Source organism: Anomaloglossus baeobatrachus, chromosome 3 (assembly GCF_048569485.1).
Source record: "Anomaloglossus baeobatrachus isolate aAnoBae1 chromosome 3, aAnoBae1.hap1, whole genome shotgun sequence".
NCBI lineage: Eukaryota > Metazoa > Chordata > Amphibia > Anura > Aromobatidae > Anomaloglossus > Anomaloglossus baeobatrachus.
Window position 1 is genome coordinate 94,841,159 of NC_134355.1, and position 72,089 is coordinate 94,913,247.

Below are 72,089 nucleotides of genomic sequence, written 5' to 3' on the forward strand. Positions count from 1 at the left end.
AAAAAGATGAGAGGCCTGTAATTGACATCATAGGTAGACCACAACTATGAGAGACAAAATGAGAAAACAAGTCCAGAAAATCACCGCATCTGATTTGGCAAGATTGTTTTTTGCAAATTGTGGTGGAAAATAAGTATTCACTCATCTAAAAACATGAAGATTTATGGCTCTAAGGCCCTGTTTGCACTGGAAAACAGAATTTTCTTAAGAAAATTCTGCAGGGTCTGAAAGATTACTGCACCCGCAGTAAAAAAACGCAGCAAACCGCACCCAAAAACCGCATGTGCTGTGGTTTGCTGTAGTTTTACCGCGGTATTGTTCGCAGTATTGCCGCATGCGGGTTGGTACATGTGCTTTAATGCATTCAATGCAATAAAGCACATTGAAAAAAAAAAAAAAGTAATTTCCTTCTGAGATAGATAGCAGACAGATAAATAGATAAATATACAGATAGAAGAATAGAAGACAGAAGAATAGATAGAAGAATAGATAGAGGGATAGATAGAGTCCCTGTGAGCACACGCTGCATTTCTCCCGAGCGGTAATGTGAGTTCACATTACCGGCAGTGGGAAATACCCTTTGGTTACCTCTGCTGTCTCGCTGCGAGGCGGCATTCAGTATGTGTCAGTCGCGGCTGGATGCAAGCATCGCAGGACGTGGATTACGTCGGAGCTTTGTTTTGGGAGGGGTTAATAAAATAGTGAACCAGGGGCTTTTTATGTTTTATTTAAAATAAAGGATTTTTCGGTGTGTGTGTTTTTTCACTTTACTTACGGGTTGATCATTTCAGCTTTCTTATAGACGCTGCCATGATCAAGCCTGGACATAGTGGCAGCGATCCGCCGCCATTAACTCCTTATATTACCCTGATTTGCCACCGCATCACGGCAACAGGAAGAGCCGGGGACACTCTGGTACTGCCGCATAATGGATACGACAGTCCAAGGGCAGCTGCGGGCTGATATTCTCGGCTGCGGGGGGGGGCATTAACCCTGCCCTCGCCCTCCCCAGCCTGAGAATACCGGGCCGCCGGTGTGTACTTACCTCGGCTGGAAAGTAAAAATACAGCGGAGCCCACATGTTTTTTTTTCTATATGTCCGTTTGCTTTCTATGTTTATTCTATGTGTCTGTGTGTGAGTGCGATCTGTGTGTGTTCTATGTCTGTGTATATGTCTGTGATGTGTGTGTGTTTACTCTGCTCCACTTACTCTTCCTGTCATAATGACATCACTTCACTGCAAACCGCAGGCAGTTCTGAACATTATGACCCGAAACCGTGAAATACCGAAGGGAATAACGCCGGAAAACGCAATGAACCACACAGAATTTGCTGCCTGCGTTATTCCCTGCAGGATTTCACGATTACATTGCAGTCAATGGAGTGAAATCCCGCAGCGACGCGCGGAAAAGAAGTGACATGCAATTGTTTTTGCTGCGGGAATCCCACAGCAAAACATGCAGCTGTCAAAATCCACATAGTGCGCACAGCATTTTTTTTCCCATAGGTTTTGCTGGGGAATCACTGCAGAGATGTTATGAACATAACATGCAGCAAAACATGCAGCAAATCCGCAGGAAATCCGCGGCAAAAACCGGCAAGTGCGCACAGGGCCTTACAGACCTGTAACTTCTTCTTTAAGAGGCTCCTCTATCCTCCACTCATTACCTGTAGTAATGAAATCTGTTTGAACTTGTTATCAGTATAAAAGACACCTGTCCACAACCTCAAACAGTCATACTCCAAACTCCACTATGGTGAAGACCAAAGAGCTGTGGAAGGACACCAGAAAAAAAATTGTAGCCCTCCACCAGGCTGGGAAGACTGAATCTGCAATAGGCAAGCAGCTTGGTGTGATGAAATCAACTGTGGGAGAAATAATAAGAAAATAGAAGACATACAAGACTGCTACTAATCTCCCTTGATCTGGTGGCTGATTAGATACTTTTTTTCTCCAGTGTATAATGTTTGCATAATACCAGGTTATGATGCCTGATGATGCATTAAAGCTGATTTAGTACCAGATTTTACAATACAAACTGTATACATCACTAAATAGATCTCTAAAGGCTGCTTTACACGGTACGACCGATTGTGCAATTTCACAATCGATCGTACCCACCCCCGTCCTTTTTGCGTCACGGGCAAATCGCTGCCCGTGTCGCACAAAGTCAGTAACCCGCGTCACACATACTTACCTCTCATGCGACCTCGCTGTGGGCGGCGAACGTCCACTTCCTGGAGTGGGAGGGACGTTCGGCGTCACAGCGACGTCACACGGCCGCCGGCCAATGGAAGCGGAGGGGCGGAGATGAGCGGGACGTAAACATCCCGCCCACCTCCTTCCTTCACATAGCCGGCGGCGGCCGCGTGACGCAGGTGAGCTGCTGTTCATCGTTCCCGGGGTGTCACACGAAGCGGCGTGTGCTACCCCGGAAACGATGAACAACTAAATTAAACAATATTATGGAACCTAGCGAGCAGTACACGACTCACGATTTGTGAGCGATACTGCGTCGCTAGGAGGTGTCACGCTGGCGATGCCGGATGTGCGTCACAAAAACCGTGACCCCGACGATCTATCGCACGATAGATTGTCTGGTGTAAAGCAGCCTTTAGATCTAATGAAGATGGTGTACATTGAAAATGAACATCAGAATATCATAGCTATAAAGTCTGGATGCTAAGATTAGCATTTTATGAGTCTACCTAGAACTTGATTTTCTTAAATAACAAATTGTCAAACTTTAAGAAAGGATTGCAAAACAGTATGCTGATTGATCTCTCAATTGCTTAATCTAGTGCAGGGGTGTTCTAAGCTGTTGATGTGTTTAGTGACAGCTCAGATGTCCAATTTAAGACTTGGAGGTTCTGGGTTTTCCAGGTGTGCCCTGTGCGGTTTGATTGCACACATATTTAGCTGAACAGTCAGTCCCAGAACACTGTTAGTCTTAGGGGTACTTTACACGTTTGTTTACACGAGTGACAAACAACATCGTATATCCTGATGTAGCGACATTATGGAAATGAACGACGTTACACAGATCAGTGATTTTTTTTTACGCTTCTGTGCTCTTTCATCATCGCACTCAGGATTTATATGTTGTGATGTCACTACCGTCGCCGGATGTGCGTCACTAACGACGTGACCCCAACGATATATTGGTAGCGATGTCACAACGTGTAAAGTACCCCTTAGTCTTCTGCTCAATTGTACTAGTTGGCCTCAACATCTTTTTGCATTGTACCTCTGCTCTTATCCGCTACCATCTAGGTGTTCTTTTCCAGATAGAGATCTGACTACGCCTTTGCCTATCCCCGTAATCTTGACATGATCTCCTGGTACCTGACCTCAGAACATTTGATTATCCTGCCTCAGGACTTGCTCATGTAGTGACTAGCATCTCAGAAACAAAGTGCTGGAGAGTTCTAAAATGGCCACCAATGAATCAGGATCTAAATCCCATTGAACACCTGTGGGGAGATCTTAAAATTGCTGTTGGGAGAAAGCACCTTTCAAAGATGAGAGACCTGAAGCAGTTTGCAAAATAAGAGAGGGCCAAAATTCCCTTTGAGAGGTGTAAGAAGCTTGCTGATGGTTATAGGAAGCAATTGATTGCAGTTATTTATTCCAAAGGGTGTGCAACCAAATATTAAGATGAGGGTGCCAACAATTTTGTCTGACCAATTTAGGGGGTTTTGTGTGAAATTGTGTCTAATTTGCCTTTTTCTGTTTTTTTTTGGGGGGGCGGGGGTTGTTATTCCAATACACACAAAAGAACTAAACATGCATATAATACAACATGTGTAATTGCAATAATTTTCTGAAAAAAAATACTTAATTTTCTAGAACAATTTCAAGGGTGTCAACCCTTTCACCCATGATTGTATCTAAAAGTACAGGAGTTCATTCACTGAGGTTCCAATTCTACTGTAGATACAATTTGCAATCTTGGCCCCAAATTACATTTCAAAGGCTGGAAGTAAAAAAAAGAATACCTGAAATGTAGTAATTATAGGGGCTGAGATAAGAAATGTACAGCATTAAATATGGCTAGATAATTTATCAGAGTGTTAGCTGATAAACCATATTTAGTGCACTAATCTCAAGTGTTTGTTTTGCATTCCTTCGGCTTTTAAGATGACAGGATGTGATCAATTGCTTCCTTAAAGGTTGGCAGCTGTCCGACTGCATTTAAATTCTTTTTGATGTCCTCTAGTTTGTGCTAACGTTTGTGAACTACTGTTCAGATATAGAACCATGATTAAAATAATTTGTGCATCTGGTTATAATTAAAGGCCAGGTTCAATATAATGACAACTTTATCCGAAGGCCGGCACAGCAATAGCATCTCCTTGAAAATCAATGTTATATTGCATTACCTGTGTCTTGTGTTTGATCTTCGCGCTTCCTAAACACTGGTCCATTGTGGTTATTGACACAGTAGCTGTGGATAATATCCTAGGTACTATTGTATTTCATTTTTGTACAGTTACAATCAAAATTATGCAACCCCCATTTGCAAATTAGGTTTATTAGCAATATGTAATTAATGTAACTAATATAACAAGTTGTTTTTCCAAAATCATCACAAATGTCACTGCAGTCTAAAAAGTATTAAACCCTTAACCCTGCTGTACTGTTCGGGTCAATATGACCCGAAATGATTTTTGAGACCCTGCAGATTTTTTTTAATGAGGATTTGAAACTAGTGGTTCCTTGACTTCTCCTCATTTGTGGCGCTCTACATTTTTTTTTTGTTTTTGTTTTTTTTTTTTGTTTACTTTTTGCTACACGCTGATTGTTACACTTGTACTGTTCGGGTCAATATGACCCGATAGCATTTTATACTGTTCTACAGGTCTCTGATTATTTCTGACTGCAAAAGTTATGTTTTTTATGTGTACTTCATCTCAAAATGGTGTATACAGGAAAAACCCCTGATGAAAGACCTGAAAAAAATCAGGGTATGCGTGTTGTTCTAGATTTGACTCATGGACTAAAAGGACAAAATGTCACATGTGACAACTTTTTTACATCCTATCAACTAGGCCAGATGTTGAAGAAAAAAACAACTTACCATGCTGGGTACTATGAGAAAAAACAAACCTGAACTACCGCAAGGTATCCTTAGCAAGAGAGAGGTGTACAGTTCTACTTTTTATTTTTCTGGAAATACAACTGTTGTTTCTTATGTTCCAAAAAAAAACCAAACAGGTAATTCTAATGAGCACAATGCACCATGACAATGCCGTAAGTGATAGAGAAGACAGAAAGCCTGACATTATTTTGGATTATAATGCCAAAAAGGGAGCAGTTGATACTTTAGACCAAGCAATATCAACATATACATGCAAACGCAAAACCAATCGGTGGCCAATGATTTTATTTTATAACATACTGGACGTTTCTGCATACAATGCATTTGTCTTATGGAGAGAAATCGACCCCGATTGTAACCGGAATAAGCTGCATAAAAGAAGATTATTTTTTGAGGAATTGGGAAAATCCCTGGTGAGGCCATATATTGAGAGCAGAAAAGTGACCCCCAGAAGTGATGGAGCAACAGCCATTGTAAAAAGTGTCCAGCATGCTCAAGAAAGAGACTCCACATCCACGGCCTCCACCAGCACCGCTACCCGCAAAAAAAGGAAGAGATGGAGCTTCTGTCCATCTTCCTGCGACAATAAGACTAATCTGACATGTGCTGGATGTTCAAAATATCTGTGTAAAGGATGTGTCTTATTATTGTGTTCAGTGTAAAAACGCATGAACATGTTCAGTTTATTCTTTTTTCTTTCTAAAAAGGTTGAAGTTTTTATGATTTTTCATTTGTTGATTTATAAAATTTGTTTTCAAAAAGTTAAATTTCATGTTTTAGTAATAGTAATGTAAAGCTTCTTTATTATTTGTGTGCAGAATGTCAACAATCGAAGATAATTGCAAAAAGCCTGTGTAACCTTTTTATGAAAAAAAATAAATAATTAAGTTTGAATTTAAATTTTTCATTTGTTTATGATCAACCATGTTCACATGCAGTATTTCAATGAAAAAAGTATTCAAATAAAACAATTAGAGTAGCTAAAAATCAAGAATTAATAGGTCGGGTCATATTGACCCGGGAACAGTACAAGTGTATAGCAAATGCGAACAGAACAGCAGGGTTAAAGAAGAGAAACCACCAGGATTTTGCTATATGAAGTAAAGGCAGTGCACTACTGGCAGTAAGATGCAGAATCCAGGCATACCTGTTGTAGAAAGATCCGATGCTTGGTTGATGAAATATCTTTAATCAAAGTTGCAGGAATGCACTGCACTTTGATTGACAGGTGCAACGGAGGAAGGCCTTTGTGGGTCAGGTGATCACTGTAAAGTCCTCCTCTAGCCTCATCTACGACATGCCCACTTTATTTGAATCTCGCACCGCTATTTCTGTTGTTGGTGGCTTGTGTGCATTGACACGGTGATTCTGTCTTCATTAAAATTGAGCTGGAGTCCGCACATGTGTGAACTGCAATCTCTGGCGCCACTTTATTGAAAATACTGAGGTGAAAACTATGAGCGGCGTCAGCGCATGCAAAGATTTTTTTTATTTTTTACATCTGCACATGCGCCCCTGCCACTCAAAGTCCTCACTGCAGTGTCTTCAATAAAATGGTGCCGGAGATCGCGGTTCACACATGCACGGAATCCAGTGCCATTTTAATGTAGCCAGAATCACTGTGTCAATGTGCATGTGCTGCCAACAACAGCAATGGCGACGCAGATCAAGATTCAAAGAAAAGCGGGCACATCATAGAGGACACTGGAGGAGGACTTTACAGCGAGGACCTGACCCACAAAGGCCCGCCCCCGCTGCACCTGTCAATCAAAGTGCACTGCATTTCTGCAACTTTGATTAAAGATATTTCTGCAAACAAGCATCGGATCTTTCTACAACATATATGCCTGGATTCAGGTACTTAATTCCAGTATTTCACTGCCTTTACTTCATATCACAAAATCCTGGTTGTTGGTCCTCTTTAATGACAGACATCTTTAGCCCCTTAGTGACCACTAATAGTTGTTTTGCTTACCGGAGATCTAAGAGAATAGTATTCCGCCAAGGCTGTAGTCACACAAGTGTGAAGCCCCACAGGTGTTGTGTCGATGCTGGTGCATTACCTTCAGGGACTCCACGTGGATGAACAGTCTGGTCACTGGTAGGGAATCTTCTCTTAGGATTGTCATGATGCCAGTCTCGGTATTGCGGTCAGGGTGACCGCCACTGCAGATTAAGGGGTGCCTGGGGTTGATGGTGGGTGCAGTCAGTTGTAGGGGCCTCCCGAGAGTGAGGCAAGCCCCAGGGCCCTGTGTAAGTGTGTGGCACCACAAGTCGCAGAATGACTCACGCACAAGCAGAATGTCTTTCAGGGGTTTTACTCACATTAGGTGGCAGGGTGAGTAACCCGGGCGTAGCTGGGACAAACCAGGCTGGAACCAGGAATCCTTCTGGCTGGCTGATGAGGGTGACTACTAACTCGCCTTCCTTAGCCCTTTTGTGTTTGTGGTGACCCCGACTTCCAGTCACTACGGGGGCCACCCAGGGAAGTTGCTGCTGCCTGTGCTCCCCTCGTTTCGGCCCATTTGCTTGTAGCCTGGACCAGGTCACTCCGGCTGCTTGCCTCATGTGAACTATGGGCCCTCTCTTTGCTACGTGGCTGCGGACTCTGTGGTGGTATGGTGTGGGCTTTAAGGGCCCCACACCGGCAGGTTTGGCAGAAGAAAGGTGAATCTATCTCTGCACTGGGACCTGTGACCCCTGCGTTCCTGGTACCTCCCTGGCAGTCCCCTTACTCTGCCACCCCTTTGCTCTCTCTAGCCTTGGGTGGATTTCGGGTGGCACTACCAGGTGACCGATCTCCCGTCGGTAGTCACTGCGCGTACGCTGTCAGCTTGTGACAGACTTCAGGGTCTGCTACATGCGACTGCTCTCCCTGAGCTGCACTTACTAACTGGCTCACTCGTGGGATCTGCACGTCTGCTCTCTCTGAGCTCCACTTCCCAACTCCTCTCTCCTCAACACTTTGCTTCAGACTCTGCTTGTTCCTCCTTTTTCTCTGCATCGTCGCTGCTCTCCAGATCTTCTCTCTGTAGCAGGCTTGTGGCTTCCTTTCCTTCCCACCGTCTCTTCACACCTCCGCTCTCATCACTTGCGAGGTCAGGACTCTGCAGGGGATCTCTGGGTAGCCACACCTCTTCGTGGGCGGTAACTTCTGTTTTCACGCGCTGCTGTTGTTTCTTGGCGCTCTTTTCATGGTGGCAATATGGCAGCGCTTCCAATTTTTCAAGCGGACCGCCCAGGCACATGGTCACCTGTCTTTATAGGTCTAGTCCTTATCCTGTTGGTGACGCCAGATGTGAAGCCTCACAGGTATTGTGTCGGTGCTGGTGCATTACCTTCAGGGACTCCACGTGGATGAACAGTCTGGTCACTAGTAGGGAATCTTCTCTTAGGATTGTCGTGACGCCACTCTCGGTATTGCGGTCAGGGTGACCGTCACTGCAGATAAGGGGTGCCTGGGGTTGATGGTGGGTACAATCAATTGTAGTGGCCTCCTGAGAGTGAGGCAAGCCCCAGGGCTCTGTGTAAGTGTGTGGCACCACAAGTCGCAGAATGACTCACACGCACAAGCAGAATGTCTTTCAGGGGTTTTACTCACATTAGGTGGCAGGGTGAGTAACCCGGGCGTAGCTGGGACGAACCAGGCTGGAACCAGGAATCCTTCTAACTGGCTGATGAGGGTGATTACCAACTCGCCTTCCTTAGCCCTTTTGTGTTTGTGGTGACCCCGACTTGCAGTCCCTACAAGGGTCACCCAGGGAAGTTGCTGCTGCCTGTTCTCCCCTCGTTTCGGCCCGTTTGCTTGTAGCCTGGACCAGGTCACTCCAGCTGCTTGCCTCCTGTGAACTATGGGCCCTCTCTTTGCAACGTGGCTGCGGACTCTGTGGTGATATGGCAGAAGAAAGGTGAATCTATCTCTGCACTGGGACCTGTTACCCCTGCGGGCCTGGTACCTCCCTGGCAGTCCCCTTACTCTGCCACCCCTTTGCTCTCTCTAGCCTTGGGTGGATTTCGGGTGGCACTACCAGGTGTCTGATCTCCCCCGTCAGTAGTCACTGTGCGTACACTGTCAGCTTGTGAGAGACTCCAGGGTCTGCTGCATGCAACTGTTCTCCCTGAGCTGCACTTACTAACTGGCTCACTCGTGGGTTCTGCACGTCTGCTCTCTCTGAGCTCCACTTCCCAACTCCTCTCTCCTCAACACTCTGCTTCAGACTCTGCTTGTTCCTCCTTCTTCCTCTTCCCCACTGTGCCTACCTATGCCACCTAGCAACCAGGCTCTCCACCACACCCCTTGAGTGGACATGGAGGCCACGCCCCCTCCTGGAAGTTCTCAGGAGTCCTCCCAAAGGTACATGTGTGAGACCTGATTACTATGTGCCTGTGTAGTCACACTTCGGTCAGCCTTCTGGATTACCTGTATTGTACTGCCCCCAGCATGCGTGCAGTACTCAGTGGTGCCTGACCAGGTCAGGGGCGCCACACAAGCGTATGAAAAATTGTTCCTATTCTCATCCAGGAGAGTAGGACGATTGTTTTCTCACTGGTTATCTGTTTTTTTTCTCAGCAACCATTATTCATTTTCAGTCATTTACAGGACCAATTAAAGTGTTCTCTGCTACAGAATAGTTTTGTATCCATAAAAACGGACGTCATTAGGATGGTCCGTGTGCTGTCCGTGTGGCGTCTTTTTTCTATCACAACCGTTCACTTGTATTGGCGAGTCTCGCGAGATTTCAGCATCCACTCGGTGCATGCTGCAACTTTTTTCTCACTAGAGCTGACATCCTGCTTGATCAGCCCGGTTCGGTGTCATCACTGACCGTGGCCATTTAACCTTTTAGATTCTGCTGTCAGTAATGACAATAGTACACCAAGCAAATAAATTAGAAGTACATAAGCAGAAAAACTAAAGCAAAAACTCCTAAAATCTTATAATTTTATTAATGTCAAGTTAAAAAAGGGGGAGGGAGGGAGTAAATCCCAACACCTATTGTTTCAATACATACAGAATTAGAAAAATGAGAAAAAGTGCAAGGGGGCTAGCCCTCATATTACCTTATTCTTGCCCCTTCCTTGCCGCGGAGGTTGGCACCCTAGAGCCTGTGTAGTTGGCACTCCCGCTCACCGTTGACTATCCCTTCAAGCCCTGATAAGATTATCAGGGCCTGAAGGGATAGTCCACAATAATGACAATAGCATCTACCATAAATGGTTAATAGAACATTGGGCCCCCCTATTTATCCCTTTTGGCACCCTGAGATTGTGATGGCTGCCATCACTTCAAAATTGAATAGGTCCCTAAAAATGAGTTTTGTAAATTTCCTTGAAAAAAAATGAAAAATTGCTGCTAAATTTTTAAACTTTCTAAAAGTAAAAGGACATTTTACAAAGGATATTGATGTAAGGCAGACACATGTGAAATGTTATTTGTTAAAACTTTTTTTTTGTGTGGTCTATCTGCATTATTGGTATAAATATTCAAAAATTGAATATTGCAAATGGTTTAAAATATTTTTCATATGTCGGATATGTTTATAAATGAACACAAAAGATATCAACCAAAATTTACAAGTATCATAAAGCATAATGTGTCAAGAAAAAAAAAATCTCAAAATCCCTTGAATATGTTGAAACATTCCTACAGTTATTAGGATGTTAGTTATAATGTGATATGTGTCAGATTTGAAAAATTTGGCCTGGTCACTAAGGGGTTAGCAGTGGAGCACCTTTAGCTGTTATAACCTGCTGCAAACATGATGCATAGCCAGGCACTGGAATCTAGCTAGGTAAAAGTGACAATCTATTTTCTGCTCTAGTAAAGCAAATGTGGTGAATTCAAGGATCAGTTGTCTTGGTATGCAGGTAAATGCTATTCAATCGCCTGACAATTATGGTAAAAAAAAGAAATGTTTCTTCTCAATAACAATAAATTCCATCTAGTAATGGGTGAACCTATGGATATTCAGGTCTGCCTGCAGCTGTTTTACCCACACTGGCTACCAAAATATGGCAAAGGCTTAAACTTTCATGCATAACAGCAGGGGAGCCTGGATGTGACCTCCATTGAACTGAGTGAGCTCACCTGCTCATATCTGGGTCCCCCTGCTGCTGTCAGTGTTTCTCGGAACCTGTGGAGAGCATACATGTTTTTGCTCTCTGCAAGTTGCGGATGTAGCACAGCTGGGGATCGTTGTGGAACTTCATATGGATTATGTCGGATCTGCAATGGTGTTTTGGGGGTTAATAAACGAGTGAAAGAGGGTGTGTGTATTTTATTTCAAATAAAGGATTTTTTAGTGTTTATTTCTTTTCACTTACAGGATTAGTAATGGCGGGGTCTCATAGACGCCTCACAATACTAATCTATGGCTTGATGGCAGCTGACAAATCACAGCTGTAATTAACCACTTATATTATGGTACCCCGATTGCCACCGCACCAGGGCAATCTGGATGAGTCAGGTAAAGCGCCAGGATTGGCACATCTAATGTTATTTGCCAATTTTGGGCAGCTGTGGGCTGGTATCTTTACGCTGTGGGGGCAATATCCATGGATTCTCCCATCCTGAGATACCAGCCCCTACCTGTCCTCTTTACCATGGCTAAATATAAAAAATGGGGGAGACCTATTTGTATCCGAGGTCATTTATTTTTACAGTGATTTCCTAGGTCAATTACTGCCATGTCAATTGGCATGGCTCTGATGGCTCACGAAGTGCCCACAGCCTAAAAGCTTACTATGTCTCTGAGACAACTTGCTTGCTGTCTCTAAGCCAACTGCATGTAAGGAGAGGGAGGTTTCAGTTGGCTACAGGGTGTTGGTTGGTGGAAAATGTGTTTTCCAGATTTCTAAAGATCACCTCCTAATGCGATCTCGATCCAGTATGTAATTTCTCTGTCTTAAGAAATAGTCATGGTACTGTGACACCCTGGCAAAACCAGGCAGTCACAAAGGTGTACAATCTCCTTGTTACCACCAGAAACCCACACTTAGGCATAACACACAGCCATCAAACCCTAGCCACCCGCTCATGGTAATAGGGACACACCAGTGGGCGGGATCAGGCGGATGAGAATGCCTACCAAGGGTCCTAAGTTGTCAGAGGTGGGAACAAGTGCAGTTCAGTTGAGTTCTGAGTTGGAGTTCAGTAGAGAGTGTTTAGTCTTAAGTTGAAGTTGAAGTAGGAGTCAAGTCCTGAGAGGAGCAAAGTGTGCAGTGTAGTCAGAGGTAGCAGCCCTTGGACTACCCGGTTAGGTGGCAGACGGTGAACAGGGCCACAGGCGACGGACATCCGGATGCGGGGGACCTAAAGTGGACCGGGGCAGGGTTGTAGCCCGCCAGTGCCGACAGCGGGAATCCGATTCGAAGGCCATGCACAGTCGGGGTGCCTGGACCCTAGGCCGAGGAAGGTTGCAAGCCCCTCTCCAATTAACCAGCCAGGGACAAAGTTCCAGACTTTGTCCCATTAACTGTCCAGATAGAGCGAAACAGAAGCCCAACGCGGGAATAGGGTGTCCGCCAAGAACCCACTGAGATCCCAAAGGTCAGCTTTCGCGGGCCACAGCTCCCAACACAAACAGAACCGGGAGTGGAAATCTCCATTCCATGCGAAGTCGTCCAAAAGGGAAGAAAACACAAAGTGCAGGAGGAAGGGATACCTTTTCACTAACCTGGGTGCGGGACCCGAATGCACCCTCCCACGGCAGCTGGCCACTGGCAACTTGGTTTACTACTGGACTTGTGTGAAATTACTGAACTGTGAGTAGACCATTGTCCCATCACTCACACGTTCGAACCAACCAACCACCTACCTGTGGAGGGGACCCCATCTTGCTGCCCCGCTCTATCAGCCCCGGGCATCGCATCAACAGACAGCAGTGGTGCCAACATCCTTCACCGCAACCCACGGGTGGCGTCACAGACACAAACAACCTCCCTTGTAAATATCCCCTTTCCGACGGTTGTGAGGACGGCTGGCCAGTCACCACTCGAGCCGTAGCAGTAACCCGGATACGAGCAGGCCCCCAAGAGAGAGAAGCGGCAGCGCCCCCCGCCCTCAGCAGTACAACTTAAAGTTAGTGGATCTGTAACGAGTCTTCTGTTACTGTTCCACTTTAGTAAACCATGAATTTAGTTACCTGGTGTTGGTCTACGTAGGTGCTACACTCAGTATTCAGATGACTCTCAGTTGTCACATTCCACCATAGTGCCAATACTCACTTTTAAACATACATCTTAGAATCATTTTTTCCAACAACCATTCGTGCTGACTCCATTATAGAAATGCACGCTCAAGGGAACATGCATGTGTTTTCAATGAGAAGAATTAAGAACGGGAAATTAGCCATTGGCATGCTTTTCAATTAGCAGCCTAATTTTCCGCAGGAACTAAGGATTAGCCATATGAAAATCCAGTAGCTCGATGCCTTTTTCCTGACATCTGAGAGTAAAACTGATGTAAGAGTCGTGATGTAGACAGAATGTGGTAATGTTCGTATAGGAAGACTGGCGTACAGATTTGATTTTTCCTAAAGTTAAACTACAAGTAAATATTTAGGAGTTTAACATTCCATGCTTCCTGTTTTCCAGTTTCTTGTAGATCCAGTATCTTGGTTACAAATGAGACAATACTTCTGCTTCATCATAACCTGCAGAAAATATTTTAGATGTGGGTAATTACTCAGAAATCATTTCAGCAAACTCCTTTTTACCCAACAACCTTCCATTTCCTGAAGTCGACATTTGATAAAAAGAACTCCTTGTGCGACTTGTCTACGCTAGCAAAACATTTTTCACACCTTTGGAAGTTTGAGTCATAGTAAGTGCTCACTGGAATTAGAAACGAATCTGTGAAAAAAAGAGATACAAGAAGGGTTTGCTGGACCTCGCTGTAGGTCCCAAAACCAGTCCTATAAAGCAGTGCATGTTCCAACCTCCTCCCAGGTGTTAATGAACACAAAACTCAGCAAAACATCATTTCATGCGCATGAAAGCCAGAAAAATATAGGAAGAGTCAACACCTTTCTATTAAAATAAAACAAGATCAAAGCAGTATGTTATGTCATTAGCGTGGTGCGCAGCTAATGATTCCGCGTGGTGGAAACCATGTATACCAGCTGCATGACTTCACTAGAAGGCATAGATCATCTATGGGATATTTTGGGATATGACTATAACGCCCCTCCTCAAGATTAAGTCAGAAAATTAGGTGTTGACAAAGTTATATCTCCCTATTATTCACCAAATTAGAAATATATATATTAACCTGTTATAAAAGATTAGTATTGATACCCAATTAACAAACATTGAAGAGTTTAAGTAAAAATGTGACCATGATGTTCCAAGTGATCAAATAGGGCTACAGAAACGCAAGAATATACATATACAGTTGAAACCAGAAGTTGACATACACTATCTAAAAAGATACATCTGCATGTTTTTCTCACTATCTGATGAAATCAGAATAAACCTTTCCCATTTTAGATCAATTAGGAACCAAAATTATTTATATTTGCCAAATGGCAGAATAATGAGAGAGAGAGAATGTTATAAGGCATTTTTATTACTTTCTACAAAGTCAAAAGTTTACATACACTATCAGTGCTATGCCTTTAAACAATATGGGACAGCCCATATGATGATGTCATGTATTTGGAAGCTTCTGATAGGTTTATTGGCAACATCTGAGTTAATTAGAGACAAATCTGTGGATGTATTTTAAGGCACACCTGAAACACACTGCTTCTTTGTGTAGCATCATGGGAAAGTGCAAAGAAAATCAGTCAAGATCTCAGGAAGAGAATTGTAGACTAGCACAAGTCTGGTTCATCCTTCGGTGCAAGATATCGGAAAGTTCCTCATTCATCTGTATAAACAATTATGCGCAAGTACAAACAAGATGGGAATGTCCAGCCATCATACCGCCCAGGAAGGAGACGGTTTCTGTGTACCAGAGTATGCATGTAAACTGCTGATTTCAACTATACATTTATTTCTAGGCTTCTAGTAAATTATGGCTAGGTAGGTAAGTAGTAGACATTAAAATAGGATGGTGTATGAGAAACTACGGTGATCAAAGGTCTCACAACTCTATTGAATATATTAGTACCAGAGTTATCATTTCCTTGGTATATTGGTTTTCTAATTTCTGCATTGGAGTTGAAGATACAGAATAAAAGAGAGTTTGTCTTAATCCAAACTACTAGTAAAGTTCTTTCAGTTTTTATTTCAGATGCACAGGAGCCATAAAAAATCATTATGAAGATTAATAAAATTAGTTCATCCCAATCCGGCTGCTGCCAATTTTTTTCTTGTTTGCAAGGGTTTTTCTTATCCCCTCTTGCAAATAGTTGTAACTTCTAATTTTGTAGGTCATATAGCAATCTGGGGACTTTTTTTGTGACACGAGATGTAGTTTTGAATGATGTTATTCATTTTACCATATAATATGCTAAAAACTGGAAAAAAATTCAAATGATTCAATTTTATTTATTTTTTTTCGTTTGTCTTTAAAGCATTCAGTATGCAATAAACATAACCTGCCAACATAATTCTTCAGGTCAGTATTATTACAGTGATAGCAAACTTGTATAGGTTTTTATATATATATATATATATATATATATATATATATATATATATATTAATGGTTAAAAAAATCATAACTTTGTGAAATTAAATTAGTTTGTTAGGTATATATATATATATATATAAAAAAAATTAAATAACTTTGTGAAATTAAATCAGTTTGTGTTGCTATTTTCTGAGGCGTGTAACTGTTATATTGTAAAATTGAGTGCTTGTTTTCATTTATATGATTTTGGGATGCATACAATGATTTAATTGCTTTCATTTGCATTTTTAGGGATGAGGTACAGTATAAAAACCCAGCATTTTTGCCATTTAGATTTATTGTTTTACACAATTTTAAACCTTTTTAACTTTTTAAACCTTCTTAAAAATATTTCATCTGACAAAAGAGCATTTTGCTTGCTTGTCGGGTGGATTAATGGACTGTTTAGACACTGAGAATCAATATTTCTGTGAACATTCACGATTATCAGCAAGTGTCAATGTACCCCCAGTGGACAATCCTCACATCTGACAAGTTTATAGCTATGCAAAGTGGTTGGCCACTAATTATTCCTAAATATAGGCATAGTCCTCTAGTGATATATAATACAAATTGACCTCTATTAGTAAGTGTAACTGCAGGTATGTTTTAAAATATTTCTTTGAGATAATGCCTCTATAATACAATGAATAATTGTCACAAGGTGATTTTGGCAGGCATCACCAACTGTCATGGTGGCATCAAGATGTATGGAAACTACAGATTCTGGCACGCTGCCTGCCAACTTCTCTGATGTCTGTGATCAGAGCAGGGAAATGCGGATGTCAACTCACAGACTTAAGGCTGCTTTACACGTTTCAATTTCCTATGCGATCTCGTATGCGATCGCACCCGCCCCCATCATTTGTGCGGCTCGTGCAATTTGTTGCCCGTGTCGCACAAACGAGTAACCCCCCGTCACACATACTTACCTTCCATACGACCTCGCTGTGGGTGGCGAACATCCACTTCCTGGGGTGGGAGGGACGTTCGGCGTCACAGCGACGTCACACGGCAGCCGGCCAATAGAAGCGGAGGGGCGGAGATGAGCGGGACGTAAACATCCCGCCCACCTCCTTCCTTCCGCATAGCCAGCGGGAGCCGCGGGACGCAGGTATGCTGAGTTCATCATTCCCGGGGTGTCACACACAGCGATGTGTGCTGCCTCGGGAACATTGACCAACCGGACGTTCAATTTTTAGAAATTGAACGACGTGTATGCGACCAATGGTTTATCGTACAATTTGGGTCGCACATAGGTTTCACATGCTACAACATCACTAACGATGATGGATGTGCGTCACCTACGACGTGACCCCGCCGACACATCGTTAGATATATTGTAGAATGTAAAGCCTGCTTTAGGCAGGCTAGCAAGAGTAAATCTCTGCTGGGTTGCTTTTAGTCTCTTTGATCACATGCTGTTAGGGAGCCAGTCAAGTTTGCTCTCCTATATATGCTGACTGGTCTATTCCATTAATGCCAGCTATAGCTTACTTATACTAGTCTGGTGAAGTGTTGTGATCCAGACTTACTGGTTGGTTGTTGTGCATTATTGCTGTGAGTGGCTGTGTTGTTAACCCTTGCTGTTGTCTTTTGCACCTGAAGAACATCTCTAGAATCCACTGCTTTCTCACCCTGGAAACTACAAAAACTCTCACTGTGCCACTGATCCACAGCCGCCTTGACTACTGTAATTCTCTATTAATTGGCCTCCCCTTAATTAGACTCTCTCCTCTGCAGTCCATCCTTAATGCAGCAGCCAGGGTCACCTATCTGGCTAACAGTTACTCGGATGCTTGTGCTTTGTGCCAGTCATTGCACTGGCTGCCCGTACATCATAGGATCCAATATAAATTGATTGTTTTCACCCACAAATCTCTTCACAGTGGGGCACCTCACTACATCTCCACCCTCATCTCTGTCTATCACCCTACCCATTTGCTATGCTCCGCAAACGACTTTTGACTTACATGCACACTAATCCGAAACTCCCAATCCCAGCTCCAAGGCGTCTCCTGAGCTGCACCAATCCTCTGGAATGCTCAACTCCAAGAAACTAGGATGAATCACAACTTACACAGCTTCAGACGCTCCCAAAAAAAACATCCTTTTAGGGTGGCCTATCACCTTCCCTAATCGAAGTCAATTCATATAAAGCCCCTTCACTAATTTTCAGAACATAACCCTCTGTCAGACTCCACCACACCTAAAGCATTACAAAGAATGGCTGGTGACTGGCTCATGCAGCCTTTATCTATTCCCAATTTCTTAGAGATTGCTGGCCCATTATTGTAAATAAGCAAATGTACCTTGTCACCCCCACCTCATTGTAGATTGTCAGCTCTCACGAGCAGGGTTGTCATTATTTTTGCTTTAATTATTGTATTTTCTCTAACTGTTACTTATGAATGTCTGTATATGACCTTCTGAATTGTAAAGCACTGCATAATATGATGGCACTAAAGAAGTAAAGATTAATATTATCTTTTTGTTGCTGTCTTCCTGATCTTGCTTTTCTCCTTAATTTCTTTGTGTTTATTCCTGTGAGTTTGGAGTGTGTCTGAGTTTTGGTTTTTCCTTGTCTCTCTTAATCTGTGTTTCACTCACATTCCTGCCCCTCCTGGGGAAGGGGGGGGGTAACAGACTAGATCTGGTCAGGAGAATAGTAATGCACAGGACTCCGGCGTCTCTGCCTTCACGGGTAATTTAGTTGTCAGGGATAGCCTAGGGTCCCATAGCGTGAGGAGCCCCCTGTCCCTCACGCTATCCTGCAGTCACATCATGACAAAGAAGCATGGCACAATTTTTTCTAGGGACATATGGCAGCACAATTTAAATTGACTGAATGCTGTGATGTTTTATAACTTCCTACAAGTTGGCGACTATATAGAGATATATTTTGCCCATGTGAATGACTCCTAAAAGAAGCAAATATTCATATATAGTCAGTCCATAATCTGAAAGTGAACTCATATTTTAAGCCAAATATTAACAATCTTACAACAGTTTCAATCAAGAATAATATGGAAGCATTTCTCCATGTTGGAAATCCCCTAGGGGCCTATGGGGCTGATACTTCTGGGAATCAGACGTGTGGCCCAGCAGGGGGTTACAGTCATAATACAGGCACAGAAAAAGGAGAGAAAAAAAAGATTCATATTGAGCTCATGTGAAATTGGCCTAATCAATATAAAGTTTCGTTTTAGTATATTCTTGTGACAAAACCAGAGTATCATTCACAACTAACTGAGGGTCTTTAGCTTCTGTCCTCTGAGAATACATTTATATTAGGATAGCTCCATTGAGACATAACAGGATTATACACACCCTGGGAACAATCAATATTCTCAATGACATCGTAGAAAACTGATTCCTACAAAAAGTCAACTCTAGGCAATTAGCAGAGAATTAAAGGGAGGGGGAAAATCTGCTTTCTTTGTATGTCTTTAAAAAACGTTAATCCTAGACTGCAAATTAAGCTGGATTGCATTTCAAAGTCCAACAATTGTAGAGGGAGTGACATAAAAGTGAGAAATGGTCACAGCACTTTCATGTGTCAAATCTTTTCTGGTTTTGACCTCACTCAAACAAAGAGGCCTCCTCCGATCATATGTGCGCGATGTGACCGGGTGACTTTGAAGCCAGGAAATTGGTATTATTGTACTTTAGCAGAAAGTGGAAAGACTACATATAAGAACTATATGCATTTCAGTGCTATGTTACGTGTTATGTGTGTGTCATAGGCCTCCTTCACGCGTCAGTGATTCTGGTACATATGTGACAGTTTTCATATGACCAAAGCCACGGACATACGCAGACCCATTAAAATCAACGGGGGTTTTTTTCACTCACGTGTTTCCGTATGGCGTACATGCGTGTCCGTGTGTTCTGCACGGAGACATGTCCATATTTTTCTGGCATCACTGATGTCCCAAGGACCACACTATGGTGTGATCTGTGAAACATGTGCCAGAAAAACATGTACATTTAATACATAAAGCTCAGTGTATGTATGTGTGTATGTTTGTATGTATGTGTGTATGTCCCCTAAAGGAATTTGCACCGTCGCATTTACAATGACGAAATTTTGCACAGACACCCCATGTGACCCAAGGAACGTCAGACTATGTTTTGACGGGAAAATGTAACCCCGCACTTTACAGTTACTCTCCAAAATCCTGCCTCCATTAAACTGAATGGAGGTGGGAGCTGCAGGCTATTAATAGCAACTGTCAGTGGTTGCTATAGGAGCAAAATAAACTGTTAGTATAAGAAGCTTATGTGTGAGGTAATATGATGTCGGTGGTGAGACGGATAGAGAGAGACAGAAAGAGACAGACAGACAGAGACAGATGGGGAAAGAGACAGACCTGGAAAGAGACAGACCTGGAAAGAGACAGAGGGCAAAGAGACATAGGGGCAAAGAGACAGATGAGCAAAGAGACAGATGGGCAAAGAGACAGACGGGCAAAAATGACAGACCTGGAAAGAGACAGACGGGGAAAGAGACAGACAAAGACAGACGGTGAAACAGACAAACAGGGAAAGAGACAGACAGACACACACATAGAGACTGACACAGACATAGAGAGAGACAGACAGACACACACATAGAGACTGACACAGACATAGAGTGAGACAGACAGACACAGAAATGGAGACAGACTGATACAAATACAGACAGACAGAGACATAGACACAGATAGACAAAGAAAGACATAAACAGAGAGACAGACAGCGACACACAGACAGAGACTGGGAGAGAGACATAGAGACAGTTACTATCCCAGGCAATGCCCGGGTACTACAGCTAGTTTAAATAAAAAGCTTCTTGAACTCGCCCATCTCCAGCGAAGCTGTCTCCTGCTTCCAGGCCGGTTAATTACGCTCATATATATGCACTGCAAAGCCGACCCGGAAGTAGCTGCAGAGGGGAGACAGCGGTGTCCAGACACAGCATCACGGGAGATATCAGCACCACGGACAGCAGCGGTCAGGACAGGTGAGTATAGAAGTACCTGATCTTCGTGTATTATCACGGATAGCACACGGAGATCACACGTGTGCCAAAATCACGGCGCATGGAGGGACATACACACCTCATGTCAGGGAAAAATGTGTGTGTTTTTTACTGACGTGTGAAAGAGGCCTTACATGGCAGACACTTAGTGGATAATTAATCTCGTTTGCATATAATAAGAGGTGGCTGTTATTCCCACACTGCTCCATTATAACATAGAAAAAGCAAAGAGATCCTCTATATAGGACTATTACAAAAAATGTAAGAGGTACTAAAAAAAAAGCTTTAATAAAGTAAGAAAGTAATGCTTACAGCAGCCCACGGGCATTAACACTATGACCTCTAGGACGTAATATTACTGCCCGTGGTCGTTAAGAGCTTAAGAGTTTTGGCTCCTACAGACCAGTTAAACGCTCCTAATTAGTGCGTTACCGGCAGTAAAGACAGTTGTCTTAAATTGTCACCTGTATAAAAGACTCCAGTCCACAGACTCAATTAATCTGTCAGACTTTTACCTCTACAACATGGGCAAGACCAAAGAGCTTTCTAAGGATGTCAGGGACAAGATCATAGAGCTGCACAAGGCTGGAATGGGCAACGAAGCCATAAGTAAGACGCTGGGTGAGAAGGAGACAACTGTTGGTGCAATAGTAAGAAAATGGAAGAAATACAAAATGAGTGTCAATCGACATTGATCTGGGGCTCCATGCAAAATCTCATCTCGTGGAATATCCAGAATAATAAGGAAGGTGAGAGATCAGCCTAAAACTACATGGGGGAACTCAGTAATGATCTCAATCAGAACTGATCGGTCTTGGAACTCAGTGACGAGCGCTGACGTCACAAGTTGAGCGGTGTTCATCGCCACAGGTAATGAAAGTGAGCTAACCTCATGACGTCAGCGCTCATCATGACCACAGTTGCTCACACACTGCCGTTCGAGCCCCTGTGGTGACCTGGGATAACCTCATGTGGTTATCTCAGGTCACTGCTCTGTTTCTCATAACAGGGTGTGAGTGAACAATTTGACTTGTATTGCCGAGGTAAAAGTAGCAGATGTGCTCTGCTCTATTAGTTAACTAAGGTGCAAGTGAAATGCGATTTATTTACGGTATTTTTTCGCATTGTACTCACCCTTAGTGAAATCCTAGACTCTTGTTCTTTTCAAGAGAAATATGGGCAAGTTTGTAGGCATGCTCTGCTCTGGGCAAAGGCCATTGTGCAGGTAGGGGGAGGCAGTGAGCTGTGACCTCACCTATTATAAATGGTGGATTCTATGCTATCTATTGTGCATAGACATGTTATTTTGTTATTTTATTCCTGCCGGTAATAATAATGATAACTAAAAAGAAAAAAGTCATCAGTGCAGAACAGGAAAGACAAGTCTACAGGTGGGTAAAGTGGTCAAAGTGAACATTGTAAGATTTCTGATTTTATTTATTTATTTTAATATTTATTTAATCCTCATTGAATCTATACAGTTTTATTGGGGTGTATTACAGTAAGGCCACATTCACACGTTCAGTATTTGTAGCCAAAATCAGGAGGGGAACAATCAGAGGAAAGTATAATAGAAACACGGGCACCACTGCTGTATTAATCACCACTCCTGGTTTCAGCTTACAAATACTGATGTAAAAACCTAACTAAATACTACACGTGTGAACATGTACATGATATTTACAATAGCATTGACATGTACCAATCTCTCTTTATATATTGACATGATTAAATGTAATACTACATTGAAACCTAAAACATTTTACCCCTAAAAACTTTTGCTGTATGAAAGATATGTCAGAAAAGTAATACTGAAGGTGATCTGGTAGCTGGAAACCCCCACACATTATAAAAAGTGTTAAAACATCTGGAACGTTTCTATTAAAAAAGAATAAAATGATAGGCAATCATCCCAATATTTCATGTAATCATGTTTTCATTTAATAAATATTAATTTATGAGTTTGATGTTGAAACAATAATTGTCACACTGCTATTCTTCTGAATGGTAAAGGCGCCATCTTGTGGCCTTTAGTCATATTGTAATCTGAAATTGTGCATGAAATCTGGTAACTTCGATAACATCAGACAAAAGACAATGGCAGAATTTTTCAATTGTCTTAAGGGGGCTTTACACACAGCGACATCACTAGTGATGTCGCTAGTGAAAGGACCTGCCCCCGTCATTTGTGCGTCACGGGCAAATCGCTGCCCGTGGCGCACAATATTGTTAGTCCCCGTCAAACGGGACTTACCTGCCTAGCGATGTCACTGTGGTCGGCGAACCGACTTCTTTCTAAGGGGGGCGGTTCGTGCGGCGTCACAGCGACGTCACATGGCAGGCGTCCAATAGAAGCGGAGGGGCGGAGATGAGCGGCCAAAAGAAAGTGACGCCCACCTCGTTGCCGGTAGACGCAGGTACGGTGTTGTTCGTCGTTCTTGGGGTGTCACACGTAGCGATGTGTGCTGCCTCAGGAATGACGAACAACATGCGTCCAGCAACGATATTTGGGATTAACGATCAACAATAAGGTGAGTATTTTTGATTGTTAGCGGTCGTCAGTACGTTTCACACGCAACGACGTCACTAACGAGGCCGGATGTGCGTCACGAAATTTGTGACAACAACGACATCTCGTTAGCAATGTCATTGCGTGTAACGGGGCCTTTAAGGTACCGTCACACTAAGCAACTTACCTGCGATCCCAACAACGATAGGGATCGCTGGTAAGTTGCTAGGAGGTTGCTGGTGAGCTGTCACACTGCGACGCTCCAGCGATCCCACCAGCAACCTGACCTGGCAGGGATCGCTGGAGCGTGGCTACACGAGTTGCTGGTGAGCTCACCAGCAACCAGTGACCAGCTACACGTGCAGAGAGCAGGGAGCAGCGCACACTGAGCGCTGGCTCCTTGCTCTCCTAGCTACAGCACACATGGGGTTAATTACCTGATGTGTGCTGCAGCTAAATGTGCACAGAGCAGGGAGCAGCGCACACTGCTTAGCGCTGGCTCCCTGCTCTCCTACTTACAGCACACATCAGGTTAATTAACCCGATGTGTCCTGCAGCTAGCTACATGTGCACAGAGCAGGAGCCGGCAGCACAGGCAGTGAGAGCGGCTGAGGCTGGTATCGAAGGTAAATATCGGGTAACCAAGGACAGGGCTTCTTGGTTACCCGATGTTTACATTGGTTACCAGCCTCCGCAGAAGCCGGCTCCTGCTCACTGCATATTCAGTTGTTGCTCTGTCGTTGTCACACACAGCGATCTGTGCTTCACAGCGGGACAGCAACAACTAAAAAATGGCCCAGGACATTCAGCAACAACCAACGACCTCACAGCAGGGGCCAGGTTGTTGCTGGATGTCACACACAGCAACATCGCTAGCAACGTCACAAAAGTTGTTCGTTAGCAGCGATGTTGCTAGCGATGTTGCTTAGTGTGACGGGGCCTTTACTCTCTCACTTTTTGGCATTTATTGCACCCTTATGACAAAACAGAACAGTACAAGTACGAATGGACTGTACAGAACCATAATAATATATTGTAATTATTTCCTAATGATGAATAAAAAGCTAAATCATGTTAATACATAAAAAATCATTTTTGTAGCATTTATAAACTCAAAATAGCAAATGTATGGCAAAACACAATTATATCGGCAGTTAGTGTTTTGTTATTTTTTTTTATTATTATTCCATATATAACATACTGACGGCTTCCTGTCGGAAGCCTCCAGAAGAATAGACCTGTCACTTCTTTAAGGCTCTTGATGGCTTTTTAAACCTGAAAAGGTTAAAAAAAGATAGAAAAGATGAAACATATGCACAGTAATTGTTTTGACATTGCTGTGAACTATGTATATTCTTTTTTTGGGGGATAGTGCTTCTTCAGGAATCCACCTGAAAAAGACATTGTGTGCACATACCCTTAGGCTAGGGCCCCACTTTGCGTTCATCTACTTGCAGTTCTAAACACACGTTTTGGGCTTAATTGATTTGACCAAAGTTGCCTTTTTCAGAATTTTAGCGCTGAAAACGCATGCGTATTTACCGCGTTTTAGATGCATTTTCAGCGCTTTTTACATGCTTTTCCACCTGCGTTTTACTAGATGCGTTTTGAACATCAAAACACTGCTAAATAAAGTTTAAATAGTCAAACTCAATGGAAAAATTGGAAAAAAAGAAACAAATCTATATTTTTGTGAAAAATAATGAAAATAGATTAATTTAATGAAATTATAGCGGTAATATGATTTTTAATGGAAAAATAGCAATAATTTATTAAAATTCTTATTTTTAATTGTCGGACTATGTGTGTGTGTGTGTGTAAAGGGACATATGAAATCATTATTTTGAAGTCCAAAACGCATGTTTTCTGTACTGGAAAAGCAGGTAAAACGCAGGAATTTGCTGGAATCTAGGTTTTTGCCATTTCTCATTGACTTCAATGTTAGCAAAACGCACCCAAAATGGCAAAAACAATTGACATGCTGCTTCTTTGAACGCATGTTTTTTGCCACAAAATATGCAAATTAAAAGCAGCGTTTTAAAACGCAAAGTGGGGTCTAGAAATCCCCATTTTCCATAGACTTTGCTGGGAAATCAAAACGCATGCCTTTTGGCATGGAAAAGGTGCTTCTCAAAACGGACCTAAAAATCACCAAAAACGCAGGTGGAAACGCAAAGTGGGGTCCTAGCCTTAAAGCAGTTCCTGAGGAATAAAAAACCTCTCCAAATTAGGTACTGTCCAAACGGTTGCAAACGACAAATTTTCAGGAAAAAAACTTTACCAATATTCTCCAAAACGTAGTTAAAACTGCATTAGGAAAATTTTCAGGAAAAGACGAACTCCTCTGAAAAAAAAAGAAATAACATTAAGGCTTCTGCCACACTCACGTGAAATTCACGCACGTGCCAAGAGACACGTATTTTCCCTGCGTGTTGCGTGCAGGTAAGTACGTGTCTCTGGTACGTGCGTGACACGTGTGTTCTACGTGTGCTATCCGCGATAGCACACGTAGAACCGGTAATTATCATACTCACCTGGTCCTTCCTGATGTCCGCGCTGCTGTCCATGGTGCTGATCCTCGGTCTCCAGCCCTCCCGTCTCCCTGCTGCTGCTGCTGCCAGGCAGTGAAGTGAATATTCAATGAGAATAATGAGCGGCGGTCGGCAGCAAGAGGCAGCAGCGGCAGAGACAGGAGGGCTGGAGAAGGTGAGTTAATGTTTTGGTTTTTTTTCACTGACATGTGTGTTTTCTCCGGCGCGTGTCACACGGGACCGCATCCACACTACACCCGTGTGGTACGGGTGCGGGCCGTGTGACACCCGTGCTGCCGGTGAAAAAACGGACATGTCAGCGCTTTGAAAAACGCACACACGTACAAACGCACACGGACACACGTTCCGTGTGGTTTTACGTGTGTGTGCCTGCTACCATAGGGTAGCATTGCTGTACGTGTCTCCGTGCCGCCGGTACGTGTAAAAAATGACAAACACGTACCGGCGGCACGGATGTGTGGCAGAGGCCTAAAGAAAAGTTTCCTGAAGTTGTATCCACTTAAAAAAACTCATACTATTTGTAAACTTCAAAAAAAACTCTGCACGCACAGTACAGTATAGCCTTACAACTCTGGTATTGTGAGAATTAGAAAGATATATTGGTCAACCACTAGATGGCGCACACTGACTGGATATTTTTGAAACACTTGTTAAAATCTAAATCCTTTATCTGAGTGATATACAAAAAGAAAAAAAGTTTTAAAAAAAGTGGCTAAAAAATACTTTTACATTTTTTTTATCACATGTATTAACTAGAGCATCAAGTGAAATGCCGAAAGATACAGCATGATTTCAAGCTATATTCAAATTGTATGCAATACTTGAATAGGAATGTTATCTGCCCCACCCCAAACACTCCAAATTAGAAATCTATTCTAGAGGCGGCATGAGGCATCTTGCTGTATACTGATTGTGCGCATACTGCCATTCAGGGGTGTCCTTCACATGAGCACTGGTATATCAACACCCTGCATCTTGGCTAAAATGAAGTGAAAACTACACCCCTCAACATTAAAAGTTCAACACCAAGAAGGAGAAGTTGTGGAATTAGTGAAATCACAGCATGGTTCAAAAAATGTAAAGGATAAAAAAAAATGACAACAAAATTTTCAAAACATATCGATATATTCAATATTGAGTATGAGTGTCACATTAAAAAATAAACTCTTACACATCTTTGCTGCTATCAGAGAGGTTCCTAATGGTTGTATGAGGAATATTCTATCATGATGAAGGCACAAATAATCAAGATCACCTGCTGGCAGCTCCTTTTGCAATTGCCGGCCAATGGTATCTCAGATGTGCTCCATAGGAGACGGTGCAGGTCATACTGGTATATTTAGATTAGCTCAGCCACTTACAGTAGAATGAGCCCCATGGAGCCTGGCGGTAGGCCCGGACTGGCCATCGGGCAATTCTGGCAAATGCCAAAAGGGCTGGTCCCTGTAGTGTGCTGCTCAAGCTACAGTCACAGCTACTCTCCTCAGCAGTATGTATGCCGGACAGCCAAATTATCACCAGTGAATACAACAGCTTCCTTGATCACCTATTTGTAGAATAGGTCATCAATATTAGTTCAGGGGTATCTAATTTTGCATCCCTGCCCATCAGCTATGTGACCGCAGCATTATATGGAGAGCAGCATCCTCTTCATTATCTGCGAGACCCAGCTCTGTAGGGAAAATAGCGGCTTTGCCAGGTCCTACAATTAAGAGCAATAAATAAGACTGAGCTTTGAAGGGAACATGTCAGGTGCAATATGCACCCAGAACCACGAGCAGTTCTGGGTGCAAATTGCTAATCCCTGCCTACCAGGCTATAGTAGCAGAGATAAAGGGATTTTTAGAAAAAGTATTTCTAAAGATACCATTTGATATGCTAATGAGGCCAGGGACCAGTAGCAAGGGTGTTAGTTCCCTTGTCTAGACAGCCCCCTTTGCATGTAAGCACGCCCCTGTGGGCATGTTAATGTGTCGCCCAGGGAAGGGGGTACTCGATCCCGGGCAGTTGCAAATGGGAATGTCACTCTGGTGGCCGTTGCCCGGTCCCATTCCCTGGGGCTTCTCTTGTAAAAGAGGGTATTTACAGTAGGGGTGAAAGATAGTGTACGTGACTCCACCTGCGGGTTGCGGTTAAAGGTGTAGAACCACCGCTGCTGAATGTGGGTACTCCTAGGGTTGGTGGTGGTTGCAGCAATGATGTTGGGCCCTCAGCAGGTAGGGCCGTGCCTGGGAAACGTGCAGGGCAATAACGGAGACCACACGTGGTTGTAATAAACAGTCTCTAGTCACTCAGACCTGGGGATTGCTGGTTCAGGTCCCATGGAGTATCAGTGCCAATGTAGTGACCCAGGTTGCTCTGTTCCCGGCACTCTTTGTTGGTTGGGTCCCCGTTGCGTGGAGCGTTTGGGGCCCGACTGTCCCTTTTGGGGTAACAGTCTTCTTCTCCGTACGGCGGGCAGTGCAGACCCTGTGGGGAGGTAAGTGTCCGAACCCCAATCCTAGATAACTGCTGATGCCCCCAGATTATTTGGTTCGGTGAAGTCCATGAAAGTGTCCTCACCGTGCAGGTTATTATCAAGCCATGTAGAACTGGCGCCTGATCTAGGGCCCTGTGCCCCGTGCGTGCTACAGTCCCAGCGGTACCTGTCCGTATACGCCCTGGCAACCTCTCTCTCGTGCCCCCGGGGTCACCGTTGCACGGACCCAGCTCAGACACGTCTGCACACCTCTCCGTGTGCCACTCGACCCTCGACTGACTGTCCCCTCCCACCAGACTGGCTAATCCAGGGACTCATTCCTACCTCTAGGCGACCATCCCCTTACATGGTTAGCCCTGTATGCCCAGTGTGGAGTAGAAGATAAAAAAGCTGTGGAAAGAAAAGCGCAATAGGGTCTTACCCTAATATATACAGGGTAAACACAATGAGCAATCCTACTCACCAAATGGCGTTGTGAAAGGCACAACTCCTGTAAAAGCACGTAAAATCCAGATCACTGCAGCAGTACCCCAGGCGGCTGATAACAGAGAGAGGTAGAAAAGGGCTTTTGTACACCGCGCCAAAGATCACTGATGAAATTGTAGGATTAATGTAACTTTATTTTGCACAGGTCTACGCATTTCTGGAGGCTCATCTCCCTTCCTCAGGACCGACAGGCACAAGAAACATCAAATCAGGGATTTGATGTTTCTTGTGCCTGTCGGTCCTGAGGAAGGGAGCTGAGCCTCCAGAAACGCGGGGGTGGTACACTTATATGCTAAGGGGGCCAACTAGCCAAGGGAACTAACGCCCTTGTGACTAGTCGCTGGCCTTATTTGCATATCGGGGTGCCACTGCGTACCGCAATCCTTACCAAGGGTGCATGATCTACACCCCTGGTTCCAGCTTCTTAAGAAACCGGTGTCACTAACATCAGCACAAATCCTAATCACACCTCACATCATGACCTGTCAGACACACCAGTGGGTTGGATAAGTGGAATAGGGCCACCCACCTAGGGGTCAGGCAGACTGGTGGGAGGGAAGTTCCAGTCAGTTTGTCGCGGGCGGAGGAGGGGACGCTGCGCTCTCCCACTGCTCGGGTCCGGCTGCCGCTGCTGCTGCGGCCGCTGCTGCTCGGTGGCTCGAGCGATCGGCCGGATCCCGGGGACTCGAGCGGCGCTCCTCGCCCGTGAGTGAAAAGGGGGTTTTGGTTTTGGGGATTTATTGTCCGTGACACCACCCACAGTTGTGGTGATTGTGTGGACACCACCGCTGCTCTGTATGGGGATCCCGGGAGCGGTGACAGGGAGCAGCTTTGTTGTTATTTCTCCCCTCCGTGGGTAGGGGGTTGGTTGTCCCGGGGCCCGGTGATGGGGTAGGGGTGGATGGCAGGCCGGTGCGGGGCCTGGTGAGGTGCAGGGTCGCGGGGGCAGCGCTGTGCCGTACGGCACGGTGGTACTCACTCAGCCTGAGACGTTGACACAGTTCTCGGTAAAACACACGGCAGGAAAGACGGTTCCCACGGACGGCTGCTGTTGCTTTTCCCCGGCAGGTAGCGGTGTCTGTCTCTTTTCCCTGCACCTATGTTCACTGGATGGATTCCCACCGGTTACCCGCTCCCCGACTTGGATATGGGCCGGAGGAGCCCCTCTTTGCCCGCAGGCGCTGGCCCTGAGAAACTGGTGCCTTGGCGGTGGCGGTGTCTCTCCTTCACGGTTGGACTGTTGCCTTCAATCGGGACTTAGTTGTTTGGAGACCCGGAGGTCCCCTTCACTGACGGATTTGGCAAATTCACGGTGACTCCTAGCCTTGCCGGGATCCGAAAGGCCCCTGCCAATGGTGCTGGCTTCTCCTTGTGTACCGGTCCGGTACCGCTGGGCCACCACCCATCCACGGTCCTTACGGCACCTCCGATCAGCCTCCACTGCAGACGGTCACCGCCGTCTGCTAACCTTGCTGTCTCAGTCCGGGGCACACACCCGGACCAACTTCAGGCTTTCAAACTGTCACTTTTCTCCTTCACTGCTTTCCCTCCTTCTACTTCACTCCTCACACTTTCAACTCTCCAGCTAATCTGCCTGTGTTTTCCTGCCTCCAGGACTGTGAACTCCTTGGTGGGCGGAGACCAACCGCCTGGCTCCACCCCCTGGTGTGGACATCAGCCCCTGGAGGAAGTCAACAAGGATCTCAGGTCTAGCTTAGGTGTGCCTAACCGGGGTGTAGGGTGTGTGATGTCATTACCTGTGACCCCTGGCTTGCCCAGGACGTCACAAGTTAAGTTCAGGGGAGTGAGGAGAGTAGTGAGAGCCCTCAAAGAGTGAGGAGCTGGGAAGTAGTAGCTCCCGGGGAGTTAGATCGAGGTTGGGTCGCAGACGGTGGTCCAGGACCAGAAGAGTTTGGGACCGATAGCAGTGACATCAGAAACCCAAAAGAACTGACCGATACCGAGCACGACGGTGTACAGGACCCTAGGTCAGGAGCAGGTTCATCCGTCCTGATAATTAACCTGGGAGGGAGAGTATCTTTATGAACTTCCCTAAAGCGGGCTTTACACGCAATGTCGCTGGTGAAAGCCCCCGTCCCCGTCGGTTGTGCATCACGGGCAAATCGCTGTCCGTGGCGCATAACATCGCTTACACACGTCACATGGACTTACCTGTCTAGCGACGTCGCTGTGGCCGGCAAACCGCCTCCTTTCTATGGGGGCGGTTTGTGCGTAATCACAGCAGCGTCAGTAAGCGGCCACCCAATAGAAGCGGAGGGGCGGAGATGAGCAGCCATAACATCCCGCCCACTTCCTTCCTTCCTCATTGCCGGCAGCCGCAGGTACGATGTAGTTCCTCGTTCCTGTGGTGTCACACATAGCGATGTGTGCTGCCGCAGGAATGACGAACAACCTGCGTCCTGCAACAGCATCGATATTCAGGTAAGGAATGAAGTGTCAACTATTAGGTAAGTAATTTTGATCGTTAACGGTTGTTCCTGCGTTTCACACGCAACGACGTCGCTAACGAGGCTGGATGTGCGTCACGAATTCCGTGACCCCAACGATATCTCGTTAGAGATGACTCTGCGTGTGAAGCCCGCTTAAGAGCTCAGAGATTGAAGGCGACAGCACACCGCGGGGGATAGGGCTATCCAGTAACACGCCCCACTAAAATCCCAAGTGCCAGCCATCAAGAGCACAGCTACACTACAAATATAGTGAGCGGGGTCCCAACAACTTCACGCCAAGGGGCCACACAGAGATCTAACTTGTGCACGGAGGCGGCTCTGGATTATCCAGTGACACCGGTGGGAGCGGACACCTGGACGGGCTCCCCTGTAGAGACTGTGATGCACAGAGTCTTTGGTTTATCTTCAGTGTGAGTGTCTGCTTTATAATCCTGATCCTGCACCACGACTACCCACAGTGAGTACCCTGGTTCCCCTGCACCCTGCACTCCCAAACACCCCACCAAAAACCCCAGAGGCCGAAGTCTTCCCTACCTGCGGAGGGACTGACACCTTGCTGCTCCACACCATCCACCCTGGTACTCCTTCCAGCAGCGGCGGTACTCCCATTACCTCAACCCGCAGATGGCGTCACAAGCCCGGGTCCGGACCCCTCGAGCCACGACCATCCCGGATTTGAGTACCCTGGTCTGCGTCGGGGCGGCACAATATCATATAGGATCTTCAGAAATACTTTTTCTAAAAATCCCTTTATCTATGCTACTATAGCCTGGGACTTCTAGGCAGGGATTAGCAATATGCACCCAGAACTGCTCATGGTTCTGGCTGCCTTTTGCACCTGAAAGGTTCCCTTTAATACTGGACACAGCTGTGACTGCATGTTATATGGTCGTGTTAAACTCACCGCACTTTTTACAACTTACAAGTGCACAAAGAAATTACACATTCACCATGTGACAAGTGGACCTGTGAGCCTTCAAATGCCAGGGCTGAATTTGAGTCCCAGTATGCCGCCCCCACGCCAGAAGCCACCGCTGCTCGGATCCGGACTTCACGGTATGGCTCGAGGGGGTTTTCCTTACCCGGGGGTCGCGCGGTCACTCCGAATAAAATGGGGGGACGTTTTTTTACGGGGTTGGTTGTAGGTTGTCTGTGACGTCACCCACGGTGTGTGGTGAAGTATGGCACCACCGCTGCAATTATGGGAGACCCAGGGAGATGTGATGGCAGCTGGATGTTAACCCCTCCGTGGGTAGGGATGGATGCCCCGGGGCCCAGTGTCTCTGCGCTGAAGGTTAGGAGAATGGGCCGGGAATGTTACTCATGGTATAAGAAAGCACACAAGTCCTGTGGTAACCCAAGGTGATGGTGGCCGGCTGCCGCAGACAGGTGTATCTGGTCCCACACCCGGTTGTGGTAGTCTTTCTCCTCTGCACTGATTTGTGTGATGGGACTGCCTGGTGTGTAATGCAGGAGTCCGCTCCCGGTCCTTTTGTTGAGAGCCGTAACCGTCTGACGCCGACCCATGGGATCTATGGGCCCTCGTGGCTGCCCTATCCCTCTCGGTGGGTAGTTGTCTACTTTTGGGACTTAGGTTGGGACAGGACCTATAATCCTGCCCTCAATTGGTTAATTAGCTAGGCCGTAGGTGCCGGTCTTGGCTTCAGGGTCCAAGTACCCCCTCTGTGCGTACGGTTTCCGGACGGTTCTCCGGTGGCTGCATCGGCGGGCTCCAACCCTGTCTCGGTCCACTCTGGATCCCCTGGCCGTCTTCCCACCTCCTGCAGACTCTCGCTACCATCTGCCGCCTAGCCAAGGTGTCAGGGCTCCGACCCTGGCACCGTTCAACTTGAACTTCCTCTGCTGGAGCTACACCTAGCTCCAGCCCACACTCCTCTCAACTTGAGCTCCAAACTAATCTCAAACTGATCTGTCTGTTTTCCCACCCCCGGGCTGTCTAGACCCCTAGGTGGGCATTTCCTAACCACCTGGTCCCGCCCACTGGTGTGCCTGTCTTGCCCTGAGGGGGGTGACTAGGGTTTCAGGTTGGCTGATGTAACCCTTTGGGGACCATTGATTTGGTCATGAAACTAGTTGTAAGGATATTTCTCCAAAGTGTTCCAGGTGCTGTTTTCCAACAACGCCACTGTAAGCAGCTTGCATGGCCTAAATGTCCTACCATGTCCTTCAGAGTCTCTTGACTTGTCTCCCATCGAGCACATCTGAGAAATCACTATTTGGTATTTTCAAAGGGAGCTGACAGTAATGGATCTTAATAATTTGCCCAAGTGCATTTTCAATGTAGCAGAACATTCCTCAGACAACCATTAATAACCTCATTGATAACACAGTGTGTAAGTGCCTGTGTCGTCATTCTCCTGGTGCTCATGATACTCAATACTGAATAAATTGAGATGTTTTCAAAATTGTATCATTTTTCTGATGCTGGCTATCATTACTTTTCAAGGACAACCTGTCAGGCAGGGGAGTTAGTCCTGGGTCAAATACAGGAACGTACATGAAAGGCAGAGCTGCAAAAGAGAAAACAGGTCACAGTCAAAGGTCATAAGTCAAAAATGGTTACGGATTGAGACAAAAGGGGCTAGGGAAACAAATAGAACTTGACATGTGTAAAAATGCTATTGACCTGCAGATATGGGGTTAACCTGCAGATTAATAGAATTCTGAGCCGGCACCTGCACATTAAACCCCGCTGCCGGGAGGTAAAGAAATATAATCCTCTCAGTAAGGCTGAGGCCACACGGGGATTAGTGCGAGTCCTCGCTTGACACTTGGCTCCGTCTCGCAGCACAGCGGGTGCCCAGTGTCATGCGACTGTCATGCAACTGTGGTCCGATCATGCGCGATCAGACCACAGCTTCAGAGGCGAGGGCCGGAGCTGTGGAGGTGAGGGCCAGCGCTACAGAGGAGAGGGAGGGATTTATCTCCCTTTCTCCTGCATTGCTGGATGATGCGAGAATCGCACTGCTCTCAAGTTACACCGGTGTAACACGAGTGCAATGCGACACTGCTCTCGCCCCATAGACTTGTATGGGTGTGAGTGAAACAGCATCACATTCCACCCGCAGCATGATTGTTTTCTCGGTCCAATTTGGTTGGGAAGGGGAAGTTCACAGCACTAACAGTGGTAATATTAGAGAATAGAATAGATCTTTACATTGCAGTAGCAAGGAGTGGAAAGCAAAAATCACTCTAATACACTATTCTTTCACCAGCAGCTTTCCCTGTACTGTTTCTGGCCTGAAACACACTTCCGTTAAAAACACGCATTTTCCGTCGAGACACGTATTTACCCTGCGTGTTGCGTGTGGTAAGTACATGTCTCGGGTACGTGCGGTCTACGTGTGTTCTACGTGTGCTATCCGCGATAGCACATGTAGAACCGGTAATTTGCATACTCACGTGATCCTTCCTGCTGTCCATGGTGCTGATCTTCGGTCTCCAGCCCTGCCGTCTCCCCGCTGCTGCTGCTGCCGGCCGCAGTGAAGTGAATATTAAATGAGCATAATGAGCGGTGGTCGGCAGCAAGTGGCAAAAGCGGCAGAGACAGGAGGGCTGGAGAAGGTGAGTAAATGTTTTGGGGTTTTTTTCACTGACACGTGTGTTTTCTCCGGCGCGTGTCACACGGGACCGCATCCACACTACATCCGTGTGGTACGGGTGCGGGCCGTGTTACACCCGTGCTACCGGAGAAAACGTGGACATGTCAGCGTGTAGAAAAACGCACACATGTACAAACGCACACGGACACACGTGTGGTTTTACGTGTGTGTACCTGCTACAATAGGGTAGCATTGCTGAACGTGTCTCCATGCCGCCGGTACGTGCAAAAAATGGAAAACACGTACCAGCGGCACGGATGTGTGTCGGAGGCCTCTGGGATAGAGTTGAGTGTCAATTACCAAGTCTTATATAGACCCGATGGCATGATGCAGCTGGCCAATCACAGTAACTCCAGTGACCAACATACCTATGGCATTACTGTGATTGGCAAGGTGTCCCCACATGTTTAGTGACTGAACATACATGGCGGAGTCTCGGGCATGGCGCTCAATCACCAGGAATACCCCAATGGTTAATTGAGTCACCACTAGTTTCCCATATCCTTTAATAAGATGTACAGTAGAGGAGCTACAAGGACACTAAAATTCAGGAAGTTTAATTTCCAACAGAGATTTTCTGTCCTGAGAAATAAAAATTCACAAAGAAGACAGAAAAATTTATAAACATCCTGAGAAGGACCTGCGCCCAATTTATACTGTATGGGAATAAACAAGCTATAAATAGAAGAAAACCACTATAGCTAAATATACCTGTAAGGGCTCATGCGCACGTTGTGTAATTGTATGCATTTACGCTGCGTATTGCACTGCAGCGTAAATGCATGTGTGGCGCCCTGGACAAGCCAGTTCGTCACAGGTACTGCAACAACACACCCCACACCCCGGTTAGGCACACCAGTCACACACAAATCCTTGTTGCCTCCCTCCAGGGGCTGATGTCCACACCAGGTGGGGTGGAGCCAGGCGGTTGGCCCCACCCACTGAGGAGTTCACAGTCCTGGAGGCGGGAAAGGAAGGCAGTTGAGTAAGGGAGGTCAAAGAGTGAGGAGTAAAGTGGTAGTAGAGGAGCAGTTTGACCGTGTCCGGGTACGTGGCCCGGGCACATACAGCAAGGTTGGCAGACGGTGGTGGCCGTCTGCAGGAGAGGCCGATCGACGCGGAACCGTAGGACCAGGGAGCGAAGAGAAGCCAGCACCATTCGGCAGGGCCTACGCATCCCGACCAGGCATGGAGTCGCCGTTAAACCGGTCAAATCCGTTAGCGACGGGAACCTCCGGGGTTTCCCAGCAGCAAAGACCCGATTGAAGGCAACCGGCCAAACCGTGAAGGGAAATACAGTCACCGTCAAGGCTACAATTCCCAGGGCCAGAGCCTGCGGGAAAAAGGAGCTCCTCCGGCGCCTATCAAAGCTGGGGAGCGGGATACCGGTGGGAAGCCATCGGGGCTGAAAACACACTACAGGTGCAGGGAAAGGCAGTCACCGCCAACCTACCGGGAGTGACCACCACAGCCGTCTGCGGAACCCGTCCATCCAGCCGTTTGTTTGACCAGAGACTCTGTGTACGTTACTGGCTGAGTGAGTACCACAGTGCTGTCTGGCACCGCGCTGCCCCCGCGACCCTGCACCTCACCAAACCCCGCCATCCACATTCCAGTCACCTCACCGGGCCCCGGGACCACCCAAAAAAACCCTACCCACGGAGGGGAGAGAAACATCTCGGCTGCTCCCTGTCATCGCTCCCGGGATCCCCGTCCAGAGCAGCGGGGGTGTCCCAACCTCACCACAAACCGTGGGTGGCATCACGAACCGACTTCCCCCACCCCAAAAACTATCCCCTTTCACTCACGGGCGAGTAGGGCCGCTCGAGTCCCCGGATCCGGCCCACCGCTCGAGCCACCGAGCAGTGAGCAGCAAGCAGCAGGCTGCAGCAGCGCCGGACCCGAGCGCCAGCGAGAGCGCAGCAGCGACGGCTCCCTCCCCGCCCGCGACAACTTGGCGTCACGAACAGAATCTTACCGTTCTACCGCCTGGTAGAAGTGCGCCTTGTGTCCCCGCCGGAGGTGTCCGGACGAAAAATCTCAGAATCCGCCATCTTGGGTGCGAAAAGTTCCCCGCTCGAGCGTCTTCCCGAGCAGTGGAGGCGCGAAAGTCGAAAACTCCGACCTACGGAAAGGAACCCTGAGAACTACAGCTCTTTCAAGCTCAAGCTCTTAGCACTGGTGTGGGCTATCACCGAGCGGTTCCGCCATTACCTAGCGGCAGCCAAGTTCACCGCTTACACGGACAATAACCCACTAATCCATCTGGATACAGCTAAGCTGGGTGCATTGGAGCAGTGGTGGGTGGCCAGGCTAGCCAATTACGACTTCACCATCAAATACTGGGCCGGCCGTACAAATGTTAATGCCGATGCACTCTCCCGGATGCCCCACCTGTTGGAAGAGGGGCCGGATGATGATGACCTCGAAGAGATCGAGTTGCCTGCGTTTCACCGGCCGCTAGCTGAGAAGTTACATGTCCATCAACAACAGGTGAACCTAGACCCGCTGCCCAGTCAGGGGTGGCAAGAAGCTCAGGACCAAGCACCTGCTGTCCGCTTGGTCAAGACCCTGGTGGAACGGGGCTCTGCTGGGATAGACCCTGCCGCCCCTGCCGAGGCCCAACGCCTGTGGCGGGAATGAACCCGGCTGTACCTGCACCAAGGGAAGCTGTATCGGGAGCTAATCAACCCGAAGACCCACGAGAAGGTTCGCCAACTGGTGATTCCCCAGGCTAACGTGCCCACTGTCCTACAGGCATATGATGACGGTGCCGGGCACTTCGGGTGGAAGAAGCTGGAGATGCTGTTGAGGGAGCGGTTCTATTGGAGTGGGATGCGGGAATCTGTGGAGGCCTGGTGCCGAGAATGCGGTCCCTGCACACTAAATAGAAGGGACAAGGCCAGCCAGAAGGCCCCTCTACGCCCAATCATTACGCATCAACCGCTGGAGCTGGTCGCCCTTGACCATGTGAAGCTCACCCCTAGCCGTAGTGGGTATACTTACGCTCTGACCATTGTAGACCACTATTCACGATTCATGGTGGTTGTCCCAGTCAAGGACCTGACCGGCCGTACCGCTGCTAGAGCATTCCAGGCCTATTTCTGTCGACCGCACGGGTACCCAGAGAGAGTGCTTACCGACCGGGGCCCGGCCTTTGAAGCGGAGGTATTCCAAGAATTCTGCCAGTTGTACGGCTGCAAGAAAATTCGGACCACGCCTTACCATGCCCAAACCAATGGCATGTGTGAAAAGATGAACCACTTGGTCCTGGGCCTCCTCAAGATGTTACCGCTGGAAGAGCGGAATCTGTGGCCGGAGAAGCTACCTGACCTGGTCGATATGTACAACAACATCCCTTCCAGCTCTACGAAATGCACACCGGTGTACCTGATGAGAGCTCGGCCCGGTCGGCTGCCAGTGGACCTAGAAATGGGTTTGGAAGCCCCAGAAGCACTCCCTTCGACTGCTGGATGGGACACTCGACGGAGGGCGCAGTACCAACAAGAATACGTAGAAAAGAACTTGTGCCGGAGTCGGGGACAGCAGGAGCAGTGCTTCAACAAGAAGGCGCCTGCAGGTCCCTTCCAGCCTGGGGATGTAGTGCTGAAGCGTAAGAGAAGGACCCATAAGCTGGATGATCAATGGGAGAAGACCCCGTATGTTATCCAACCCACTGAATGGGAGAACGGGAAGGCCTACCAGATCAGTCGTGACCAGAGGAAGACCTTGGCCATGGTTTCCAGGGACCACCTGAAGAGGTGCCCAACACCATTGAGGGTAGCTAGCAACTGAGGCTCCGGCCCCCAGACCGGCTGAAGAGAAATGCAAAGGGGTAATCCACACCATGATGGGCGATTTCCCGGCAGATTGGCCTACGCAGAATGGCGCAGTGATTCTTCCAGTGATACTGTTCCCACAACCCGTGGAGGAAAAAGAGATGGAAGTAGCTGATGATGAACCAGTGCCCAGGGATGCACCTGTACCCAGTTCCCCTATGCCTCCGCCTGCCTCACACGATAGCAGGGAAGAGGAACCAGCTGTTCCCTCTGTCCCACTGCCTGCCACCACTGACACTGGGCCCCGAAAGTCCACACGTCCCAACCTAGGTAGACCCCCGCATAAGTACAGGGAAACTACCATTTAGGGGCCTTATGTGTTGAGTGTGTAAATAAGAGTTTGAATAATAAGATTAAATCAACTGAAGTTCACCTGATTAGCAACCGTGATTGAACCGGCCGTTGCGGGCAAGTTGTCCCAGAAGGGACCCTTTGCACCGTTGGCATAAGGAACTACTTACGGACACGCCCGAGAACTTGCAGGGCAACCACAAACTTGTGGCATGTAAATAATTTCTGGCCTTTATTCCGTGGCCGCCTCCGGGGAGGCTGTTTTGGAGGATGGGCCTGGAGGAAAGGGATGGCCCAGGCCCGCCACTACCGTAACCGGTGGCGATCCTTCGGGGGTCACGGGGTCCCCCATGGACGTGGGTCCCCTGAAAGAGACCGTACCCGCTCGGGCAGCCTGGTGATGGACTGGGGTCAAGGGGTGCTGCCCACTTCTTAGGGGCAGCATCAGGGCCAGGTTGTTTGGGTGGGAGAGAGCGGAAGCCGTATGTTTTAATAAAAATGACTACCGTTAGCAACGTTTAAGAACCGTGCCTCCCGTAAGGGAAGATTGCTAAAAATGCTTATGTTTGATGTTTTACATGTTTCTACCTCTTTTTACAGGTACAAAATAAAACCGGTGATGGACGGGCAGCCCGCGGACGGTCTGCATTTAACCAAGGGGGAATGTGGCGCCCTGGACAAGCCAGGTCGTCACAGGTACTGCAACAACACACCCCACACCCCGGTTAGGCACACCAGTCACACACAAATCCTTGCTGCCTCCCTCCAGGGGCTGATGTCCACACCAGGTGGGGTGGAGCCAGGCGGTTGGCCCCACCCACTGAGGAGTTCACAGTCCTGGAGGCGGGAAAGGAAGGCAGTTGAGTAAGGGAGGTCAAAGACTGAAGAGTAAAGTGGTAGTAGAGGAGCAGTTTGACCGTGTCCGGGTACGTGGCCCGGGCACATACAGCAAGGTTGGCAGACGGTGGTGGCCGTCTGCAGGAGAGGCCGATCGACGTGGAACCGTAGGACCGGGGACGGGCGGTGGCCCGCCGGTACCGAACCGGGGAGCGAAGAGAAGCCAGCACCATTCGGCAGGGCCTACGGACCCCGACCAGGCTTGGAGTCGCCGTTAAACTGGTCAAATCCGTTAGCGACGGGAACCTCCGGGGTTTCCCAGCAGCAAAGACCCGATTGAAGGCAACCGTCCAAACCATGAAGGGAAATACAGTGACCGCCAAGGCTACAATTCCCAGGGCCAGAGCCTGCGGGCAAAAGGAGCTCCTCCGGCGCCTATCAAAGCTGGGGAGCGGGTTACTGGTGGGAAGCCATCGGGGCTGAAAACACACTACAGGTGCAGGGAAAGGCAGTCACCGCCAACCTACCAGGAGTGACCACCACAGCCGTCTGCGGAACCCGTCCATCCAGCCGTTTGTTTTACCAGAGACTCCGTGTACGTTACTGGCTGAGTGAGTACCACAGTGCCATCTGGCTCCGCGCTGCCCCCGCGACCCTGCACCTCACCAAACCCCGACATCCACATTCCAGTCACCTCACCGGGCCCCGGGACCACCCAAAAAAAACCCTACCCACGGAGGGGAGAGAAACATCTCGGCTGCTCCTTGTCATCGCTCCCGGGATCCCCGTCCAGAGCAGCGGTGGTGTCCCAACCTCACCACAAACCGTGGGTGGCGTCACGAACCGACTTCCCCAACCCCAAAAACTATCCCCTTTCACTCACGGGTGAGGAGCGCCGCTCGAGTCCCCGGATCCAGCCCACCGCTTGAGCCATCGAGCAGCGAGCAGCAAGCAGCAGGCTGCAGCAGCGCCGGACCCGAGCGCCAGCGAGAGCGCAGCAGCGACGGCTCCCTCCCCACCCGCGACACATGCGCCCTGCATCCCCTGCACAATCTATGAGGATTGTGCATGGTACATGCGCACAATGCTTTTATGAACGCAGCAATTTGGGTGCTAAAATTTTGACCCATCCGTGTGTTCATAAAATGAGCATGCCAATTATTCCGTGCGCTATGGATACAGCTCCCACTCTGTCTATGGTGGGGGCAGCATCCCAAGTGCATGAAATCGGCTTTTTTTGTACAAAACACTGCATCCATTATGCAGGGTTTCTGCAGCGACTTGAAGCGTACATATGCTATCAATTCGCTGCAGAATATTCAGCAGTTACGTGTGCATGAGCCCTAAGGGGAGCAATACATTACAAAAAAGAAGCAGTAATGAACACCGTTTCTCCTCTGAATGTCATAGAGAAAATATATTTAGGCCAGAAGATGGGGGGTTATTGTCACTTTAACTGTGAGTGAAACAAATTCTGTCTCCCATGTGTGACAATTGGTATAGCCATCCGGTGGGAAATCCCCTGTACATACGGTGTCTATCAAAATATTCAAAATTGATAGGTAAACAAACGTGTTCTGTCGCGGGCGGAGGAGGGGACGCTGCGCTCTCCCACTGCTCAGGTCCGGCTGCTGCTGCTCTGCGGCTGCTGCTGCTCGGTGGCTCGAGCGATGGGCCAGATCCCGGGGACTCGAGCGGTGCTCCTCGCCCGTGAGTGAAAAGGGGTGGTTTGCTTTGGGGATATTGTCCGTGACGCCACCCACGGTTGTGGTGATTGTATGGACACCACCGCTGCTCTGGACGGGGATCCCGGGGGCGGTGACAGGGAGCAGCTGAGTTGTTGGTTCTCCCCTCCGTGGGTAGGGGGTTGGTTGTCCTGGGGCCCAGTGATGGGGTAAGGATGGGTGATGGCAGGTGGGTTGCGGGGCCTGGCGAGGTGCAGGGTCGCGGGGGCAGCGCTGTGCCGCACGGCACGGTGGTACTCACTCAGCCTGAGATGACGACACAGTTCTCGGTAAAACACACGGCTGGAAAGACGGGTCCCACGGACGGCTGCTGATGCTTTTTCCCGGTAGGTTAACGGTGACTGTCCTTTCCCTGCACCTAAGTACTGCTGCTGGTTCCAATGGGTTCCCACTGGTAACCCGCTCCCCGGCTTGGATATGGGCCGGAGGAGCCCCCTTTTTGCCCGCAGGTCCCCTTCACTGACGGATTTGGCAAATTCACGGCGACTCCAAGCCTTGCCGGGGTCCGAAAGGCCCCTGCCAATGGTGCTGGCTTCTCCTTGTGTACCGGCCCGGTACCGCCGGGCCACCGCCCGTCCACGGTCCTTACGGCAACTCCGATAGGCCACTCCTGCAGACGGTCACCGCCGTCTGCTAACCTTGCTGTCTCTGTCCGGGGCACACACCCGGACGCTGTCAGTTAGTTGCTCTCCTTCCACTTTTCTGTCAAAAACTAATCTGCTCACTTTTCCCACCTCCAGGACTGTGTACTCCTTGGTGGGCGGGACCAACCGCCTGGCCCACCCCCTGGTGTGAACATCAGCCCCTGGAGGAAGGCAACAAGGATTTTTGGGTCTAGCTTAGATGTGCCTATCCAGGGTGTAGGGTGTGGTGGTGTAATTACCTGTGACCCCTGGCTTGTCCAGGGCGTCACATGTTCTACCCTCCCATATTTTGTCCATATTTATTAAAGGGATCATCTTCATTCAATTTAAGAAAAAGCCTGATGGCACATCCTATCTATCTACTGTAATGTGAACAGGTGCAAACTGAAAGGGGATGTGCGCACATGTGCGTATTGCATGCAGTTACGCTGCGTTCTGCACCGCAGCGTAACTGCATGCGTCCTGCGTCCCCTGCACAGTCTATGGAGATTGTGCAGGAGCCGTGCGCACGTGGCATATTAGAACGCAGCGATTCGGCTGCTGCCCGAATCGCTGCATTCTAAGAAGTGACATGTCACTTCTTCCGTGCGGTTTGCATGCTGTCTATAGGGAGAGCCAGCATGTAGAGCACACGTTCTCTGCCGGCACCATGCGCTTCAGAACGGAGCTTTTCAGCTGCGCTCTGAAGCGCACCTTTTGGCTATGTGCGCACGTTGCGTAAATATATGCAGTTACGCTGCGCTTTGTAGCGCAGCGTAACTGCATGCGTCCTGTGTCCCCTGCAGTCTATGGAGATTGTGCAGGGGCCGTGCGCACGTGGCGTCTTAGAGCGCAGAGCTTCGGCTGCTGCCCGAAGCGCTGCGTTCTAAGAAGTGACATGTCACTTCTTCCGTGCGCTTTGCCGGCAGCTCCTGCTCTGTCTATGGCAGGAGCTACAGGCAGAGCGCATGGAATCGGCTTTTTTTTTTTTTTCTCTATGGACATTTTCTGCAGCGATTTGAAGCGCACGTGTGCTCTTCAGATCGCTGCAGAAATTTCTGCAGGGCTAGTACGCAACGTGCGCACATAGCCTTTAGGTGCGGTGCAGATCGCACACGTGCACACATAGCCAAAATGAAACACAGTAACAAAAAGGAGACCGCGGTACACTGCAGTGCTAAGTTATATGGAACAATGAATACGGGAATATAGACATGCATTACTGCTACGGTATGAAAAAACATGTCAAAATTAGCATGGCAAAACTGACCTAGAAGTATGATTCCCCAGGACAGTATGAGTTTGTAGATACCAAACATGTATAGTTTTACTTTTCTCTAAGTGGTGAAAAAAATTCAGACGTTTGTCCATAAAAAGAATAGCGCTTTTGTCACCATTTTCCGACACCCATAGTGTTCTTATTTTTCACGATCTGGGGCTCAGTGATGGCTTATTTTTGCATATTGAGCTGGTGTTTTTAATTATACAACTTTTGCTTAGATGCAACATTTTGATAGATCGTGCATTTCTAAAAGTGGCGTTACCAAATATGTGTATTTTTTATTATTATTGTTCTATTCTCAATGGGGCAAAAGGGGAGTGATTTGAATTTTTAGGTTTTTTGATTTTTTTTATATTTTTCAAAAATCTTTTATTACTTTTTTTTATTCATTTTACTACCTAGGGGACTTTACAACTGAACACTCCTATCACTTCTGCTGATCAGAGCGATGCTTTAGCATCGCTCTGATCAGCAGAAGTGCTGTGATCCTGTGAGTACTGGCACTCTGCCCCCAAGCATTCACGGCAAATCATTGGCGCCCCGTGATCCCGTAACGGGGCCACCGATGACAGCGTGTAACAGAGAGGTCCATGCCGGAGTACGTTAGATTATGCAGTTACTGTTTGACAGCGCAATCTAAGGGGTTAACAGGTGTGGATGGATCTTCGATCCACCCACTCCTTTTAGCCGCACATGTCGCTGATCAGACCAGAAGGCATGTGAAGGGAATACTGTTGGCTCATAGCAGTATGTCCTTGGTCGTCTCCCTGACTTTCATGCGAGCTTATTTTGACCTGATCAGCCGACATGTCCAGCTAACAGGTGTGGGTGGACCTCTGATCCACCTGCGCCTGTTAACTAATTAGACTGTGCTTAGCGATACCAGAAAAAATAATTAATTTCTGTGCTACATGAGGAAATTTATAGGAGCTACATTAGATATGCACAATGTATAATTAAAGGAAATTTAAAAGTTAAATTTTTAATTAAATCAAAAATTAAAATTCATACATGAAGACATAGGAGAGAATACACAGATGAAAAACACCCCTGCTAAATAAAAATTGCTAATAGTGCAAAAAATCGTTTAAATCTTCAGAGCTGACTACCAGACTATTGTATTCTCTGCAGTATAATACATATTATTGTACATTATACAGTTTTTTCCTGAGTGGGTACAGAATTGAAAGTAAAAATTCCAGATAAAATGTATCAAAGTCTGCAGTACTGGAAATGACCACTGGATGGCAGTATTAATGGTAAATTGTCACAGTAAGTGTATAAAGTGCAATTGCAAATACGTATACACGTATTTATAACATACACAACTGTGGTAAATGGATGGCAAGTTTAGTAATAAGTTTCCATCATGGATAGATAAAGTGCAATGATAAATATGTAAATCACTACTGTACAAGCAAACTAGTATAATTTATATCTAAAATAAAGTGAATAGGCAAAAATCAAAGCGCACTGTGCAGCTGAACTGTTAAAGTGGCAGTGCTAGTGTGGCGCCCCAGGACCTGGTCGCCACAACAGCATTGCCCTCCCAAAGGGTTAATGCTGAGCCTGGAGGTAATTGGGAGATCTATTGGCCAGTAAGTTAACACCCAACACAGTTCTCCCTCCGGACAGCAGAGGGAGCTCTGAACCTGGAATTTCAGGGAGGATTCCTTAAGTCTGGCTGGAGGGAGGAAGTAGTGGTTAGTCTGTAGACAGGAGTGAAAGAGGACAGACGGAGAGTAGTGCTGCCTTGTAGAACTGGGGCCTAGAGCTGGAATAGCTTGGCCCAGTGAAGCAAGAGGTGCAGAGAGGCACAGAAGAGACTCGGACATCGGAGTCTGTGGTTGCCAGGGCATAAAATCCATCCCTGGTAGCTGAATCCGGAGGGCAGGAGAGCTACAAGCCCCCTGGCCCAGAAGTAATCTGAAGGTACAGCTGCATTCCAAGGGCCCGGTGTGGACTCGAGCAGAGAAGCACCAGAGAGCGCCTGCGCAGTCTACCACACAGAAAAAGGGACGAACCACCAGTCCCAGCAGCAAGAGGGCAATTGCGAACCCAAAGTGCAGTGTCCTAAAACAGCAAAGAAAGATTAGGGAGTAGGCCTCATACTCAACTGGCCAAAGATCACCCCAGGCACTTCCAGGCCGGCCGGACCATCTTTACCATCTGTGACTGTCTCCCTGGACTAAACTTCTGCCGAGTAAAAGAGGAGAAGGTAAAGAGACTACCGTTTGTGCCTGTTTCTTTCATTGCTTGTCGGCCCTGCACCGTGTTAGTCACACAACACCATAGACTTCCACAAGCACCAACTGTGTCCCGGGGCACCGCTCCACCTGTGGGGAGCAGTATCACCATTGCTGCCACTTCATCTCCCCGGAGGCCTTACACAGCAGCGGCGGCTTAATAGCCGCATACCACAGGTGGCGTCACGAACACAAACTTAAAGTCGTCAGCCACATATTCTACTTACACCCACCAGGGCCACGGAGCCGGGCTCAGCCACCACTGACTACCACCGGACTAGTCCGGCCCGGCACCGGGTGTCCCATAGCCCTGGGGTGGGCGAGTCACTAGAGTCAGGCAAGATATATGGTATATACAAAACAATAAGAATGTAGCATATAGTGTACCATTAAAAAGTGCTGGAGTCTCACAAAATGGTGTAATATGTACAGACCTGTTGCCAGGGGTGCTAAAGGGACAAGTGGACATGGATATCTGACATCTGTGCTATTCTCCAAAGCTTTGAGGAATGGATCAGATGGATCAAGATGGTCAGCGGCGATGATGCCATAATCAGCGTAACCATCCAACTTCTATGTGTAGTGAAACTCACTGCTCACAATTAAAGAGGACGTTTTCCATGCTGACCAGTTATCATGGAAACCCCCACCCCCATGCTCAAATTCCCCATTGACTTCCATTATACTTATTACTCAAGTTGAGCGCCTGAGCGGTCCGACGAGCTCGATTCAATTAACAAGCATCTGTGTATTTTACTGCTAGCTAATCACTAGTGATAACAACTACAGTGGTAAGTCCTAATCGTGGGTATAGGGGAACCTCAGCAGATGACCGTGCTTTTGCTGGAAATAAATCTATATGTATAGGCCAACACCGATATTTCCGCATATGGTGACCCTATAGAGGGTTGCCCAGGACAAGAACTCTAAGGCTCTGTGCGCACTAGACCGTTTTACCCGCGGAGTTACCCGCGGATTTGCCGCGGAAATTTCTTGAGAAATGTCTGCAATCTTTGTGCAGACATTTCCCAGCAAATTCTATGAAAAAAAAAATAGCTGTGCGCACTGTGCGGATTTTTCTCAAGAAATTTCCTTGAGAAGAATTTCTCGAGAAAATTTCTTGAGAAAATGAGCATGTCCATTATTTCCGCAGGTACCCTGCGGATTTCGGCAGTACAGCCTGCAAAATCTGTAGGGAACCACCCTCTGGAAAATCGCGGCAAAATCGCGGCTATTCCGCGGCTAATCCGCGGCAAATCCACGGCAAATCCGCATGCGGATTTGGTGCGGTTTTTTCCGGAGGTCCGGAAATCTTTCACTCCCAGAAGTTTCTCAAGAAATTTTCTTGAGAAACTTCACATTTCTAGTGCGCACATAGCCTTATAGGCAGCAGCTCTACCATGTTTCCCCAGAAATAAGCCCTACCCCGAAAATAAGCCCTAGTTGCAGTTCAATAATGAAGTGTCCATGCAGCTAAAAAAGTTATAGAATACAGCAGAACACTTCATTATAGAAAGCAGACTCCCCTAAAAGAGAAGAAACAACACAGAAGATCCCACAAATCATACTCACCAGACGCCGACGGGGTTCAGTGGAATGCATAAAGGACCTGCAGTGGAATGCACACCCACGCACATCTGATCACACACACACCACATCCAGCCATATCGATTGCTTCTGGCCGACACAAGGCCCTGCGACGCTGTGTAGTGGAGTGCCAGAACCTGCTGGTGGAACGTATCATAGAGACAAGAGAGCAGAGAGTCCATGCTGCCTGGGGTATCACCGAATGTGATGAGTTTGTGACCGCACGATTGTATGTGTGATCTCATGAATTTGTGTGTGTGTGTGTGTGCGTGCGATCTGATGTGTGAGTGAGTGTCAGCCAGAAGGAGGGGAGGACAGCGTGCAACATATCTGCTGGGAGAGCCTACCGAGGATCGCAGCAGGACCTGGGAACCACGCAGACTCCCGGGGCCTAGTGAGTATGACAATCCTGGGAAGGAGTTGTGCATTTTTTGGGGGGGCATACTTTCTCCCAAACATGTTTTCCTGAGAATAAGCCCTACCTCGAAAATAAGACCTAGCAACTTATTCTGGGGCAAAAAAAATTAGACAGTGTCTTATTTTCAGGGAAACATGGTACCATTGAGACACTACGTGAACTGAGAGGTATAGGAGGATTTGGTAATTTTGACCTGTATTGCAGGCAGGGAACCCAGAAGATTATTCAGCTATAAAGAAATACAATGTAAATATATCTCTATGTCCCTAGAGGGGAAGGAAAAGTCATTTTTTTTTGTTCCAGTTGTCGCCTGGCGGAGGAGGGGATGCTGCGCTCTCCCACTGCTCGGGTCCGGCTACTGCTGCTGCATTGGCTGCGGCTGCTCAGTGGTGGCTCAAGCGGTGGGCCGGATCCCGGGGACTCAAGCGGCGTTCCTCGTCCGTGAGTGAAAAGGGTGGGGATTGGATTGTGGGGATTTGACGTCACCCACGGTTGTGGTGATATTGGTGACACCACCGCTGCTCTGGACGGGGTTCCCGGGAGCGATGACAGGGAGCAGCCTGGATGTTAGTTCTCCCCTCCGTGGGTAGGGGGTTGGTTGTCCCGGGGCCTGGTGATGGGGTAGGGATGGATGGCAGGCGGGTTTCAGGGCCTGGTGAGGTGCAGGGTCGCGGGGGCAGCGCTGTGCCGCACGGCACGGTGGTACTCACTCAGCCAATGATGAGGACACAGACGGCTGCGGTGTTGTTTCTCCCAGCAGGTTGATGGTGACTGCCTTTCCCTGCACCTATGTAGTGTAACGGTTCCAATGGGTTCCCACCGGTAACCCGCTCCCCAGCTTGGATGGTTGCTGAAGGAGCCCCTTTTGCCCGCAGACTCTGGTCCTGGGAACTTTAGCCTTGGCGGTGGCTGTGTTTCCCTCTCTCGGTTGGACGGTTGCCTTCTGTCAGGACTTGGCTGCTGGGAAACCCAGGAGGTTCCCTTCGCTAACGGATTTGGCAAATTCACGGCGACTCCTAGCCTTGCCGGGGTCCGTAAGTCCCTGCCGGATGGTGCAGGCTTCTCTTTGCGTACCGGTCCGGTACCGCCGGGCCACCACCCGTCCACGGTCCTTACGGTTAGCTCCAATAGGCCACTCCTGCAGACGGTCACCACCGTCTGCCAACCTTGCTGATTCGTCCGGGCCACACACCCGGACCAACTTCAGTCTGCTCTGCTACCACTTTCCTTCCTTCCACTTTCCACTCTCAAACTGATCTGCTTTACTTTTCCCGCCTCCAGGACTGTGAACTCCTCGGTGGGCGGGGCCAACCGCCTGGCCCACCCCCTGGTGTGGACATCAGCCCTTGGAGGAAGGCAACAAGGGTTTTTGTCTGACTTTGGTGTGCCTGACCGGGAGTGTGGGGTGTGTTGGTGTTGTTCTCTGTGGCCCCTGGCTTGTCCAGGGCACCACACTATAAAACTACCAAAAACGAATGAGAATTACAAAATGTCCTTTTTTTTATTTTCATCCCTCCCTGAGACTCAAACCAACAACTTTCAAACATTTTAGCAGGATTTTTTGAGCCACAAACTCTAGTGATGTAAAAAAAAAATAGAAAAATGTAATTTTTATTGTGCTTTTTTTAAAAAATAATAAAAATCACAAATCCGCAAATAACAGATATGTTTGTTGTTCTTGGAATCGTAATGACCTGTACAACACAGCGATCAGATTATTTATGTTGATTGGTAAATGATATTAAAAACATGGTGTGATGGATTATTGTTCTCTATTAAACCCATAAAAAATGTAATAAAACTGTAACGCTGAGGCTGTGTTCACACGTAGTGTAAATGCTGTGTTTCCTCTCAAGGTGTACTCACCATGAGCGCAATAACAATCCTCTCTGATTATTGCTTGTTGGCAGCATTTTTTAAGCAGTTTCCCCGACATTTGATACATGTTTGTTGTAGATGCGATTCCTGATTTTTAATGCATTTTAATACTACAGAAAAGCTTTGATTCTATGTTTAAAAACACAACAGCATTTTTTTTTTTTGCTTGCGTTTTTTTTCTTTCAGAAAGAAGCCTATAGAGTAAAAAAAACACCAAAACCACACAGTTCAGCAGCGTCTTTAGATGCACCGAGGGTGGAGATTTCATGAAATCACATTCAGTTTGCTTGGAAATTTAGTCCATGTTCACATGTAGCTTAAATGCTGCGTTTTCTCTGCTGCTTTTTTTGCACATATATTCTGCTGCATTTAATTGTCCAAGCAAAGTAGATGTGATTTAATGAAAAGACGCCGCTGAACTCTGAGGTTTTGATGCTTTCTTTTCTTTAGAGGCTTTGATGTGAAGCAAAAAAAAAAAACGCATGTAAAAAAACTGCAGTTATATTTCTAAGTGCAGAATCAAAGCTTTTCTGTACTATAAAAAAAAACATACGGCTTCTCGTCTGCTCCAAAAACGCATGAAATAATGGGGAAAAGAAATAAAAAAGCAGCAGCAATGCAATAATCAGAGAAGATTATTATTGTATAATTTGGTGCAGATGTGCCGCCCCCGTGCCCGCAGCCGGGCTGCTCGGTTCCGGATCCGCAGTGTGGCTCGAGGGATTCTTCCGGACCCGGGGGTCGCGCGGACACTCCAAATCAAAGGGGACGTATTTGGACGGGATTTGCTGTAAACTGTCTGTGACGCCACCCACGGTGTGTGGTGAAGTGTGGCACCACCGCTGCTGTTGTGGGGCACCCGGGGGAGATAGGATGGCAGCTGGATGTTAACCCCTCCGTGGATAGGGATGGATGCCCCGGGGCCCAGTGTCTCTGTACTGAGGGTAGTGATGGCAGGGGCCGGCGCGCCCGGTCAGACCGCGAAATATTAGTTTACTCACAGTTAAATAAATCAGACGAGTCCAGTGGTAAACCAAGGTGATGGTGGTTGGCCGCCGCGGCTGGGTGCATTCGGGTCCCACACCCGTGCTGATGGTCTGTGTCACTTTCCTCTGGACTACTGTGAGTTCTCGTTGGGCTCTCCGGTATGGAACACGGAAGCCTGCTCCCAGAACTACGGGTGGGAGCCGTGCCTGCTGACGCTGGCCTTTGGGATCGTTACTTTCTACTGTGAAGCCGCCCAAAAAATGAGCATGTACTTCTTTTAATGTTTTTTCCACACCCTAAAGCGGTTAAAGGAAGCGACATGAGATGGAACATGCACACAGCAATATTGTATTGACTTTGTCGTGCATTATGTTCACTTAATGGGGTGCTCTTGGGGAGCTTCAATAAGCAGAATCCTAGTGGAACCCCCACATTACAAAAAAAAATAAAAAATTAGCGCACACAACCTTATTGGTTATCTACTGATAAAGAGTCTTTATACAGATGTCGGCTTCTTAACAGCTGCATGGATTGTTCTGTCACTTGCCTCTAGATACATGAATACGTATGTCTGGTGGTTGTCTAACTAATATTTTTAATGGAAAGTATAGGATGGGCAGGCTGCAGCTAAAAGTGGCTTACCAAAGACACTGCAGGATGGGTGAAAGTCCACAGATGCTTGTGTGACACCCTGGACAAGCCAGGGGCCACAGAGAACAACACCCACACACCCCACACTCCTGGTCAGGCACACCGAAGTCAGACACAAAACCCTTGTTGCCTTCCTCCAGGGGCTGATGTTCACACCAGGGGGTGGGCCAGGCGGTTGGCCCCGCCCACCGAGGAGTTCACAGTCCTGGAGGCGGGAAAAGTAAACAGTTTAGTAGAGATTAGTTTTGGAGGTGAAAGTGAGAGGAAGGAAAGTGGTAGTGGAGCAACTAACTGACAGCGTCCGGGTGTGTGGCCCGGGCGGTACAGCAAGGTTGGCAGACGGTGGTGACCGTCTGCAGGAGTGGCCTATCGGAGTCTACCGTAAGGACCGTGGACGGGCGGTGGCCCGGCGGTACCGGACCAGTACGCAAAGAAGTCAGCACCATCTGGCAGGGGCTTACGGACCCCGGCAAGGCTAGGAGTCGCCGTGAATTTGCCAAATTCGTTAGCGAAGGGGACCTCCTGGTTTTCCCAACAGCCAAGAGCCGACAGAAGGCAACAGTCCAACCGAGAGAGGGAAACACAGCCACCACCAAGGCTACCGTTCCCAGGGCCAGAGCCTGCGGGCAAAAGGGGCTCCTCCAGCCCATATTCAAGCTGGGGAGCAGGTTACCGGTGGGAACCCATTGGAACCATCTACCGTACATAGGTGCAGGGAAATTCAGTCACCATCAACCTGCCGGGAGAAACAACACCGCAGCCGTCTGTGGGACCCATCCATCCAGCCGTGTGTTTTGCCGAGAACTGTGTCCTCATCATTGGCTGAGTGAGTACCACCGTGCCATGCGGCACAGTGCTGCCCCCGCGACCCTGCACCTCACCAGGCCCTGTAACCCGCCTGTCATCCATCCCTACACCATCACCGGGCCCCGGGACATCCAACCCCCTACCCACGGAGGGGAGAACTAACAACCAGGCTGCTCCCTGTCATCGCTCCCGGGATCCCCGTCCAGAGCAGCGGTGGTGTTACCAATATCACCACAACCGTGGGTGGCGTCACGGACAATCACCAAATCCCCCACCATCCAATCAATCTCCCTTTTCACTCACGGGCGAGGAACGCCGCTCGAGTCCCCGGGATCTGGCCCACCGCTCGAGCCACCACCAAGCAGTAGCGGCAGCCGCAGCAACAGCGGCCGGACCCGAGCAGTGGGAGAGCGCAGCGTCCCCTCCTCCGCCCGCGACACTTGCAGTTCACCAAATAACTTTGTGTTGCACCTAGAGTTCTGCATAATTCAAAACCATCTCCAATATAGAGGCATGACACGTTCCTGCAGTCACCACTTGGGTGAGTTCAAAGCATAGATATTTCTATAGCTTCCACGGCATTGGATGGTAGTTATGTAATATATACTGTGTGTGTGTGTATATATATTATATATTACATATATATAGATATATATATATTGTTGGCCCTTTTGCCTTCACTCTGTGGTCCAGCTCACCGCAAATCATCTCGATTGGGTTCAGGTCTAATGACTGTGGAGGCCAGGTCATCTGGCGTAGTACCCCACCACTCTCCTTCTTAGTCAAATAGCCCTTACACAGCCTGGAGGTGTGTTTGGGGTCATTGTCCTGTTGAAAAATAAATGATGGTCTAACTAAACGCAAACCGGATGGGATAGCATGCCGCTGCAAGATGCTGTGGTAGGCATGCTGGTTCTGTATGCCTTCAATTTTGAATAAATCCCCAACAGTGTCACCAGCAAAGCACCCCCACATCATCACACCTCCTCCTGCAAGCTTCACGGTGGGAACCAGCCATGTAGAGTCCATCCGTTCACCTTTTCTACAAAGACACGGTGGTTGGATCCAAAGATCTCAAATTTGGACTCATCAGACCAAAGCACAGATTTCCACTGGTCTAATGTCCATTCCTTGTGTTCTTTAGCCCAAACAAGTCTCTTCTGCTTGTTGCCTATACTTAGCAGTGGTTTCCTAGCCGCTATTTTACCATGAAGGCCTGCTGCACAAAGTGTCCTCTTAACAGTTGTTCTAGAGATGAGAAGGTGTGTCCAAACTTTCGGTCTGTACTGTGTGCATATATATATATATATATATATATATATATATATATATATATATATATATATGTATATGTGTGTGTGTGTATGTATATTGTATATATACTAAACTAGTGGAGATTACAAGCATTTCACTTTATCTTTTGCTGGCACATTATATAGAGTTGTATGGGGCAGATGTTATACTATTTATGCCAGTTGTCAAGTGTAAATTGAACAAAAAAATATGGTGTATAGACTGAAGATAAAATACCTTTAGTAATCGGTGGAAAAGCACTTTCCATGTTCACTTTTCAGGCGATAGAACATAATCCGCTATTTAGAATCAACAGCGTTGTAAACCATATGAGGGTAGTAAAGTTGCCATATCATCATATTATATTTCTATACTAGAGGTGAGTAAATCGCTTCCGGGCAAATTGAATTTGCTTTAGAATTTTGCAAAAAATGATGTTTGTCAGAATCATATTTTTCTTTTTTTCATTTTCCCTAATGTGAATCCAAATTTTTCCCCATTTTACTGAGTTCTAAAAAGCTAAGAGTTTAAGAACATTTTTAAAATATTATACTCTCCTCACCAAGGCCCTTCCAGTTCTGCTCCGGACTTTTCTCTGGCTCTGTCTTCCGGAATCTTCCATGTCTCTGGCAATGACTAGGCCTCATGACGTCATGACATTGTGGTAGGTCTAATCATTGAAGATGCTATGTGCAGCTACCTAAATCGCCATGATGACATTAAGGCCTATTCAGTGCCACAGTCACAGAAGGTGCTTGAAAATAAAGTCGTTCTGAAGGCCGGACCACAGCGGGACAGCATGGCAGGAAAGGTGAGGGGCGAGGTGAGCATAATTTGTTTTTATTAACTTATATTTATAATGCTCTGGTGTCTGGATAGACCTCATAACATAACAAGGCACATTTTATTCACTTAGAATAAATCTGAATTTCAGCAATGGTACTTATCACTATGCTCTACTAGCACACGTTACATTGAAATTTCTCTTAAAATTGACTCATATATGTCTTTCCTTTATTACTAATGGTGAAAATTGCAAAGTGTTTGTAAAAACAAGCAGCTTTGCTATTTAAATCTTAATAAAAATCCTGTCTGGCAGACGTGGCTGAACATGAGCAGCGCTTCCAAGCACTTTTTAATAAAGCTTGTAAACACTGATCTAAAGCTGGCAAGATCAGTGGAGCATTTGCCAGCTTTAGTGCCCCTGTGTTGCAGCAGTGAAGAGTGAACGACCATGCCGCTAGTTTGTATTGCCAATCTTCAGGAGCACACCACCTCCAGCAAATAGGAAGTCACGAGGTTGAGATGCGGTGCGCTCTTGAAGATTACACTTTAGAACTACCCTTTAACATACAACTGCTTTCACAATGCCTCCATCCTGAGCCGGTGTTTTGTAGATTAAAATTAAAATTAAAAACTGTCATATTACTATTTTCTTTCTTTTTTTTAGTGCTCAATGAAGCTAGGGTATTTTTGTGTATTTTTTAGTTGTTTGTTGTTTTTTGTGGTGATTTGAAGTATTTATTACCATTTGGTACATACAATATTTGAATAGTTATTTATTGTATTTTTGGAAGAAGGTTCAGGGACTAAATACATATTATACATAATATTTTTTTTGTTGTCTACTACAAAATAGATTCTTATAGATTGGACTTTTATAGATGTGGTGATAAATATTTTTTTTTCAAATTTCTTTATTTTTGGATGTGTAAAGTGGGGTGATATGCACTTTTATGTTTTTGGTATTTTTTATATTTTTAAAAACATTTTACAATTGAAATTCACTCTTTTTTGTTCTGCAATCCTACTATACTGTAATATACTGCTATACATTAATATAATACCTTTGTACTGCAGTATGCAGTTCAAATAATTGACAGACATATCATTCGTGCAACGTGTGCAACAGCACAGGGGTCCAAGGAATAAGGGGGCCCATTTCTAACTTCAAATCAGGTGGGATTGTGCCTTATGATGAGCTATTGGACTGCAAAAGGCCCGTATACTTGCACAGGAGCCCTCTTCTGTTTGTTTCCACCAGTGGTTCAAATATCGATCTGGGCTTTATAGGTGTGCTCTGGTGGAAGACAATGGGCATTTTCGTTAAGCCACCAACTGCCATGGAATCTACTGGAACCCCAAGATTTGCTCCTACAAAATAGGGCTTTTCCTGTATGGACCAAACTCATTGCCTGATCCTGCACCTGCTTCGTACACTCCCACCCTGACTATGACGTATATGTATATCTGGGTCCAAGAAAGGCTTAAGACTATTGTGGCGCCCTGGACAAGCCAGGACGTCACAAGCACTACACCAACACACCCCACACTCCCGGTCAGGCACACCAAAGTCAGACAAAAACCCTTGTTGCCTCCCTCCAGGGGCTGATGTCCACACCAGGGGGTGGGCCAGGCAGTTGGTCCCGCCCACCGAGGAGTTCACAGTCCTGGAGGCGGGAAAGAGAGAGAGATTAGAGTTTGAAGTGGAAGTAAGAGGAAGAAAAGTGGTAGAGGAGCAGTCTGAAGGCGGTCCGGGTGTGTGGCCCGGACGGTACAGCAAGGTTGGCAGACGGTGGTGACCGTCTGCAGGAGAGGCCTATCGGAGCTAACCGTAAGGACCGTGGACGGGTCGCCGTTGAAATTGTCAAATCCGTTAGCGAAGGGAACCTCCGGGGTTTCCCAGCAGCCAAGTCCCAACAGAAGGCAACAGTCCAACCGAGAGAGGGAAACACAGTCACCGCCAAGGCTAAAGTTCCCAGGGCCAGAACCTGCAGGCAAAAGGGGCTCCTTCGGCAACCTTCAAGCTGGGGAGTGGGTTACCAGTGGGAACCCATTGGAACCGTTTACACTACACAGGTGCAGGGAAAGGCAGTCACCATCAACCTGCCGGGAGCAGAAACACCGCAGCCGTCTGTGGGACCCGTCAATCCAGCCGTTTGTTTTACCGAAGACTTTGTGTACATCATTGGCTGAGTGAGTACCACCGTGGCGTGCGGCACAGCGCTGCCCCCACGACCCTGTACCTCGCCAGGCCCTGTAACCCGCCTGCCATCCATCCCTACCCCTCACTGGGCCCCGAGACAACCAATCCCCCTACCCACGGAGGGGAGAACTAACATCCAAGCTGCCCCTTGTCATCGCTCCCGGGATCCCCGTCCAGAGCAGCGGTGGTGTCACCAATCTCACCACAACCGTGGGTGGCGTCACGGACAATAAATCCCCAAAACCAAACCCCTTTTCACTCACGGGCGAGGAGCGCTGCTGTAGTCCCTGGGATCTGGCCCACCGCTCGAGCCACCTCCGAGCAGCAGCCGGACCCGAGCAGTGGGAGAGCGCGGCGTCCCCTCCTCCGCCCGCGACACTATTATCCACAAAACTCTCCATAATGCCGCACTGCTCCACATCTTCTCCCTCATCTTTGTCAACCCTTCCACCCATGCCCTCCCACACACCATGCACTCAATAGCACTTCATATCTGTACATAAACAGGTACTGGTTTGCGACCAGGTCATACAGTTTTGTTACATAATTTATTATTGTATGTAAGATAAATGAACTATATAAACTTAAAAAGTGCCACCAATGAAATAACTCAATTTTTATTGCTGACACACAGTGAGGTGCTAGAGATAAATTATGGTTCTGCACACCCTGTAATTGTTTAACAATGGCCAGTATAAACATGCAAAGAATCTCTGCACTATTAGTATAATGAAGAAAACCAGGGCTGGGACCAAAAAGCATCCCTGGCACACAAACCCCAGCAGCCCACATTCTATAAAACTAGTCACAGAATAATACAGATACTGAGAATTACACACAGCATACAGGACAGGAGAAGTGGTACTGTGCAGTGTGTATGACGCGCCCACGGGGCCTTGGGAACTACTCGTCACCAAGGTGGTTTTGGGGGTTTGAGTTGTCACAGTGGCCTGCACCAGCTCTGTGATCCCGCGGTGTCAACCAACTGATTAGGGGGTGATGGTGGTGATGGGAATAGTTGTCTTTCGTGATGCCACCTGTGGTATGCGGCTATAATGGGAGCCACCTCTGCGCAAGGTCTCTCTTTGCTAAGGCGGATGGTAACGCAGCTCAGATGTTGCAGCTCTCTACAGGCAGAGCTGGGCCCCAGGGAGGATGTTGAGAGTAGTTGTCCACCCCAGTGTGGGAAGCGCGGGGCGCCGGAAGGATCACCGAGTTGCTCCTGCCCTTGGACTGTCATACTCCTCTGTGAAGGGCTCCAGATGATCCCGCATAGTTTGGGGGCCGGTATTGGAGGGATACTTCGTGAGTCCTTCCAGGGAGCGCTTTGTTGTGTGAGTCCCTACGACTTGAAGCTACATAGGGACCCTAGTCCTTGTGGTGGTTATTTTCCCCGTCCCATCTAGCAGGCTGCACGAGTTCCGTTGATGGGCCACCCTATGGTCCTGGCTCTATATGCTGCTTTGCCCCGGGTGCTGTTGTGGACCAGAAGACTTCAAATCCTCTGCTTGGCGTATTCTACTGGCAGGCCGTGAGGTGCCCACCAGCCTAGGGCTCTGCACCCTGAGATGTGCGCCGGTCCTGAAGGGGCTCTCCCCTCAGTGACCGTGTTCTCCTGCATCTCAGTTCATTCCCAGTGGTCAAATCTCTCTCATGTGTGTGTGTGGGTGTGGCTCCTACTCCCCAGATCAGTCGCCCCGCCCACTCAAACCCCAGAGTTAGTGGATGGGAGGCCCCAGACAATATGTTGACCATCCTAAATGACCCTACCCTAACCCCGTCCCGGAGAGTGGGAAACTGGCTTATGTGTAGTTGTGGATGTTGTGAACTGGCACCGACCTCCTCCTTACCCGGGATGAGTACTGCACCTCTGGTGAGATGCAGTACCCTGTGGCGACTAAAGCCTCAGGTGCGCCACATGTATATATACAGAATAATACATATACTGAGAATGATACCCTTTACACAGAACAGGGGAAGTGGTACTGTGCAGCGTATATATACAGACACTTAGATTTACGTCTAACTGGCAGTATATATATAGTGTGTGCAAAGCTTTTCGACACACACCCATGTGGATTTACGAAAAGAAAATAAGCAGCACATTGATTAAATGTGAAAAACGTGGACTCTATCAGCTCATGTGGTAAAATTTTCAATCCACAACGGAGAAATGTTCTGCTATGGTACCGAAACGCTGCCATATGGGCTAATAAAGAGTGATCTACATTTTTCACAATTGGAGTGCTGCTTGTTTTCTTATAAATATATTGATTCATGTGTGTGATATATATATATATATATATATATATATATATATATATATATATATATATATATATATACTGTAGACCACAATTCTTATGACCAAACTTAAAAGGAACCTGTCATGGATAACCAATGGTACCAGAATGTGAAAGTTCCCCTCTAATACCTTTTATTAGTGTCGTCACTCAAGGAAATCAAATTCCCCATAGTGGTTACTCTTCTGGAGACAAATCTTAGGCTATGTGCGCACGTTGCGTAAATACATGCAGTTACGCTGCGCTTTGTAGCGCAGCGTAACTGCATGCGTCCTGCGTCCCCTGCACAGTCTATGGAGATTGTGCAGGGGCCGTGCGCACGTGGTGTTTTAGAGCGCAGCGCTTCGGCTACTGCGTAAAAAGAAGTGACATGTCACTTCTTCCGTGCGCTTTGCCGGCAGCTCCTGCTCTGTCTATGGGAGGAGCTGCAGGCAGAGCCCATGGAATCGGCTTCACTACGGACATTTCTGCAGCGATTTAAAGCGCACATGTGCTCTTCAGATCGCTGCAGAAATTTCTGCAGTGAACTGTACGCAACGTGCGCACATAGCTCCCTGTAAAATCTCTTTAAGGCTGGAAACACATCTATGCAAGTAAAATCAGTCCGAGTTGGCTGAAAAAACTCGGCTGATTTTAATTTACGTTAGGACAGAGTGCAACGCAACTGCACTGTGATCCTGAGATTTTTCTCATGATTGCAGTGCGTGTGCAATGCGTGTGTGATCCGTGTGGGATCCTTTTTTTCTCACCAGCTGTCATCTGCCATTCAGCTCTACTACATGGCCGCTGACAGCAGCCACAGACAGCCATGTAGCAGAGCTGAATGGCAGATGACAGCAGACACAGACAGAGCCGCACGATCAGAATGAACTCGGGTGAACTTCACCCGACTTCATTGTCATGCCGCGGCTCTGTCTGTGTCGCGTCCTGATTAGCGGTCACCCGTGAAGGACTCACCGGTGACCGCTAATCTCCTGAGTGACTGCAGTGAGCAGCGCGATTAGTGCTGCTGTCACTCAGGTTACCCGCGGCTAGCTGGAGTCCTCCCCCCGTGACCGCAACTCACCTGTGACTTCATCGCTGTCACTCGGGCGACTTGCTGTCACTGTTGGAGGATCCAGCGGTGGCCATGAGTTACCTGACTGACATCAGCTGATCGCGCTTCTCACCTCAGCTGCTGCGTGGAGGTGACAGGAGCGGCGGTGTCTTCTGCAGCTCCTGTCACCTTCATGTAGCAGAGCTGGAAACGACGCGGGACCTTCGTGGATTACGTCAGACAAGGATGGGTTTTTTGCGTACTTAATAAAGTGGTGAACGAGGGTCTTTGTTATTGTTTATTATTTCAAATAAAGGATTTTTTCACTGTGTGTGTTTATTAACTTTAATTTACAGGTTAATCATTGGGGGTGTCTCATAGACGCCTGCAATGATTAATCTAGGATTTAGTGGCAGCTATGGGCTGCCATTAACTCCTTATTACCCCGATTGCCAACACACCAGGGCCAATCGGGAAGAGCCGGGTACAGTCCCAGAATAGTCGCATCTAATAGAAGCGGCCATTCTGGGCGGTTGCTAGCTGATATTGTTAGGCTTGGGGGCTCCCCATAACGTGGAGCTCCCCATCCTGAGACTACCAGCCTTCAGCCATATGGCTTTATCTGGCTGGTATTAAAATTGGGGGACCGCACGCCGTTTTTTTTTAATTATTTATTTTATTTTAATGCACAGCATAGACACGCCCACCGGCTGCTGTGATTGGTTGCAGTGAGACAGCTGTCACTCAGCGTGGGGGCATGTCTGACTGCAACCAATCATAGGTGCCGGTGGGTAGGTAAAGCAGGGAATACGAGATTGAATAATGAGCGGCCAGCTTTTTCAAAAGAGGAGAAGCCGCCGGAGCAGTGTAAACGCCGTGCAGCGCCGCGCTGGTGATCGGGGATCAGTAAGTATGAGAGAGGGGGAGAGAGGGATAGACCGACATGGACAGAGAGTGAGGGACAGAGATAGTGACCGACCGACAGACCGACCGACAGAGAGAGAATGGAGACCGAGAGGGAGAGACCGACTGACAGAGAATAGTGATTGACAGATATTGTGAGACATCACTCGTTTCCAGTGTTTTAGGAAACATGTGAGAAATGTATTTAGAAAATCGGATGTCACTAGGATGGTGTGAGTACCGTCCCGTGACATCCGATTTTTTACACGCTCCCATAGACTTGCATTTGAGAGACTCGCAGTAGAAACTCGCAAAAAACCAGCATGCTGCAATTTTTTTTTCTCAGTCCGATTTGGACTGAGAAAAAAATCGCAAATGCGAGCTGAATCATTCTCTAACATGTGTCCGATTCCAATGCGAGATTTTCTCGCATTGCTCTACTGCGAGAAACTCGCAAGTGAGAAGCAGCCCATCTATTGTATGTGGCCATTCTGGGCGGCTGCTGGCTGATATTGTTAGGCTGGGGGGCTCCCCATTATGTGGAGCTGCCCATCCTGAGAATACCAGCCTTCAGCCGTGTGACTTTACCCTGGCTGGTATCAAAATGGGGGTGGACCGCACGTCGTTTTTTTTTAATTATTTATTTATTTTTTTCACTGCACAGTATAGTCCCGCCCCCTGGCGGCTGTGATTGGTTGCAGTGAGACAGCTGTCACTCAGCGTGGGGGCGTGTTTAACTGCAACCAATTATAGGCGCCGGTGGGTGGGGAAAGCAGGGAATACGAGATTGTTTAATGAGCGGCCGGCTTTTTCAAAAGAGGAAAAGCCGCTGGAGTTTAGAGAACAGCCGTGCAGCGCCACGCCGATGATCGGGGAATGGTAAGTATGAGAGAGGGGGGAGACTGACCGGCAGACAGCGAGAGAGGGACAGACAAGACAGAAAGAGACCAACAGACAGACAGAGAGACCGACCGACTGACGGACTGAGGGAGATTGACCGACATACACAGGAAAAGAAAGAATGACCGACATCGCTAGAAAAAAGCACAAAACGTACACGGAGCATACAGAGATGCATCCATGTCACGTATTGTGCGCACATAACCATTGACTTTCCTTGTCTCCGCGTGTGCGTGTTACGTGCAGAAAGCGGACATGCTTCCGTGCAAAACGGAAACACATACGGATCACGGACACGGACACACGGACATTATGAAATAACGCACGTGTGACCTCAAACATAGATTAACATTGGTGCACGTTTGGCCGTGTCTCCGGTACATACGGAAACGGGCCAAACACGCACGTGTTTCACGGACGTGTGAAGGGGGCCTAAGGGGTACTTCTCACATAGCGAGATCGCTAGCGAGAACGCTGCTGAGTCACAGTTTTTGTAACGCACCAGTGACCTCATCAGCGATCTCGCTGTGTGTGACACTGAGCAGCGATCTGGCCCCTGCTGTGAGATCGCTGCACGTTACACACAGTGAGAGAGAGGAGCTAGCACAATCTGAAAATGGCATGCATCATATAAAAAGTGCAAATTTACAGATTTATTCCAACTGTACTATAATATAAATTGAGATTTTTAGCAAATAATTGATCAATCCTTTGAGCCACCCCTGCCACTTCACGGGAAATCTCAATAGGGGGGTCCTACACTATATTATGTATTTCATGTGCCATGCGGCCTCCTAGATAAAGTTAAAAGCAGAACCATAATGGAGCACACATACCTGTAACCTGTATATAGCCGCTTCCATGTTGCAAAAGAGGCAATTATGGATAGAGGCCAGCCCAGGTCCCAGCATATGGAGCAAGCTCTACACATAGCAGGACTATATCAGAACTCACCCTCCCAGTGCCAGAGAGCAACCATTGATAAAGGCGGACCAGATCCATGTATGGTGCTTAATTAGCAATGCCTGTGGAAAGGGTGAGACAACTGAATGTGAACAGCCACCAACAGGAGGAATATATTGTAAACCAAGATCAGGCATGCATAGCATGGTGGTGACCAGCCACCAGACATTTGTAACATAACTACAACCAAACAGAGATAGAGAGGAGCTAGCACAATCTGAAAATGGCATGCATCATATAAAAAGTGCAAATTCACAGATTTATTCCAACTGTACTATAATATAAATTGAGATTTTTAGCAAATAATTGATCAATCCTTTGAGCCACCCCTGCCAACGTCACGGCAAATCTCAATAGGGGGGTCCTACACTATATTATGTATTTCATGTGCCATGCGGCCTCCTAGATAAAGTTAAAAGCAGAACCATAATGGAGCACACATACCTGTAACCTGTGTTACACAAAGTGCTGGTTCATTTTTTGGACGTTGCTCTCCCGCTGTGAAGCACACATCGCTGTGTTTTGTCAGCGAGAGAGCAGCGATCTGAATGTGCAGGGAGCAGAGAGGCGGCTTCTGGAAGCCTGCGGTAAGCTATAACCAAGGTAAATATCGGGTAACAAAGCGAAGTGCTTTGCTTGGTTACCCGATATTTACCTTGGTTACTAGCGTCCGCCGCTCTCAGGCTGCCACTGCCGGCTCCCTGCACACGTAGCCGGAGTACACATCGGGTAAATAAGCAAAGCGGTTTGCTTATTAACCCGATGTGTACTCTGGCTACGAGTGCAGGGAGCCAGCGCTAAGCGGTGTGCGCTGGTAACCAAGGTAAATATCGGGTAACCAAGCGCTTGGTTACCCAATATTTACCTTAGTTACCAAGCGCAGCATCGCTTTCACGCGTCGCTGGGGGCTGGGGGCTGGTCACTAGTCGCTGGTGAGATCTGCCCGATTGACAGCTCACCAGCGACCATGTAGCGACACACCAGCGATCCTGACCAGGTCCGATCACTGCTGGGATTGCTGGAGCGTCGCTAAAGTGTGACGGTACCCTAAAGATCTTTTTATCTATGCTAGTGTATACAGGGACAGTTAGGCAGGGATTAGAAATATACACCAAGAACTGTTTGTGGTTCTGGGTGCATATTGCACCTGAGAGGATCACTTTAAGTGTTTATCACAATATAGAATAGGCAAATATTTGCAGATGATATTTGTGATGTGATAATACTGTTTACAATTATTTGTTGAGAAGGTTAACATGTGTTTAGATAGTTTATTAAGACCCTATTAGACAGGAACATTTTTTAACGATCGCGATTGATGAGCGAATAGGTATTGTGTCGTTATCGTACGTACAAGCTCAATATTACACAAGCAAATGTTCACTCAAAAAATCGCCGTAAGTCACTAATTATTCATAAATGCATGTATTATGAGGTGGTAGCAACTTATTACACAATTAAATTTTATGCCGACAATCGATAATTTTTATGCAAGTTGAAAGATCTGGATTCGTGAGAATTGAACAATATTACAATTAGTAGCAGCTATTACACAATGCGAATATCGCTCTGTTTTGAGCGATATTGCGATTTTCTGCACAATATTTGCCCCCATAAATACTGTTCCCTAGTTTTCTTTTTGACATTACTAATGATTGAATCTGATTAGCCCTTATTCCTAAAACGCTGATCTAAGACTGCACTTTCTGTGTTATAGGAATCCTTATCAGAGCAACATCTCCTGGCTCGGATGTGTTCCCCCAATGGTAAATTATGTATTACGTGATGTGGATGATAACTCATAGAAAAAAGGTAGGAGCTACCAGATACCGGTTTACGGAAAATTTTCACCTGAACACTTTCTGTTAGGCCAAAAACACACTTCCGCATAAAAAACGTACGTGTGACATGGTCCGTTTTTTGGTCCGTGTTCCGTTTTTTGGGGCGTTTCTTTGGTACGTATGATATCCGTGTGATGGCGTATGCTATCCGTGTGCGTGTAGAATGTCCGTGTGTGTGTGTGTGTGGAATGTCGGTGTATGTGTACGTGAAATGTCCGTGTGTAATGTCCGTGTGTGTGGTAAAATGTCATTGATACATGTCAGCAGACAGCAGACAGAGTTGCACGATCAGAATGAAGTCGGATGAACTTCACCCAACTTCATTGTCATCCCGCAGCTCTGTCTGGGTGTCGCGTACTGATTAGCGGTCATCCGTGAAGGACTCACCGGTGACCGCTAATCCCCTGAGTGACTGAAGTGAGCAGCGCGATTAGCGCTGCCGTCACTCAGGTTACCCATGGCTAGCTGGATCCTCCACCCAAGACCGCAACTCACCTGTGACTTCATCGCTGTCACTCGAGCGACTTGCTGTCAGAGGTGGAGGATCCAGCGGTGGCCGTGAGTAACCTGAGTGACAGCACAGCTGATCACGCTACTCACCTCAGTTGCTGCGTGGAGCTGTCAGGAGCAGCGGGGTTCTTCTGCAGCTCTTGTCACCTTCATGTAGCAGAGCTGGAAGCGACACTAGACCTCCGTGGATTACGCCGGACATGGATGGGTATTTGGGGCTTAATAAATTGGTGAACGAGGGTATTTGCTATTGTTTTTTATTTCAAATAAAGGATTTTTTCACTGTGTGTGTTTATTAACTTTAACTTTCAGGTTAATCATTGGGGGTGTCTCATAGACACCTGCAATGATTAATCTAGGACTTATTGGCAGCTATGGGCTGCCAATAACTCCTTATTACCCCGATTGCCAATGTACCAGGGCAAATCGGGAAGAGCCAGGTAGAGTCCCAGAACTGTCGCATCTATTGTATGCGGCAATTCCGGGCGTCTGCTGGCTGGCATTATTAGGCTGGGGGGCTCCCAATAACGTGGGACCTGAGAATACCAGCCTTCAGCCGTATGGCTTTATCTTGGTTGGTATCAAAATTGGGGGGGACCGCACGCCGTTTTTTTAAATTTAATTATTTATTTTTTTCACTGCACAGTATAGACCCGCCTACCGGCGGCTGTGATTGGGTGCAATGAGACAGCTGTCACTCAACGTGGGGGCGTGTCTCACTGCAACCAAACATAGGTGCCGGTGGGCGGGGGAAGCAGGGAATACGAGATTGATTAATGAGCGTCCGGCATTTTCAAATGAATTGAAGCCGCTTATTTTCGGCACAGCTGTTCCTTGCCGCGCTGGTGATCGGCGATTGGTAAGTATGAGCCGGGGGAAGAAAAAGACCGAGCGCCAATGTAAGTATGACTGAGAACAGCAGAAAAAAAGGTAAGTAGACTGACTTTAATAAAAAAAAAAAAAATAGATCGCTCGTTTAAAAACGCACACGGACGAAACGTGCTGAACACAGACATACTCTGTGCAGGCACGGACCCATAGACTATAGCGGGTCCGTGCCTTTGTGCTGCCGGCCAAAAACGGACATGTCGTCCGTGTAGAAAACCGCACACACGTACTTACCACATGGACACACGTTTACGCGTGTGTGCCATCACCCATAGAATAACATGGGTCTCCGTGTCTCCGGTACGTGCAAAAACGTACCAAACACGTACCGGAGGCACGGATGTGTGTTGCGGGCCTTAGAGATTACCAAAAAAAATAATGTCTAAAAAGGAAATCTGCAAACAGTGATGTTAAAACGAAAAATGGATGTTGCAAGGGTTATTGCTGATGTAATCCAAGAAATCAAAAACCAAATTCTCCTGTCCACACCAGATGATGAAAGTGTGTTTTATAAAACGCACAGAGGTGGACATACACGCAATATAGGGGTTCTGGCCACTGTATATATATAAATCTCCTCCTTCTTATGATGATATTGAAGTTGAGACTTCTTTATCTTTTCTCAGGCCACCATTCCAGACTTGTGCAACGTCTGTCACACAGATGGACGTCTGTAATATCCCTATTACAAACCATACGAGCTACCTCCACTGCCGTGCTTGTCGCACCACAACTGATAGACCTTCTGATAAGCTAACTTGTTGACTCCGATATTTTGCCTGGGCATACACCTCTTGGCTTTTGAATGGATAAACAGACTTCAGTTTGTATTCTTCCAACTGTCATGGCACTTACGTTAAACAATATGGAAATTTTCTTGGCCGAGAGACCGCATTCGATCAGCTGGATGATGCTGTTTCTCCTTTCTTTTGAAAGAAACCAGTGAATTTTCACTTTGGAATAAACTTAATAACTCAATGTATTAGGGAATGTGATAACAGGTTGTAATTTGTAGTATAAAGGTAGTAAAACATTTTTCCACCATCAGGAGCAAAACAGTAACAATGTAGTGATGTGACTAGACTCTGCATAACTAATCATATGCTAAATAGTTGCATGGCAAATTTGTGCATGAGATAGCCAAGATGATTTTCTTTAAAATAAAGGTAGTCTCACACTTGAAGCTGTAGTGGATGGTGAGATATGAAGCCTGAAAGTCAAAGATTCAAAACGTTACCCTTTTGCTCATCAGTGTACAAATAAGCACATCAATAAAACGTCCCAGAAACATAAAAAAGTGAAAGGAATAGATTATGGGAAGGAAAATAGACGTACTCACTGCAGGAACTAAAATTGTGTTTACTAAATAAGGTAAAGCCGTAAGCCGAAGGCCTGGAACTCCACAACTCAAATCCACCAAGAGGTATAGCCAACAAGGAAGTGCAATGAAAGGTGAACATATAAAATCCAACCCAGAATGTGATAGGGCAGACCAAAATGGGAAAATGAAAGACACCAGGAGAGGAGCGAGCCAAGAAAGGAGAATAAAGACAGTCAAAACCTTTAGCAGTTGGACAGGAAAGAAAAGACAATAGCTGACCAGACAAAAGAATCGACCATGCAGCAACAGATCACTGGATCAAATCCACAAACCGAGCCATGACAAAGGCAAACAACATGAAATTTGGTGGAAAAGGTATATGTGGATCTTTACAGGCACTATGTTTTTTGGGAGAACCAGTAACTGGTTTACGGTAGCGAACAACCTCTTTAACCTGTGGTCAATCCTTATACAATGCAAGAACAATGAAAAACACAGAAATTGGGATAAAATTCAAACAATAATTAGGCAAGAACAGTCAGGATTGAAACTAGCCAGAGCCTTGAAAAATGAGGGTCAACTCAACACAGTCAATATTGAGTCTTTGCAGAAAATTATATTTGGCAATACAAATTTTAAATCTTATGAAATGCTTCTAATTGTACTTCAGTAACTTTGAAGTATCTGACTAAAAGATATAAAAATACTGAAGCTATAAAATTTGTATGAAGAATGAAGTACTAAGTAATGAAATACTAGTTGCTGTGATGGTATTACATACAAGCCAAAATAGTATGGCAGCGCTCTGTGAGCACAAAGATATATGTAAACATTAAATATATATGTTTTAAATTACTATATTGCCAATAGACAATACTTATATATTTAAGGTTCTTAACTCACAAATTGTCTAATATGTGTGTATCCACCAGTCATGACAAGGCATAACCTCTCTATGATGGTTAGTATAGGACTGAATATGTATACATACATTTATAACCTCCTGAATGTTCTTCCTTTTACTGTGTACCTGATTTTTCCACTAATTTGACTAGAGTCAGGACACATTCCTTTCATTCTTGCTTGATCTTCACATCTAGGGAGCAGAGTTGTCTGCATGGAACACAGAGATATACAGTAGATATAAACTATACTGACACTGAAAAGTACTGAAAAGTATGTAAGCTGTGTGCTAGAATGTCTGACGTTTACTATAGGTAAATAATAGTATTCTATACGATGTTGTAATTACTATTTGTTTTCTGTACTCACTGCATTCAGCTGATGGTCATCATTATTCATAGCGTTGGATGAGTAATTGTGATGAATGAGTTACTCACACATCCTCGGTGGTTACAACACTCCTTATATTTACACGTTGGTTATAGCTGTTAAGGGTGTGAATATGGACAGTAGTAAAAAAAAAACATTGACATCATCATTCCACCTCATGTAACACAAGCCAGGATGTTAATATCAAGTTGCCACATCAATTCAGGTTAGAAGTCTAAGCTACAATGCACAAAACATGTTTAATTATGACTCAATTAAGCCTGTCTGCATCGCATTGCTCATGTCTGAATTGTGCTAATCACACAAACAAGGTAACGTCCTCACTAAAAGAGCTCTCAAACATGAGCGCATACATCAGACGAGTGCTGTCTGATGTTTTATCGAATAGCATTCTCTCCAATGTCATACTATGGGACAGTCAATCAAAGTCTATAGAACCTTGTTCTGACACTTCATAGGTTTTGAGCAGCAGCCACTCCCGGCTCACGCTGCGCTCAGTGAGACCTGTCGACTATGAAGACTGGTGACATAAGTAACGTTACTGATATCACCGCTCTTCAGAGGCACCGGACCTCGCATCACGTTTTGGTGCGCATTTCTGTCAGGAGATGCAGATTTGGCGCAGAAATGTCTGCAACCAAACACTCAACGTGTATGTGCGGCCCCTGCAGCGGATCGAACCGCTCAGATCCGGGGGTGATGATTACTCGTGGCACGAGGGTCTCCGGACCCGGGGGCTAGGGGCCACACTCAAATAAAAAAGGGGAATTATTTACAGGGGATTGTTATATAGTTCGTGACGCCACCCATGGTGTACGGTAATTGGGAGTACCGCCGCTGCCGTTGCAAGATGACGTTACCCTCCACGGGTAGGGGAAGGCCCCAGGACTCTGGATGGTGCTATGGGATTCACTCTGGATGGTGCTGTGGGATTCAGGGGGAGCGCAGGCTCGTTGGTTGCAGGGGTCAGTCAGGTACTCACTCAGCAATAAAGCAGACACTAACAACAGGGTAAACCAAGTCTCTGACTGCCGTTGTCTCTTGAGGGGAGCTCGTCCGGGTCCCATCCCCTGCAGCACTGCCTGGTGGTCCGTGACCTGCCTCCTGGCACAAAATTTAGAGTGTCCTTTGTGGCCCGTCAGCTTGGAGCTTTCCGGGCCCCGCTCCCCACTATGGCTCAGTGAAGGAGCCTGCTCTCAGGAGCTCACACTTGGGATTTCAGTGGGGCGCTTGTTTGGAAAGCCCTATCCCCCTCGTTGCACTAGTGCCCCCAATCTCTGAGCTTGGTGGGAACAGTCTATATAGGCCCTGTCCTCCACAGGTTAATTGCTGGGTCGCCTGAAGCTTCTCCCTGACCTAGCGTACGTGTACCCCGACGTACCTTTGGTCCTGGACCAGTGATCAGGCCCAAGCTGCTAACTGTCCTCCAAGACAGATCCTAGACACCTAGCCCCAATCCCCTGCGACCGGGGGTCCGACTCCTCTAGGTCCAGACCACTGTCTGCGACCTAGTGTGCTTCTCCCCTGGGAGCTACAACTTCCAACTTACTAAGAGCTCCTCACAGCTCGAGGGTTACCACTGAAATAACTTGACACCGCCCCCCTGCCTGACCCCTAGGTGGGCGGCCCTATTCCTGCTTAAGCAGCCCACTAGTGTGCCTGATAGGGTGTGGTGCAAAGTGTATCTAGGATTTGTGAATGCTACTGGAGGCAGTACTACAGGATGGAGACCCAGAACCACGGGAGCTGAATCTTGCACTGTAGAGAGAGCGTGCAGAACCCTGTGACGACCTGAATAGTCCAGGGCGTCACATGTGCACATAACCTAATCTGGTAATTTGGTATTAAGTTAAAGGCAGAATTACATGAGGCACGATGGGCTACATGACAATAGGCAAGCAGCTTGGTGAGAAGGCAACAACTGTTGGTGCAATTATTAGAAAATGGAAGAAACGCAAGATGGCTATCCAGCTTACTTCGTCTGGGGCTTCATGCAAAATCTCGCCTTGTGGGGTAAAGATGATTCTGAGAAAGGTCAGGAATCAGCCCAGAACTATACAGGAAGACCTGGTCAATGACCTGAAGAGAGTTGGGACCATAGTCTCAAAGATTACCATTAGTAAAACTACGTCGTCATGGATTAAAATCCTGCAGGGCAAGTAAGGTCCGCCTGCTCATACCAGCATACATGTCCAGGCCCGTTTAAAGTTCTCCAGTGACCTTCTGGATGGTCCAGAGGAGGCATGAGAAAAGATCATATGGTCAAATGAGACTAAAATAGAACTTTTGGTATCAATTCCATTTACCATGTTTGGAGGAAGAAAGATGAGTACAACCACAAGAACACTCAACCCCCAACCGTGAAGCATGGGTGTGGAAACATACTATGGTCGTGCTTTTCTGCAAAGGGGACATAACAACTGTATCATATTGAAGGGAGGATGGATAGGGTCATGTATCATGAGATTTTGGCCAACAACCTCCGTGCCTCAGTTAGAGCATTGAAGATTGGCCGTGACTAGGTCTTGCAGCATAACAATGACCCAAAACACAGCCAGGGCAGCAAAAAAGTGGCTCCGTAAGAAGCATTTCAAGGTCTTGGAGTGGCCTAGCCAGTCTCCAGACCTGAACCCAATAAAAAATCTTTGAAGACAGCCCAAAAACGTAAAAGATCTGTATGAAGGAGTGGGCCAAAATCCCTGCTGCAGTGTGTACAAACGTGGTCAAGAACTACAGGAAACATCTAACCTCTAATTTCAAACAAAGGTTTCTGTACCAAATATTAAGTTCTGCTTTTCTATTGTATCAAGTACTTATTTCATGCAATAAAATACAAATTAATTATTTAAAAATCATATCATGGGATTTTCTGCATTATTTTAGTTTTGTCTGTCATAGTTGAAGTACCTACGATAAAAATTACAGACCTCTCCATTCTTTGTAGGTGAAAAAACTTGCTAAATCGTAAGTGTATCATATACATTGGGGAAAATAAGTATCTATGCTCAACTTTTCACTTACTGTACCTTTACTCCGGGATTTATACATTGATGGCCATGCTTCAGTAACCACAGAGGTACTGCATCTCAGCCAGCGGTGTAATATCCCATTGCCGGGTAAGGAGGGGGTCACAAACCGGTATACACAAAACACAGATACTCTCACTCAGCAACACCCCGTCAGACCGTGGTAAGGGCCCAGTGCAACTAACCAGTAGTGGCACAGTCCAAGGTCAGGCTGGGGGGGGGGGAGTCTAGTTAGCGGGAGAAGCCTGTAAAAAGTTGGGGAGTCGACTTGGAGCCGTGGAGGAGTTAAGACATGTGGGCTGGAGCTGCAGTAACTTGGCCCAGGCCCACGATAGAAAGGGTCCTAGAGCCCACGGGAAGCGACCATACTCTCGTGGCCTCGTTCCACATATGACATACCAGAGTGGAAGGACTTAGCCGCAGAAGAGGATCAGCCCCTCAACTAGTGGAGAACTTCAAGACTCAGCTAGCTAAACGGAGGCAGAGGTTACTTCAAGTGCCAAAGCCAAATCCACACACATCCAGTGAAAAGGTGACCACATAGGGCGAAAGGGATAGAGATTCAAGCCACCCGAGATAGGGCCCGTGGACACCAGCTAAAGTCTCTGTGTGTATGCAGGTGCGGGAGAGGTCACAGAAGGGTGTACCGGGTTGTGCCTCCGTACAATCTGGGATCGGCTGGAGCCCATCACAGCAGGATTCAGCACCCCAAGAACAGCATTTGTCTGGACGTGCTAATGTGAAACTCTTAACTGTGAGTAAAGACCTTGTG